At 43.1% G+C, this 63,634-nt stretch overlaps 1 protein-coding gene and 15 non-coding genes across 16 annotated transcripts; all 16 read right to left on the bottom strand.

The window, feature by feature from the left end:
- Positions 1–1,154: 1,154 nt before the first annotated feature.
- On the bottom strand, positions 1,155–7,246 carry LOC147848970 (outer envelope pore protein 37, chloroplastic-like). The gene is made up of 6 exons (XM_087337914.1): positions 6,852–7,246; positions 6,599–6,688; positions 2,115–2,282; positions 1,936–2,030; positions 1,628–1,748; positions 1,155–1,531 (listed from the first exon to the last, which is right to left on the bottom strand). The coding sequence occupies exons 1-6, from the start codon at positions 7,200–7,202 to the stop codon at positions 1,400–1,402; spliced, it is 957 nt and encodes a 318-aa protein (XP_087194040.1). The 5' UTR covers positions 7,203–7,246; the 3' UTR covers positions 1,155–1,399.
- A 35,087-nt stretch (positions 7,247–42,333) lies between these two features.
- Positions 42,334–42,405, bottom strand: TRNAS-CGA (transfer RNA serine (anticodon CGA)). Its single transcript has one exon. It is a non-coding gene; the product is annotated as a tRNA-Ser (tRNA).
- A 3,228-nt stretch (positions 42,406–45,633) lies between these two features.
- Positions 45,634–45,705, bottom strand: TRNAP-UGG (transfer RNA proline (anticodon UGG)). The gene has a single exon. It is a non-coding gene; the product is annotated as a tRNA-Pro (tRNA).
- A 275-nt stretch (positions 45,706–45,980) lies between these two features.
- On the bottom strand, positions 45,981–46,052 carry TRNAP-UGG (transfer RNA proline (anticodon UGG)). Its single transcript has one exon. It is a non-coding gene; the product is annotated as a tRNA-Pro (tRNA).
- A 598-nt stretch (positions 46,053–46,650) lies between these two features.
- TRNAP-CGG (transfer RNA proline (anticodon CGG)) lies at positions 46,651–46,722 on the bottom strand. The gene has a single exon. It is a non-coding gene; the product is annotated as a tRNA-Pro (tRNA).
- Positions 46,723–46,925: 203 nt separating this feature from the next.
- On the bottom strand, positions 46,926–46,997 carry TRNAP-UGG (transfer RNA proline (anticodon UGG)). The gene has a single exon. It is a non-coding gene; the product is annotated as a tRNA-Pro (tRNA).
- A 215-nt stretch (positions 46,998–47,212) lies between these two features.
- Positions 47,213–47,284, bottom strand: TRNAP-UGG (transfer RNA proline (anticodon UGG)). Its single transcript has one exon. It is a non-coding gene; the product is annotated as a tRNA-Pro (tRNA).
- Positions 47,285–47,499: 215 nt separating this feature from the next.
- On the bottom strand, positions 47,500–47,571 carry TRNAP-UGG (transfer RNA proline (anticodon UGG)). Its single transcript has one exon. It is a non-coding gene; the product is annotated as a tRNA-Pro (tRNA).
- A 74-nt stretch (positions 47,572–47,645) lies between these two features.
- Positions 47,646–47,717, bottom strand: TRNAP-UGG (transfer RNA proline (anticodon UGG)). Its single transcript has one exon. It is a non-coding gene; the product is annotated as a tRNA-Pro (tRNA).
- Positions 47,718–47,791: 74 nt separating this feature from the next.
- Positions 47,792–47,863, bottom strand: TRNAP-UGG (transfer RNA proline (anticodon UGG)). The gene has a single exon. It is a non-coding gene; the product is annotated as a tRNA-Pro (tRNA).
- A 74-nt stretch (positions 47,864–47,937) lies between these two features.
- Positions 47,938–48,009, bottom strand: TRNAP-UGG (transfer RNA proline (anticodon UGG)). Its single transcript has one exon. It is a non-coding gene; the product is annotated as a tRNA-Pro (tRNA).
- Positions 48,010–48,083: 74 nt separating this feature from the next.
- Positions 48,084–48,155, bottom strand: TRNAP-UGG (transfer RNA proline (anticodon UGG)). The gene has a single exon. It is a non-coding gene; the product is annotated as a tRNA-Pro (tRNA).
- A 173-nt stretch (positions 48,156–48,328) lies between these two features.
- Positions 48,329–48,400, bottom strand: TRNAP-UGG (transfer RNA proline (anticodon UGG)). The gene has a single exon. It is a non-coding gene; the product is annotated as a tRNA-Pro (tRNA).
- A 200-nt stretch (positions 48,401–48,600) lies between these two features.
- Positions 48,601–48,672, bottom strand: TRNAS-UGA (transfer RNA serine (anticodon UGA)). The gene has a single exon. It is a non-coding gene; the product is annotated as a tRNA-Ser (tRNA).
- A 228-nt stretch (positions 48,673–48,900) lies between these two features.
- Positions 48,901–48,972, bottom strand: TRNAP-UGG (transfer RNA proline (anticodon UGG)). Its single transcript has one exon. It is a non-coding gene; the product is annotated as a tRNA-Pro (tRNA).
- A 13,730-nt stretch (positions 48,973–62,702) lies between these two features.
- On the bottom strand, positions 62,703–62,774 carry TRNAP-CGG (transfer RNA proline (anticodon CGG)). The gene has a single exon. It is a non-coding gene; the product is annotated as a tRNA-Pro (tRNA).
- Positions 62,775–63,634: the final 860 nt, after the last annotated feature.

The following is a 63,634-nucleotide window of genomic DNA, read 5'->3' as shown; positions in this document are numbered from 1 at the left end:
AATGGAGACTACTATAGAAGAATAAATTTAAGATTAAGAAAGAGATTCGCTATGTTTCAAATTCTTATTCGGGAACTTATCAACCACTCAAATTCATTGCAACCCCCATAAAATATTTGATTAAGTTTCTTTTTCATGTACACAAAAGTCATAAAGGCAATTAAAACTATTCATGATGCAACTTGTAATGAGAACCGTCTAAGATCTTAAAACTGACATTAGTTCATCATCATAAAAACATTTCACGATGTCAACTCATCCATTAAATACTTAGTATATTGACTTTATGCAAATGGATTTGGATACAACAAAAAATTTCATTCAATTGAAAGGGGCATACAAATATAGCAAATTTTTTGAGGGGAAAAATGCTCTCAACTCACCTACAGTTTTCCTTCATGTGTTTTCATTATTTTTCTAATGCTTAGTCAACCCCCAAAAGCGCCACCATATTTATGCGATGATCACATCAAAGCATACCCTTGTTCTGACCATTAAGTGTTATTTTGACCATTAACCAGGTTGATTCATCCCCTTGTTCTTTACTTTTAGGTAGACCCAGGGTCTTTTGCAGAAATAACAAAAACTCAGGGGCATTCAAGGAAATAAAAAAAAAAACTCATGGGTGTTTTGCAGAGAATAGAAGTGTTGTGGTCTGATTTGCAACTTGTGACGATTCATGAGATAGATTGGAACATACAGCATCTTGCTAAAATCATTGATTAACTTCAAGTATATATTGACAAGAGATACACACGCCTCATTTGAATTTAATAAGTAAATTCCAAAAAGGTGAGAAACAACTAGTAGAAAGAGAATAAAAATGCTACTTGTAAAAAGGTGAGGAACAACGGTTTCTCGGTTTGGTTGCCGATTGTTACTTGTAATGCAACCAAACCACGAGTCAAAATAAGGGATGCAAGCTAATTAACCACATCATGCCCCGACACAATCCATCTACTTGTGGACAGTAATTATCTGGACCAATTTCTCATACAGCCCCAACTTCCCAAGTCAGCATTTATACCTGGTTTCTTTCGTTCATTAATTATTGCATATATCAAACCACAGATGCAATGTCGCTTATATCAGTCATCCCCAGACAGTCAATCTAGAGCACATCTCCCAGTCTCCAAAATAAATGTACAAACATAGGGGCTACAAAGCTTTTCTTGTATAAAAATAATCGATGGACAGTGGACATATTCACCCAATTTACTGGGCAGAATAAAAATTCTACAAGAAGCCGTAGCTGATTTCTCTTATACAAACTCTTAACAACTAATAAAAGGGTATATGAAGGCAACTTGCTAAAGAATCATGATAGCATGGAAATAAAATTCATTGGAACTTCCCATCATCATTGTATCTGTGAGCCATATGGAAGCCTTGATCTTGATCATATATCCCAACGTTTTTTCACCTTGAACAGTACAGCTGCCGACTGGATATCATCCTGAGGTACCTGCAGCATGATCTGAAACTTACACTTCCTTGGAGCTGTCTTGGCACCAGCCTCTTCTTTGCCAATCTGCAAAGGTTACAGAAAACCGAGTCAGAAAGTTGTATTGCTAGTAAATCTATAAAACTGTAGTCTTTTACATTAAATTTGAAAGTAATTAACTACCCATGCTCCTGCCCAACCAACTCTAACATTTGAGTCGTAGCCAGCTTTGAACTTGAAATTCTCATTTGTTTGGTGCTTGTAGACAGCATTCCATGCAGTCGAATCAAAATTGTAAAAGTAGCTTGAAGAAAGGGAAAACCATAAATCAATGCCACGAAGAATAGACATATGTCCTCACTCAGACAAAATGGTTGCACTAAAAAGGATATACATTCAAACAGTTCAGGCCACATATTGGCCATGAAAATGGCATTAAAAAGCATACAATTTTAAAGTATATAATATAGAAAGGAAAGGTAAATAGCAACCTCAATTTATTGGCTTGATCAAATTGGCGCTTGAAAGCAAGAGATAACGACTGAGAAGGTAGCGATATTGATGGGGCAATGGTCAGTTCTTCATCCTGAATAAAAGCTTCGGCAGTGAGACGACCATTAGAAGATGTGTAAAAAAGATTCTGTGACCAAATTATATATAAAAATTATACCTTGTATTTATATTTCAAGTTTAGTTCTTCATCTCGATACTCTGCCAAAACTAAGCCATTGAGTAGCTTGGTACCAATAAGACCATTAACAGAGAGAGCAGTTCCCCATTCTCTCTGTTCTTCCTCAAGTTTAAGTTCCCCCATAGGGAAATTTAGAAAAGCCCTTGGCTGCAAGTTGAAAAGCCTTATTGTTTGTAAGATTCAACAAAAGGATAACACGGTAAGCATCATAAATAGAAACCAAAGAAATAAGAATGTGGCAACATGTTGAGACCGTTTTTGAAGATACAATCGTCAATAGTTATAGCATTTCTAAAGAATAGTGGAATGTTTACTCAATTTGAGATAGAAAAGCAAAAAAAGAGAGCTTAACTAGCATTTATAGAGATTCTATACATAGTAAAATACACATACTATCTAGTATTATTTGATTATCTAAACAAAATACTCTGAAGTGACATTCATTGAGCCAACCAACTTTAAAAAAAAATTGGGATGATATGTATATATGCATATATATGGCTGTACAAGCCAAAAACATGAGTTCACCAAATTTATGACTAGAATATTCTTGGATTACAAATTTAGTGTGAATGAGGGTGAAAAATGAATAGAAAATGAAAAAGTAAATAGCTTGAAAAAATGCATCAGTAGCTACTACATAAAACAAAGTAATAGTTAAATTCTAGAAAGAGGAACTGCACTCAATCGGAAGCTTTCAAGGAGGCATCAACTAATCCAGAGTTAGCAATATAAGATGAACAACATCAAACTCAAAGTAGATCTATTTATTGTAGATGTTTGCGAGATCGTTGTCATTGCCAAAGTAAATTAGTGTATTTATTGTTTGTTGTCATGCAGGTTTAAACTGTTCGGAATATCACAAATAATATGAGTACTTACAGCAAATATTGAGTACTTAGTTACTTCAATTGGCAATAGTAGTACAAATGACAGGGCTAAAATGCAGCCTCTAGGGTCCAAGGACAAATGGAACAGCTGTCAAAGCTAGAATCCTGTGCCAGGATAGTTGTCAAGACTAGAACTAGGACAGTGTTCTGGGACACTACGGTCTGCTATGTGCAATGAGAAAAATAGTCCCATGAACCACTTTTCTTTCAGCTGCTTTGAACTTTTGAGTTCTACTGCCATGGGACTAGATGATCTATCTTGTCGAAAGGACAGTTCAGTTTTTTCCAGCAAACTGTTTACTGAGAGCCCATTTGCTCATTCAAATATAATGCCTCATACTTGGATAAAGATAAAATACAGAGAAACTAGCACTATTTATTGCTCTACGTGGCAACATAGGTGCTTGGTATAATGGCCTTCGAAGAAATGTACAAAATGAATATTCCCAACAAAGTGTAGTATGAATTTATTTTACCTCCAGATGCTTGGAAGTTCTTTGCAAGAGTAAAATATGCCATGCCAACACTCATGGAGGTTTGGGAGATGATGATTTTACCAAGACTGATCAATTTGCAAAAAGACTTCACCCTTGATTACCAGATAGTGGCCAAGATTGGAGTACAAAATGGTTTGAAGGAAATAAGAAAGATATATCAAGTTCATTGTCAAAGTAAACAAAAATTGCAAAACGTTAGGAGATAACTCTGATGAAAACGACAGATGGCCTATTGGTATGATATTCTTATGCTTGGCAAATTCTTATGATATGTCACCTCATCCGAAATCTTGAACTTTATCTTAGGCACCAGTCTCCGATGATGGAAACAGCATGTGGCCCATGGGTATGATACTTCTTATACATGGTAAATCCTTATGGTATGTCATATTATCCTTAATCTTGGATTTTACCTTAGGAAGCCCAGTTTCTCAGGCTTCTTCTTTAGCCTATTCAAGCTCTCTTTCTTTCAAATATAATCCCATGGTCCCATTGACTATTTTGAATACTGCAAGTGACACATCACATGGAATGAAGGTCACGCCATTGAATCTCTAAATGATACAATTCTGAGGAAACAATATAAGCTACAGATTATATCCTGAATAATGCTATGTGGCCTAATTCTGAGGGAAATACAAAGCATAGTATATATATATCAGCCATAGCCAAAATCACCGAGAGATACCATGTGAAATAAACCATTTTTTGATTTATATCTCCCTGTAATAATACCAAAATCGAAATCAAAGAAGAGGTGATAGCACACCCAAGATTTGAAGAAAAGATTCCTTCTTTTGCCAGCAGCCTCAGAAGAATGTCCCTTGAACTCTTCAAAGTATGAATCAGCTCACCAGCCAAATAAGTAAATGATAAAAAGTTTCCAAAATTCCAAAGCATTTTGTTCTTCACACCTAAGAAAGTGACAGCATGGGCGATCCAAATGCACAACATATTGGCAACAGTGCAAAAGATTCTATCCCTGTAAAAAAACCATCCCGAAAGTCATCACATGGAGTCATGTCTCTCATGCCTTTGAATGCTACAAAATGTTAGCATAAGAAAAATGTCCCTACTAGAGTAAATGGATGCCAGGCCTGCACTGCAACCAAAGGACTTCTCCCAATTATAACTCAAAAGATACAACCCAACCACAATATAACTCTGAAGCAGCCAAGGATTTCAAGTTTGTGTCATGGTTCCATGATACAAACTAGATGTGAAGATGCTTTATTGGGTGTTATCAATGAAACTTCTATGGTAGGAGAAGAACAGGAGATCTCTTTTGACAGGAAAAGCCGAAGGAGATTTAGAGAATAGGCTTTCCATCAAGGACTATATATAAAAGAAAATCCTGAATCGATAACCAATGACAAACATGAGATGATCAAGGATTTACACATGTGAGACAATGTAAGGTTCTTTTGTGACAATGTTTTTGAGGCATTAAGTGATAAGATGATATTTGAAGAGGTTCATGGTGACAACATTTCTGCTTTCAACAATAACAATGTACCAAGTTTTTTATGCAGGTTCTGTGGAAAAAGGTGATCAAAGCTATCTCTATGGTTGCAAGCTTTGAGTTATCTGTATGTTCCGTTCAGATGTGTAGGGTTCAACTACCCAGAAAGTTACCGCTTCATATTGGGATCATGTTCTCAACAAGGATTGCATTCATAACCATTGTGGGATGGAGTCTTGATGGCATGATTGAGCTTTGATGTAAACATGAAAGTGTCCAGCTAAACTTTCTAGGAAGTACTAAATCATTAACTTCGACATCCATTGCTCAGACAAAAGTTATGTCATCCAGATTGCAAAGTTTTAATAATATTTGGTATATTTGCAAAATGCCATAAGCTGAGATGATGCCAATAGTATATGCACCATAGACAAGGAAAAGCAAAGCTCCATAACTATTTATATCTACTCATATTGGCCCAGATATTCAAAGTCCAGGTTCATATTGGTAAAGAAAAATTGCAAAGTAAACACAAAACTATTCGAATTATTTTAAGCTAGGTTCGCATATTTTACTTTGGAGAAGATCAATTACAAATATGTGTACGTTCCTTTATTACTCTCCTTATTAGGTTAGACACTGTCTTGACCAGCAGGTACAACTATTATCAATTCAATAGAGAACAAGGAAAAGAAAAGAAATGTGTTTCCTACAGCTGGAAACACAGGACTATTTTTTGGGATTTATACACATATAAAATATATTCATGAGTTGTCCCAAATACCATTAAAGCACGAGACTATTTAATTGATTAAAAAATATTCCAATTTCACTGAAATACGAGATAGAAATATATAAAACTTAATGAAAACTACAAATGAAGAAAGCAGGACAAATAACTGCATGTATTCAAGCTTTTATAGATCCAAAAATGAGAAAATTTGTCTGTGAACTCAAGCGAGTCTACCAGATGAGTTGGAAGAATAGCATCATAAAGAGGAAATGCATTAAAAAACCATGCCAACAGTTCACGCTTTAATTGTACTAAATTTGTAAGTATAGAATACAAATAAAATATCCATCAATGAGTAAATTAAACTTTGCTGCTAAGCTACAAGCAGCAAACGAATTTTCACAAATGAGACATACAGCCTTAGTCCAAATGATATGCTACCTAGCATGACTAAGCCACTGGAACATGCACCTTGGCAATATTCCATACTTTTGAGTGAAAGGATGTAGGCATGGGCCATGGGTTACAACCCTTTCAATGTGTTTTAAGCTGACAATTTATGCCTGAACTATAGTTACCTCTTCAATAAGATTACTTCGGAATAATTTACTATAGCATACATATGTCCAAATTTTGTGGCGTTGTAATAGCTAGTCAAAATGTTGGTTATTGGATATCTATCTCAATATATCCTGAGGGATGACATGATAACAACAAAAAGAATAATCTCAAGAAATATAACCTGCATTTTGGATTTAAATACTTGACATCTATAAAGATTCAACAATACACGCCCCTAAGATAGTGCAAGTAATGGTATGAAAATGCTTATAGCAATTGAGTTAATCACTTATTTAAAGAATTATTTACGGAATCCTCACCAAGCCTAGACTTGGAACATCGTAGCCAACCTCAGCCTGATATTTTGCATCGCTTGATCTTGCAATAAGCTTTACCTCACCTTGTTGAGACTGTCACAAAAATGTTGGCTTACAGTTCAGTTGATGTGCTACGGCAGGTATGATGGTAGCTCAATTTTGCAAATTTTCAATGAGCAGCTTCCAATATGGCTCTTTCTATTTGTAGATTCAGTGAGTAGGAAAAAAAAAAACCAAAATAGGCTGGATGTCTCACCTTGATTTCTCTGAGATACTTCATTTCGACATTAGACCCAAGGTTTGCGATGGCAGTTACAAGTGCATTGCGGTCCTCGTGGTCATACAAGACGGAGAGATGCTTGGTGGAGAGGGAAAGGGAAGGGGACCGGATCTCCCCTGTCTGATCACGCTGGAATGATGCCCTGATCTTCGCGAGCCCATTGAGGATGCGTGCAGAAACTTTGTTAGTGAGCATGCTGACTTCGCTGTCATACTCACTTGACACCTTCAAGGCAACATACTTCCTCCAGTCTCCTCCTTCTTTTATGAGGCTCGTAGCAGTGGCAGTGACGGTGCTGAGGAGAGGGGGATTCGATGGCTGCTCCATGGGGATTCCTACTAAATATCACGCAAGCAGACAGAAGAGAGGAGGAAACAGAGGGAGAAGGTGTGAGTGGGATAAAGAGGGGAAAAACCAGAAACAAGAAAGAAAGAAAACCAAAAAATGGTGGGACAAATTTCATTGCTTGGCCTTGCCTGTGGATGAAGAAGGAGGCTGGGATGATGCAGCTCCTGCTCCTGCTCCTGCTCCTGCTCCAGCTCCCATGGCCCTGTGCCCCTTGTCTTGCTCTGCTCTGTCTTTACAGTAGGACCAAGCATGAAGGAGAACAAAAACACTCTGTGCTCAAGACTTGAGTTCAAAACCAATGAGAAAGAGAAAGAGAAGAAAAAAAGATGCTTTGCTTGTCATCCATAAGCTGCCCACTTTCCTTCCTCCAAAAAGGATTGGATTTGGGGAGATATCTCATATATGTATGTATCCACCACCACACCACACGGATCACACGCGCCTTTCGCTCACATCCGAATGCATACGCATCCCCACTTCTGGCATGAATTTGTATCGACCATCTCACTAGCGAACAGATGTGCACTTGCCCAATTCCTGCTCCTGCTCAATTCCTCCTCTTGCTCTTGCTCTTGCTCTCTCTCTACTACAATGCGCATTGCCCCGGTACAACATGGTCTCTTGAGTATATTGATACCTCCTCCTGCCCGTATGTGTGTGGACATACCATTTGAACTAGAACCAAACCCGTCTTCTACATTCCTTCCCTTTTCCCCCAATGCACTTCTCATCCTATATTAACAATGGCATATGTACGTGAATAGGGCGATGTAGTTCATGGCCTTGGAGCACGAGAATCAAAGGCTTCTCGGGGATTTACTAGAAGTCAATGCTAAGAAAGCTCAACAACGTGAGGAATTAACTCAGACGGTTCAACAACTTGAAGTGGTGCAGAAACAAACATTGGGAGCACCAAGTTCGCCGAAAGAAGCTAAGATGAGTTTACCAACAAAGTTTGATGGTACTCGGGCACAATTCCAAGGATTTCTAAACCAAGTGCATCTAGTATTGCTAATGCATCCCACTCGACATCCAACTGATTCGGCGTGAGTAGGGTTGGTCTATTAATTTGTACAACACTAGCTTGGTTTGCGCCATTACTTGAGAAAATGTCCCTTATTTTGGATAGTTTTGATGAGTTTATTAAGGAGTTTGAAACTTGTTTTGGAGATATGGATTGTGTGAGAATTGTAATAACTAAGATTTGAAGATTGCGACAAGGAGATTACCCAACCTCGACATATGCAACTAATTTTCGTCTTCTTGCATGTGACATCCCTTGGGATGAAGATGCATTGATGGATCAATTTCAACAAGGACTTTGTAATAGTGTGAAAGACCTACTTCTCACATTTTATGAAGATTCTATTGAGGATCGAGACCGGCCACAACCGGTTATACTCACAAATACGTGTTTGGGTGCACAGAAACCGAGCAAGGTAATGCACAGTAAAAAACGAGGGGCGGGAAAAAAACGAAAAACAAAGACACAAGATATTTTACGTGGAAAACCCAAATCGAGAAAAACCACATGGAGTCCTCGAACTCCGAATTGAGTTTCACAGTTCTGCTCTCTCTGTCTCTCTCGTGTATTCAAGCTTTCCATTAAACCTCCGCATTGTGTTCTCTTGTTATCTGGACTAGCCGATTTTGTCTTAGCTTCCGCACAATATCTTTTACATAATCTAAATGCCCACCGATTTATTCTAGTTTATTTGAGTCAACAAAACTCATTAATTGCACTTTGCATTCTGTCCAAGTTGTTTGCATCCCCCTTAACGTAAGTTGTTGTATCATCAGCATATTTTGTATCAAGTATCATTCCTGCATCCTTGGGCAGGGGAAGGCCTTGTATTTACCAAGATCTATCAACAATCTGATAATGCGAAGCTTCTGCTGCAATAATGAATAGGTATGGGGCCAATGGCCATCCTTTGTGTGCTGATTGTGACATCTTAAAGCTCTTCCCCATGCTTCCAACCATTAAAACCTAGCTGGATGCATCCCTGTAAAAGGCAACCGTTCCAAGGATACATTGTTGTTCGAAGCCTAGGGCCTGCATCACTACTTCTAGGAATTCCCATGAGATCCTATCATATGCTTTTTTGAAGTCAAGTAACATTACTGCCAAGTCTACCTCTTGCTCCTCTGCCCATGCCGAATACTCCCAGAAAGTTATCACATTGTCAACAATGCTCTGGTTTTCTAGGAAGCCAATTTGTGTTATATGTATAATGTCCCCTAGTACTGTTTTCAATCGACTACTTACAACTTTAGCCATGATCTTATAGGCATTAGGGAGAATCGTCAATGGTCGCTCGCCAATTATCAAGTATTGTCAGATCTTTTCTATCCTTGGGTATTAAATAAATCATTCCTCTGCACAATGTTGTAGGCATTAAACCTTCTGCCATAATGTATTGCATCCCTACCAACATGTCATCCTTAATTAGATCCCAATGTTTGATGTAAACATATATAGGGAGTCCATCAATCCCTGCACAACTTTGTTTATTCATATTTGCAATTGCATCCCACAATTCCTACATACATATAGGGGTATTTAGTCAGTCCATCATCTAAGCAGTAACTCTTTTCGGTATCCTATTTATTATATTTCCGAAGGCATCTTGATCAATTTGTTCCTCTTTGCATACATTTAGTAGTTGCATATAATAGCTCGTGGTCATTTCAAGCATTTCCTCCTCGCACGTGGTCATTGTGCCATATGTCTTTTTTAAACATGAAGTCTGAGTCTTGGAGCCTTTGCATTTGACAACTTCAAAAATCCTTTAGTAACACGATCTCCTACCCTCATCCAGCTTGTTGCTTTACGTCGATAGGCATCGGTAGTCCTTAGTTTCTAGTACATATCTTGTTTGCATTTTGCCTCCTCTAGTTGGGCCTCAATCCATACATTATTCGGGTAATGTTTTCGTAGTCGTTGCATAGAAGTGAGTGTCCATTGCATTCTTTGTAGTTTCTCCCTCCTCTCTTTTCTAATTTCAGTCCCTTTCTTCCGAAAGAAGCATGCCCATTTCTCAATTTTCCCAGCCAGCCTATGAGCGGGATCATGATACATCCATTTGACATTAGACCATATTCTTCTTATATCATCAATCCATTTATTTTCCATAACCAATTCCTTGCTCACCTTCACATTATGTGGCCTGCATCGATTGTTTTCATTTATATGCAACAGAACTGGTGCATGGTTGGAAAACAATTTTCTAGGACAAATTATGCATTTGCCTTTCCTATCGAGGAGCCGAGGGTCCAAATATCATTTGTCCAGCTTGGACATTGTCCTCCCATGCACGAGTCCTCCTACTCTAGAGTATAGCAGAGATTTTTCTTTTTGCATCTGAAAGTTAGCTGCATTCCAACAATCTATCTCATTATATGCTAAACAAAACTTATCCCATGCATCTTTTCCTGCCCCTTGCACTATGCCATTTGCATTTCCTCTTCTATCTTCTTGTTGCTCCACCATATTAAAATCTCCTCCAATGACCCACAACTCTGCATTTGGTTTCTTGTCCACTAGTTGCAACCAGAATTCTTTTCTTTTGGCAGTTGAATTTGGGGCATATATGTTCAATATGCCCAAGTGCCCATATCCGTGTTTTATCCTGATATAGACAACACAACCCTCCATTTAACACCCCCTGCATGTGTATGATGCATTATACTTAGCTTTCATTGCTATCAGTACTCCCCCGTGAATATGTCTATCCCTCGTAGCTACCAACCATGTATTGGTCCAACTCCCAGGGCAAATGTTTCCAATTTTGTCGATCTTATCCCCATCTAGGTGGTGCTCTTGCACCATGATAACATCAGTCACCATGACATCGGTGCATCTAGAATTGGGTGCCACAAATTCCTTGTATGTTCCATGTTAGCAAGTGAAGATTCATTTCAACATATACCCTTCATCTTTTGTGGCCCAACCAATGCATTTTCCGCTTCCATTAGGTTAGCTAAGATCCTATCTTGGAGATTATCCTCTTCTAGTGTCAACATTTCAAGGTGGTATACCATGAACTCCGTGATCATTCTAGGAAGCTTCCTAAATTTCACATTTATGTAGCATATGCATTGCTCATTCACCTTGTCCAAGCTCCATATCATGACATCTTTTCATTGTCTTTTCATTTTCACACCTATTGTGGTACCATATGTTGAGTCTAGATGAGCACCCATTTGTTGTTCAACCCATCCGAGTGCTTCTTCTCTACTGTGGGGTTCCTTATTTCCAGTGACCAACATATAGGACAGTCCAACGATTTGACCTTCGTCATCACATTTACTATAGATATTGATTCGACACATGTTGTCCTTCTTCATCTCAGTTCCACACATTTCCTCGAACCACTTTTTGCTTGTCAGTTTCAGTTTGATCTGTTGCCCGATATTCGATAGGGGGGTCACTTTTTATTGAGGATTCCATTTCACTCTAGGCCGTTTACGCATACCTTTATTTTTCTCCATCACATTCTCTTCATCTTTTCTAGCATGCATGTGCCTTTTCATTTTTGCTATCCCCTTAATATGTTGGGTTTTCATTAGTGACTTATCTTGCTCTTTCAAGGGGCTTACAACCTTTCCAATACTTATTTTTCTTACCTCATCCATACATTCCTGATACAACTGATCAGTTTCAGCCACTACCAAGTCATCTTCCTACTGCAATTTTTGCGTATCATTAATACCTGTTGAAAATCAACCTCAACCTAGCCTAGTGTGTGAACACACCCTTGAGAGTGTATGAACACTCAAAGGTCAAAAGTCACACCGCTACTCTTTACACATTAACTATGTGTCATAGAATCATATTCTATGACACATAACTAATGAGTTTCCACATTCCCCATGACTCATGAGCTTCGATAATTAATGAAGAGAGAGAGTGACTATATAAAGCACTCTCCTCCTACTTTGTAATAGGTCGGTTAATCTCCTTTGTAATATACAATCTTCTTGAGTATTTTCCATTGTCTATTCTATCTATCTTGTGTTTCTCTCCTCTCCTCTCTCTCTCTCTCTCTCTCTCTCTCTCTCTCTCACTCACTCACTCACATAACACACATCTCTAACCTATTCCGCTGCACGAGAATCGCCATTGATTCTTTACATGGTATCAGAGCGGTTTGGTAGCTCGATCTAGCCCATCCGTGTGTGTTGTGCTCTACACTGATGTTTAAGAAGAACCGGCTTATCATTATCGTAGTGCAGCTACATAGCTCATATTCACGAGAGAAGAAGAAGAAAGAAAACTACATTGAACACCATGAATACTCAAATGGGGAGCGCTCTCCCTAGAGAGAAGTTGGACCGAAACAATTTCGTATCTTGGGAATACAAGATGCACCAATACCTTGTCGGTGAAGGTTATTGGAGCTACATCAAAAGAGCACAAGAAAATTGACCTGACCTAAAGGACGCTGACTACTCAACATGGGAGCAAGCGGCGAATCGAGTAATGTATTGCTTGGCGACATGTGTTCATGTTGAGTGGCAAGCTCAACCGGATCCGGATCGGCTGAATAAGCTTGAGCCGGATCGGTGAGCCGGTGAGCTGGGGAGCCGGTTAGCTGGATCAAGCAGTAACCGGAAGCCAAGTAGCAGCTAGTCTACTAGGGAGTTAATATCTCGTAGTTAGTGTCAGACGCTCGTGTGAGCATTGAAGTACACCATACTTCTGTCAGTCCATATGGACTTGTATAAAAGTGTTCACTGAACACATACGATGTACAGACTGAGTAGTATTTTTGAATTGAGTTTCTGTGTGGTCTCTCTCTCTGTCTCTCCCGTGTACTGTTAAGCTCTCCATTAAACTTGTTTTCTGTTTTCTGTTTTCTATTGCTTTCGCATGCTATTTGTTTCTACATGGTATCAGAGCGTGAGGGTTGAGAACCTCTACAACCGACATTTGCTTTCGCAAGAAGAAAACCTAACCTTTGTAAAGAACAGAAAAAAAAAACAAATGGATAGAGGAATGGCTAGCTCGCTCCCGATGGAGAAACTCGACAGATCCAACTACGCATCTTGGTCATACAAGGTGCACCAATACCTGCTTGGGCATGGTTACTGGAGCTGTGTCGACGAAGCTAACGACACAACACCTGATGCGGCACACAAGGACTTCCTAGTGTGGGAACAATTGGCAAGCAGAGTGTTACGGGCATGACCATTTAATATCCCGTGGTGAGAATTTACCGTAGTATTCTATACACGTGGATAAGTGTGAGGGTTAAACGAGAGTGTAAAGAAGGGGAGGATTAGTTTTAATCCTCGGGATTGAGACAACCCATTAGGTCAAGTGTGAACTTGCCTGGGGGCCTTGGGAGTGATGTACTGCTTTGCGTCCAGTGTCAGAGACCAGCTGCTGATCCACATCCGAGATGCCAAGACGCTGAAAGAGGCTTGGGGAAACCTGAAGAAGGTGTTCGCCGCAAGCACTATAGCCCAGAAGCTGCAACTCCGACAGGAGTTGAGCAATGTTCGACAGAAGGACATGTCGGTGGTTGATTACACGACCCGAATCAAAGAGATCTGTGACTCTCTTGCCTCTATCAACGTCACTATAGAGGAAGACGAGATGGTACAAGTCTGTCTTGGGGGCCTGGCGTCTAAGTTCCGAGCTTTCCGGACAACAGTATGTACGAGGGAGAATACGTCGTCATTTTTTGACTTACAGTCGATGCTCCTTGTAGAGGAGAACCACGCCGGTGCATCAACAAGTGCACCCACTGACAGTCGGATGCTGTACACGGCGGCGGATCGGCCCTGTGGGCGTGGTGGATGAGGCGGGTTGGCTTGCAATGGTAGCGGCCGGCAAGAGCAGGACCGAAGGCACAGAGAGCATGCCGACAACAATTCCGAACCCTCCACAACCAAGGGGAGTTAAGGCGGCGCCGGAAGCTGGCAAGACAAATCCGCCACGGAATGCTGGTATTGTGGCAAAAAGGGCGATAGAGAAAGCGAGTACTGGAAGAAGCGCGCCGATTCAGATAGATCTGGATCCGGCAAAACTGGTCGGGAGAACAGGCAAAGCTCTCACTACGCGCAAGGATCGAAAGGATCCGGAACTGGGAAGACAGGTAAGGGGCCAGCCTTGATGATGAAACACGAGGCTAACTCGATGAAGAAGACCGCCTCCGAATCGGAGGAAGTGTGGTATGTTGATTCCGGTGCGTTGAATCACATGACGAGCCACAAAGAGTGGTTCTCCTTCTTGGAGAAACCGGAACAACCGGGAGTCGTCGAAACCGGAGACGACACTCCTCACCCAATCATGCATGTCGGAGAAGTCCCTTTGAGCCACGTCGGACAAAAGGGGAAGCTGATGAGCGCATTACACGTTCCGACCATCACGAAGAAGCTGGTGTTGGTTGGACAGATTGTCGACCAGGGGATGCAGGTGCAGTTTACGCACCTCGGGTGCTTCATCGAGGAAGAGGGCCAAATCATTGCGCAAGGGCGCAAAGACGGGAGGATGTTTATCCTCAATGCCAATGACGTCGACACCGCGTTGTTCGCCAAAGGACAGAAGATTGAATCGGATATTGATCTCTGGCACAAGTGGATCAGCCATGTCAATTACCAGAGGCTTCAAGACCTGCAAATGAAACAAGTTGTTTTCGGTTTGACGAAGTTCAGTGGCCGGAAGGCCCAAGTATGTGAAGCCTGCCAACTCGGGAAGCAACACCGACTTCCATTCCCCACTGAACGAAACCATAGCCGTAACAAGCTCGACCTTATTCATTCGGATGTATGGGGACCAACACAGAACGTGAGTCTTGGCGGGAGTCAATACTTCGTCTCCTTCATCGACGACTATAGCCAGCACACATGGATCTACCTCATTGAGCGGAAGAGAGAAGTATTCGACTATTTCCGGAACCTCCAAAGCATGGTGGAACAGGAATCAGAGACGAAGATCAAGTGCCTATGGTCAGATGGCGGAAAAGAATATTTTTCTGGCCAATTCAACAGTTATTTTCAGCAAACAGGAATTCGAAGAGAGTTCAGCTGCAGATACACACCGGAGCAAAACGGTGTGGCCGAAAGGAAGAACCGGTCGCTTGTCGACGTGGCAAGGGCAATGCTGGAAGAGAATAACATGCCCCATTTCTACTGGGCGGAGGCGGTCCGGACGACCGTCTACATCCAAAACCGGATCGGTGACAAGGTGTCCACGCATGAGCTGTATTTCGGGCGCAAGCCGAATTTGAGAAACCTTCGGATTTTCGGCAACATAGCATATGTGCATGTGCCGGATGAGAAGCGGAGGAAGCTAGATGCAAAATCAGAGAAGTGCATCCTCATCGGCTACTCACATGAGCAAAAGGGGTATAAGTGTTATAACCCCTGGACGAAGTAGGTCCGAGTTAGCCGCGATGTTGAGTTTGATGAGACAACATCATGGTATGCCTTACCGGCTCCGACTTCCGACCCCAAACCGATACCGGAGGATGAGGCTAGTGAGCCTGAACCGGTCCAGATAGAAGATGATGAATCCGGGACTCAAGAAGAGAGTTCGGAATCATTTCGGTTGAGTGGGCCGAACGAGAGACTAGGTCAATCTGACCAGTCAGAAGAGGAACTGACGAGTAGTGAAGACTCTGCCGTGCTCTCCCTGTGCAAGGAACAGAGGAGACAGTTCACGCACAAAGAGAAGGGGAAGAAGAAGATGCCGGATTATGAAACCGGTAATGATGAGTCGGATCAGAGCGGATCCGACTCCGGAAAGGAAAATGACGGTTCTTTGGCCAAGAAGGGCCTCAAACCGGGTAACGGTGGGTTACGTCGGTCAACCCGCCAGAAGGAACCTGTTAAGCGGTACGGGTACAATGAGTACATGGCACATCACTATGCGTACATGACCAAGGTGGCGGAAGTGCGTGGGCCGGAGAGCTACATAGAAGCGACAAAGGACGCAAGTTGGCGTGCTGCTATGGAGGAAGAAATGTGGGCACTTGATGCCAACGAGACATGGAACTTGGTTGACCCTCCCCGTCACTGTAAACTGATTGGATGCAAGTGGGTGTACAAGGTAAAGTACAACGCCGACGGTTCAATTAACCAGTACAAGGCCCGTTTAGTGGCGAGGGGATACGTGTAGACCCACGGAATTGACTACGATGAGACCTTCACTTTGGTAGCGAAGATGACGACGGTTCGTGTGGTGTTGGCAGTTGCTGCGGCAAGGGAGTGGCATCTTCACCAGATGGATGTGAAGAATGCGTTTCTTCAAGGTGATCTTGAAGAAGAAGTCTTTATGACTCAGCCCCTCGACTTTCAGTCAGAGATGAACAAGTCAACGGTGTCGCGTTGCTACACGCGTGCGTGGAGAAGGGCGGGACCACGGGGGGTCTTGGACTAAGGAGTAGAGGAGAAGGAATCGGACATGGAATGGAAGCTTTGCTCAAGAAGAAGAAGAATGAACAAGAGATTAGATCGAACAAGAGGAAGATGGAGACAAGATGATCAACAAGATATATTAAAACGAAATGAACGATTACAAAATGGTGGCCGCATAGGCCGCACCAAACGACTACTCGAAACCCTAACCGACGAAGATGAAGATAAAGATAAAGAAACCCTAACCCTAACCCTAACGCTCGACCTATGTGGTATACCTCGCACACTCAAAATAGGCAACCCCCACAATGGTGCCTTCCCTCTCCTTTTATAGCACAAGGAGGGAAGACCGTTTACAAAAGTGAGACTAAAATATCCCCTTTCATTCAAAGGGGATATTTGCCTTGATTTGGGGAGGGTGAGATTGATGGCCCCTTTACTCCCACCTCCACACAAACAACTAGGTACCTATGTACCGCATAATACCTCTCTCTCTCTCTCTCTCTCGCGTGGATGTGCGCACAAGATCACATCACCTTTATACCTTAGGGATCCTATGGGGCATTTCTAGCACCATACACTTTACCCTTATTACTATTACAAATACATTATATACGTGTGCAACGTTGCACATCGCTCTTTGGCTCTCTTTGCTCGGGTTTCCGCTTGTGGACGAAAATCTTCACGACAACGGTATGCAGGCTGAAGAAGTCACTTAATGGCCTGAAGCAAGCCCCCTGAGCTTGGAATGCGAAGATCACGCACCGATTGCGTAAGATGGGGTTTGTGGCCTCCAAATCCGACTCTTCACTGTTCATCCGGCAAGGTCCGGACGGTCTGGTTTGCATCTTGTTGTATGTTGATGAATTGGTCATCACCGGACCCGGACTCGATGAAATCAACCGAGTCAAGTCCCAACTTTCAAACGCATTTGAGATGAAGGATCTGGGGGACCTTCACTATTTCCTTGGGATCGAGGTGATCCAAACCCCCGACGGCATATTGCTCTCACAAAGACACTATGTGTTGAATATGTTGTACAAGTTCGGCATGACGGAATGCCGACCGATCTCCACACCCCTGGACCGGAACCAGAACCTTCATCCCGACTCCGGATCGGCCTGCGATGAGAAACAGTTCCGGCAAATTGTCGGAAGCCTTATATATCTAACAATTACCCGACCTGACATCAGTTATCCGGTCGGCGTGATCAGCCAATATATGCAGAAGCCAACCGTGGAGCACCTTTTGTGCGCGCATCGAATTTTCTGATATGTGAGCGGCACGAAGGAACAAGGACTTTTATACCGACATGGTATAACCGAAGAGCTAGTCGGCTACACCGATGCCGATTGGGCCGACGATGCATCGGATCACCGATCCACCTCTGGCTATATGTTTTCCATTTGTCGTGCGGTTGTTGCGTGGAGCAGCAAAAAGCAACCAATAGGGGCCCTTTAGAGCACTGAGGCTGAATATCGGGGCGCTACCGTTGTCACTTGTGACGCCATTTGGCTTCGGCGTTTGCTGCAGGACCTGCGGATCGAGGTGCCAACCCCGATCCTGATCTACTGTGACAACATCAGCAACATGCAACTCGCCAAGAACCTCGTATTCCATGCTCACACAAAGCACATAGAAGTGCACTACCACTTCGTGCGTGAGCGTGTCCTGAGCGGTGAAGTCGAACTTCGGTATGTTCATACGGATTGGCAAGTTTCCGACATCTTCACCAAACTACTCGGATCAGACAAGTTGCAACACTTCACTGAAATGCTTGGTGTTCAGCATCTCGACGTGCCACACTTTAGGGGGAGAATGGGCAAAGACACTGGAACGGGCAATGGCAAAGAGACTGCCGATTGCGCCGGTGAGGGAAGAACCGACAAAGGGGGAGACAAGAAGAAGAAAGGAGCCGAGTCGACAAAGGAAGTTGACACATCCGAACAAGTTGGAACAAGCGGCAGTGGCGGCAGAGTCAAGAAGGACAGAGCCGACCGGAAGAAGAAGGCCAAGACCCGGACATGGTCTGATGTGGTGAAGGGCCTAGAACCGGAAGACGAATCGGGAGCAACTGATTCAGATAAGAGCTGGAACGAATCGGAGACAACTGATTCGGTTCAACAGACGGATTCGGAAGAACCAGATCAATTCAAGGCCAAGAGGACGAGATGGCAGCAAAAGTTGACGCCAACATGAAGGAATCGGCGGGTCGACAAGCGCCGAAGTCACAGCAGCGAGGGAGCTGATTTGGGCTTGTTGAGTAGACAAGACGACCAAGGAGGTCGAGATGCGCAGAAACAAAAGGGTCGTGGCAAACGGGACCGAACCGGACAAGGAGTGCGAGCAAGGCGGAGTGACGCCAGAATGAGCCGGGTGGATGGACCGGCTGCCATGGGGACTGACACTACGATCTGACCTCAAGTTGAGCTTGAGGGGGAGTGTTGACACTAAACACATACGATGTACAGACTGAGTAGTATTTCTGAATTGAGTTTTTGTGTGCTCTCTCTCTCTGTCTCTCCTGCGTACTGTTAAGCTCTCCATTAAACCTGTTTTCTGTTTTCTGTTTTCTATTGCTTCCGCACGCTATTTGTTTCTACAGTTCATGACCACATGCTCAACTACATTCAAGAAGCCACGAGACCAAAAGAAGTATGGGAGAATCTAAGGAAGATATTCGCCGCCAATACGACCACATGCAAGCTTCAACTCCGCCAAGAGTTGAACAACATCCAACAATGGGACATGTCCATCACAAGCTACACTTTGAAGATCAAATAGCTTTGTGATTCACTCAGCTCAATAAGCGTCAATGTGGAGGATGATGAGATGGTGCAAATATGCCTCGGCAACCTTGCACCACAGTTCGGTGCAATGAGGACCGTCGTACTAGCAAGGGAGAATCCTCCCTCTTTCTTTGATCTTCAATCCATGTTGTTGGTTGAAGAAAATCATGTTCGAACGAGGAGCAACGCCTCGGAAAGCCACATGCTCTACACACATTCAAACGGAGGAAGAGGACGTGGCCTAGCAAGAGGCCGATTCGGCCAAGGACGAGGTCCGACTTATGAAAACAACTCTCAAGTTCGGCAACAAGACGGAAGCCATCGAGGAACCTTCAGAAGAAGGGGGAGCTTCCATTCCTCGATCGAATGCAGATATTGTGGCAAAATCGGCCACCACGAAGAAGAGTGAAGAAAGAAGAATCGTGAATTGACAACTCACAAATTACGCCACAAACTCGGACTATGAAGACCATGGCAAAATGTTCGCGATGAGACATAGAGCAAATTCTATGTTGATGTCCACTTCGACTAATGCCTCCAATCCGGAAGATGTATGGTTTGTCGACTCCGGTGCTTCAAACCATATGACGTCTCATCAATAATGGTTCTGAGACTTACAAGAGCTGCATTGACCCGGTTATGTCGAGACCAAAGACGACACCACTCATCCGATTCGGCATGTCGGCAATGTCCCATTCGGGAAAGACGACAAACAAACTTGCATAAAAAACGTCTTACATGTACCCACCATAACAAAGAATTTGGTCTCGGTCGGCCAAATTGTGGAGCAAGGGATGCAAATTCGATTCAACCAAGGTGGTTGCTTCATCAAGAAGGAAGGCTGACTAATTGCTTGTGGTTGACGGGAAGGCCGAATGTTTATCCTTGAAGCGAATGAGGTAAAATTGGCCATGTTTGCAAAGGGCCTCAAACCCGACACCGACATAGAGCTATGGCATAAAAGAATCAGCCATATCAATCTCAACAAACTCAAGGTGATGCAATCGAAAGGAGTCGTCATTGGACTTCCGATGTTCAAAGAGAAAGAGATTGAAGGAGTATGTGGAGCATGCCAATTTGGCAAGCAACACCGGCACCCATTCTTGAAGGAGAGGAATGTGAGCAAAGGCCTATTGGATGTAGTCCACTCGGATGTGTGGGGACTGGCACAGACAACAACATTCGGAGGATGTCAGTACTATGTTACCTTCATTGACAACTTCTCTAGATACACATGGATCTTTCCCATGAGGATGAAGAGTGAAGTGTTTACACACTTCCAAAACTTCAAAAGTGAAGTCGAAAAGACAATTGGCCACCATGTACGATGTATTCGGTCAGACGGAGGAAGGGAATACTTCTCCGATGCATTCATGGCATACCTTCGACAAGAAGGAATTCGCAGAGAATTCACTTGCCGACACACACTGCAACAGAACGGTGTATCCAAACGCAAGAATCGGCACATACTCAAAGTAGCAAGGGCCATGCTAAATGAGAAGCATATGCCCAAGTCATATTGGGCAGAAGCTGCAAATACCGACGTCTACCTTATGAACTGGTGCACACCATCCGGAGTGCACGAGGTCACCCCGCACGAGAAATACTATGGGAAGAAGCCGGATCTATCCCATACAAGGATATTCGGCTCCATTGCATACGTGCACATTCCCGATGAGAAGCGGAAGAAGCTTGACCCAAAATCAGAGAAGTGCATCCTCATGGGGTACTCACTAGAGCAAAAGGGGTACAAGTGCTTCAACCCCTCTACTTGGAAAGCTCGTGTAAGTCAGGATGTCATCTTTGACGAATCGACATCATGGTACAAACCTGAGCTGACTCCTCCTGAACCATCTACGAACGACCTTGACAACACAGAAGACGATGATCAACTAAGGTCAATACTCGAAGAGAGTCCGATCTCAACTAGATTAAGCGAACCACAAGAGCCTCCGAACAACCAAAGCATATCTCTACCAAGTCCAAAGATAGACAAAGGGAAGGCCAAAATGCCGGAATATGATGACAATCACTTCGACGACAACGAATCGACTCACTCACTCGATAGTGAGTTCGATGGATTTGATGTGCCTCTTTTGAGGTCACCCGGAGTTAAGAAATAACTCACATCGGCAAATGAGAAACTTTGTTGCTCCACCTGAGAGAAGAATCCGGTTAGCCGATTCAACTACAACGACTATATGGCATACCACTATGCCTTTATGATGAAGGTGGTAGCAGTTCGAGAACCAGAGAGCTTTGCCGAAGCCGCTAAAGATCCGCGATGGGTCGAAGCGATGAACGAAGAGATGCAAGCTCTCAGCAAGAATGAGACATGGGATCTTGTCCCTCACTCACCGCACAAGATGGCAATCGGTTGCAAATGGATATACAAAGTGAAGTATAATGCTGACGGTTCCGTCAACCGCTACAAAGCTCGACTCGTAGCAAAGGGCTACACACAAACACAGGGAGTCGACTATGAAGAGACCTTTGCCCCGGTGGCAAAGATGACAACCGCACAGACCGTGATAACGCTTGCTGCAGCAAAAGGGTGGCACCTCCACCAGATGGATGTCAAGAACGCCTTTCTTCAAGGAGCATTAGAAGAGGATGTGTACATGGTAACAACCACTCGGCTTCGAATCCAATATTCATCCGAAAGCCGTCTGCCAACTCAAGAAGCCTCTCTACGGCCTTAAGCAAGCACCACGTGCTTGACACTCGAAGATAACACAATATCTTCATCGAATCAGCTTCCGAATGTCAAAATTTGACAATTCTCTCTATGTAAGAAGTGATTCCGAAAGTCCGATTGTCATCATCCTATATGTGGATGATCTGGTCATTGGAGGTGAGCATCTAGTTGACATCAACAAGGTCAAGTCCCTCCTCTCCAACAAATTCGAGATGAAAAACATGAAAGAGCTCCATTACTTCCTTGGCATTGAGGTAATCCAGACTCCAATCGGAGTAATGATCTCTCAACGGCACTACATACCTAACTTGTCATACAAGTTCGGGATGACCGAGTGCAAATATGTGGCAACCCCTCTTGATCGAAACCTCAAACTGGATGCCAATTCTGGCACCACAGAGTGTGAGCCAACACACTATCGACAACTTGTTGGTAGCCTCATCTACCTCATGATCACTCGACCCGACCTCAGCTATCCGGTCGGCCTCCTTAGCCAATTCATGCAAACTCCGCGAGATATCCATTTGGATTGTGCTAAGCGAGTGCTACAATATGTGAGCGGAACGATGGACTATGGTATTCTCTATAAGTCGGCCATGCTAATTCAACTCGAAGGGTACACAGATGCCAATTGGGCCGGCTACAAAGCCAATCGACGATCAACCTCTGGTTTTGTCTTTTCCCTCGGAAGTGGAACCATCTCCTGGAGTAGCAAGAAGCAACCCACCACTGCGCTTTCGAGCACAGGGGCCGAATACAGGGGCGCGACAGTGGCTGCATGTGAAGCCGTATGGCTCAAGAGGATATTGAAGGATTTGGGTGCTCCCATCAAAGATCTGATTCCCCTTTACTGTGAGAACATGAGCAATATTCATCTGGTTCAGAACCTAGTGTTCCACGCACGCAGGAAGCATATCGAAGTGCAGTATTACTTCATTTGAGAGCGCGTTCAGGCTAGAGATGTCGACCTTCAACACATCAACACGAATCTTCAAACAATCGACATCTTCACCAAAGCCCTAGGAGTCGACAAGCTTCGGCAATTCATGTTAGACCTTGGATTGATGATCCATGACTTGCCAAGCTTGAGGGGGAGTACGTCTGAACCGGGTATCAGCCGAAGCAAACACCAAACAGAGAGAACTGAATATCGTTCGAATTGGGTACTAGCCGAAGCGGACAAGCCGACCCAAGTTGAGCTTGAGGGGGCATGTTGAGAATCAAGCTCAACCTAGCCTAGTGTGTGAACACGCCCTTGAGAGTGTATGAACAGTCAAAGTTCAAAAGTCACACCACTACTCTTTACACATTAACTATGTGTCATAGAATCATATTCTATGACACATAACTAATGAGTTTCCACGTTCCCCATGACTCATGAGCTTCAATAGTTAATGAAGAGAGAGAGTGGCTATATAAAGCACTCGCCTCCTACTTTGTAATAGGTCGGTTAATCTCCTTTGTAATATACAATCTTCTTGAGTATTTTCCATTGTCTATTCTATCTATCTTGTGTTTCTCTTCTCTCCTCTTTCTCTCTTTCTCTGTCTACATAACACACATCTCTAACCTATTCCGCTGCACAAGAATCACTGTCGATTCTTTACAATAGCTCTAACATAGTTTCTCTCCAAATTTGCCTTCGATCTTGCTTCCCTTTCATTAGTTATGTTTTCATTGTATTCTAAGGTTAAGAGTTCATATTTGTTGCTAAGTGGAAGCCATTCTTGTTCGACCATAATTTTTTGTTTTACTTTATTGTTCTTATATTTCCTGTTACGGGCATGACCATATAATATCCCATGGTAAGAATTTACCGTAGTATTCTATACACGTGGATAAGTGTGAGGGTTAAATGAGAGTGTAAAGAAGGGGAGGATTACTTTTAATCCTCGGGATTGAGACAACCCATTAAGTCAAGTGTGAACTTGCCTGGGGGCCTTGGGTATCGCTATAAATAAGAGGCCTAGCTACCCTCATTGGATCATCTTTTGACTACATCGAGACTCTGCTCGTGTGGTGGGTCAACTCTTGTAGCGAGCGCGCCAGCACCAGGTACGACTCGACGCCACGGCGGTGGTATGGGACGCCGATCGAGGCTCGAGTCCGTCTCGATCCCTTCGCTCGAGGGTGGTCGGGTGGATTGGCACCCTTCTTTCTCTTTCTCCTTTCTATCTTTCATTTCTTTATCCTTATCTTAAGCTTACTTTAGTACCTAGATCTATAATATTTGGTATCAGATTTTTGTACTAATGTTTCTTTGTTTTTCATTTGTCTTTTGATTGATGCTGATCGATCGTTGTGCGGTTGGCCTTGATCCAGACAACGATCAACAAAGAACTTCGGTAACTCTTTCCATAATTTTTCTTTCTATTCTCTCTTCTCCCATCTAATCATGTGTTTAGTTTATATGTAATTTTTTTCATTAAGTCAATGATGTTGTAGTGGTCTTTAATTGATTATCTAAAACGTTTACATATGTGCACGAGGTCAATACCTCGTTTGACATATTAATAATATGTGATGAGTGTCGTATGCGTACGAGGTTAATACCTCAATTACGTATTACGTTCACGAACATATGTTACGTTTGCGTATGAGTTTAATACCTTGATTTGTTGTAAACGATATGTGTTTGGTCTCGTATGCGTAAGAGGTCAATACCTCCATTGCGTATTACGATGATCTCTTATTTGTGGATGTTTCGTGTGCGTAGAGGTATATACCTCGATTACGTATCTCGATCACATCATTTGTGGCTATTTACTATAACGATATGTTTAATATAGGCATATGTGGTCACATATATACGTATTTGATCGTATATATGTGATAAGTAAACATATGTGTATATTCGTTATTACGTGATTATATCGAAAGTTGTCATGGTCGGGAAAAGGATGTTGGTGGCCGTCCTTACATTTTTGTGAGAATGGCGTTGTCACCATCCCTTTTTCAACATTTTTTTATTGTTGATAACCCCGTTGATGACCTCGATTTCGTTACGTAAAGAAACGCCAATAGCCAAAATGATGTTGAGTACGTAGGGCTTGACCCACTTCAAGTGAGGTCGCTCCAATGACGCACGTATCCAACATCCCTCCCTCGTTACATGGATACGATGCCACCATGAGCTCGTTCTTACGAGAGGCATTCGTAATGACGTGACCATGTGATGGCCCACGTGAGCCTACTACGAAACAAGGGCTCATTTGGCTTCACCATTAGGTTGCACTTTGGCGTATGCCATCGTAATTACGAGACTTGAGGATAGGTAACGTACCAACATAGTTTTGGTAAATGAGGGCGAAATAAGGACCCTTGACATATATGTTCTTTTAAAAAAACATATATGATCAATTGCCTCGCATATCTCTTATACGCATCAAACATTAAGCATTCGAGAAGAGCAACTTACTTGGTTGGCTCAAGTGTTTAATGTATTTGTTCTCGAGGTCTCGAGTTCAAATATGACCAAGACCATACAACATCCTTGATACATATGACTATAACACATGTTTAGACTTAAGGTCTAAGTGCACCTCGGGGTCCTCGTAATAGGACTTAAAGAGCCGAAACCACTTATGTGGGCACCGAAACATAGTTTATTGTTAACATTTTTTTTCGTGTATAAACTATTCATGACGCGAACATACATGGTTGAGCCTCGGGGAGCCACCATGAAAAAATCGATATAGAGATCAGGGAAAGACATTTATTTGTCACCCCCATGGTTTTTAAAACACCTTTGTGTTACCATAGTAACCTGATCTTGAACCTCATCTCATACGTCTAGAGGGGTATTGACGTGAGATAATGATATCGATTAATGCTCGCCCATGATATGTTTACATCACGACATGATGTTATGACTATATCTCTGACCTTATCCTATTTCTTTTCCAGAAATAATCTTTAATGGCTCAAATTAACGACCCGATGTCATCCGCTCAAGCGGAAGGAACTCAAGGGAATCCTCCTGGACAAATGTCCACTGAGATGTATTTGGCACAAATAACCCAATACCTTAGTTTCACCGCTCAACAGATGACCGAACTTCGGCAATCTCAGAGTGCTCTTGAGGCACGTGTCATTAGTCTACAACATGAGACTAATAGACCTGATGAGCGACAAGGTGAACCATCATTTGTCGTTAAGCCATTTACGGGAGACAAAAAGGAAAGAACCGAAGAAGCAATCTGCACATGGCTGGGACGATGGGAGTCTCATTTTGAGCTCTATCCCACGCCAGATAGTACGAAGATTGCATATGTCGGCCGAGAACTCGGGGGTAAGGCCGCCGCCTGGTGGCGTGGCCTCCGTACTATGGGGAAATTGCTCGATACCTGGACAGATTTTGTCACGGTTTTTAAGGGCCAATTTCTGCAACCTCCCTCTCGAACCGAGGCAGCACAAGCTTTAATGAACCTCTCTAGCAGGAAATTTTCCTCACTAGAAGACTATGTTCACCATGCTAGAACCCAAATCCAAAAATCGGGTCTAGAAGGGGACAATTGGTTGATAGCTTGTTTTGTCAATGGCATCCCCAATTCGGACTATCACTGGATAGTGCACGATAAGGATCCAAAATCCTTCGAAGAGGCCGTTGAAATAGTTCTTCGCTATCAACACACTTCGAAGAAGGACCATAACAAACCCAACGAAGCGCCCGGGACTAAGCAGTCGCAATTTGTTGGGAAACGCAAGACACCCAACGAATTCCTAGATCGCGATTGTAAGCGACAACATCCTTTTTGTGTATTCTGCAAAAAGAAGGGTCATACAAAAGATCAATGTCGAAAGCTCCAGCGGAAAGAGCACGACAACAAAGCTAAAGCTGCAGACCATAAAGGTCAGATTCCTAATGTCCTTCAGGTCTATACACACCATTTAAGTAATTGTCAATGTTCTTTCCCTCACTATGTATTGGGTCCCAATGATTTACTACGTGCAAACGAGTATATCAATGGATCTCCCGTACAATTTTTATTTGATTCGGGAAGCTCACACAATTTTGTGAATGATCGTTTGGTTCAGATATGGGGAATCCAACCCACCGTAAGTGATCACACCTACACGGTGCACTTGGCTGATGGAAGAGTACAATACATCAACGGGGCGATTCATTCATTAGGAATTTCTATTGATACTTATATAGAGGAAGTAGACTTCCATGTAATGAATCTTTGTACCACCGATGTAATACTGGGTTATCCCTGGTTTTATAATAAAAACTCTTCTTTATTTATTGATTGGGTTCGTCATTCCATTTCTTTTGTACTGAACGATTGTACGCATTTTATTCAATGTGTAAAAAAACAATCCCTCTCGATTGTTTCCTCGTGTCCATCAATATCCGAGTTGTCTTGTTCTACGTTATTTTATTGTGTACTTGATCCGGACATTCACGTTTACAATATCGATAATGTCCCGATTCAATTAACATATTTTGAACAACAACAACTTGATGAAATCTTAAATGATTTTCATGATGTTTTTCCAAGTGAACTACCTGATGGGTTACCTCCTAAACGTAATATAGACCATCGTATAAATATTGTACCTGGTGTTGCACCAATAAGTATACCTCCGTATCGCTTAAGTCGATCCGAAGAAGATGAGGTATCTAAGCAACTCAAGGACTATTTACGAATGGGTTATATACGTTATAGTAAATCTCCATGGGGTGCACCAGTTCTCTTGGTTAAAAAGAAAGAGGGCACATGGCGTATGTGTATTAATTACCGACGCTTGAATAAAGTGACGATCAAGAATTCGTATCCATTGCCCCGGGCTGACGATCTAATTGACCGTCTCCAGGGAGCTCGGTATTTTACGAAACTTGATCTCCGTACTGGCTACCATCAAATACGAATAAGTGAGGACGATGTTCCTAAAACGGCATTTCATACGCGCTATGGCCATTACGAATTTTTGGTTATGCCTTTTGGTTTGACCAATGCTCCGGCTACTTTTCAACAAGAAATGAATGACATTTTCCGAGAACAACTTGGAAAATTTGTCGTTATTTTCTTGGATGATATTTTAGTTTATAGCCGTACATTACAAGAACATGCTAGACATGTCCGCTTTGTTTTACAAACATTGCGTGACAAACAGTTTTATGCGAAGATCTCAAAATGTGAGTTCTTCAAGAAATCAATTACTTATCTAGGACATCTCATAACCGAACGAGGAGTTGAAATTGATCCTTCTCGCATTGAGAAAATCAAGCTTTGGCCCACTCTTCGGAATATTCGAGAAGTTCGATCATTCCTTGGTTTTGTGGGGTTTTTGCGAAAGTCTCTTCGTAATTACTCCCAATTGACGACGCCGTTTACTGATCTTTTAAAAGGTCAAACGCATAAGTCTACAAAACCTATTGTGTGGAATGCTACAATAGACCTTGCCTTTAAGGAACTCAAGGACCTGGTTTGCAAGGCTCCTTCACTTCTTTTACCCGATCCTTCAAAACCTTTTGAGGTTGAAACCGATGCAAGCGATTATGCTATAGGTGCTGTCTTGTATCAAGATGGTAAACCAATAGCATTCGAGAGTAAGAAACTTGATTCTGCTCAATGTCGGTATACCGTTCAAGAAAAGGAATTATTTGCAGTTATACATGCGCTCAAAACATGGCGCCATTATCTTTATGGAAATCACTTTGTGGTAACTACGGACCACGAGTCCTTGAAATATTTTTGTGACCAACAAGACCTGAAAGGTCGTAAGGCACGATGGGCTGATCTCATCCAGGACTTTGATTTTTCCATACGATATCGTAAAGGTTCCATGAACACTGTCGCTGATGCACTAAGTCGCATCCGTGAAGTTAACATGCTTAGCTTCACTGCAATATCATCAGATCTTTATGATCACCTTCGAGGAAAGTATCCTGATGACAGTTATTTCGCAAAATACTGGGCAAGAGTTGAGTCTGGAACAGACACCACCACATCCTCGAAGGAATACTTCCACATTGCTAACGGTTTGCTCTACCGTAATGGGAAGGTTTGTGTTCCAGATTTACCCGAGGTCAAAAAGAGGATTCTTTTTGAATGCCATGATGCACCCTCAGCAGGGCACCCTGGAATACATCGTACACTCGTTCTCATCTCCACTCAATTTTATTGGCCTAAGATGCGTCCTGACATACATAGCTATGTGACTAAATGTCACCAGTGTCAGGTTAACAAAGCCGAGAGACTTAAAGCCGCAGGACTTTTGTTGAGAAGCAAGCTCAACATGGTATGTGATGCTTATGAGAAATAAGCTATAGTAGCTATTTAGCTACTAGTGAACAAAAAGGTAAAACAGCTATTTAGCTAGTGACAGCTAATTAGCTAGTGAACAGCTATTTAGCGACTGACAGCTAATTAGCTACTGGCAGCTAATTAGCTGCATGTGTAATAACTTATGACTTAGGTAAAAGTAAGTGAGAGTGAATAGGATGTAAGCAGTAAGAAAAAAACAGAATATAGTGAGTAGAAAACTCTGAGAGAGTGAGAGACCAGAAGACTGACAAGAGCAAGTTGAGCTCTACATGTAATAGAAGAAAACCATTTTGCTACTACAGAGGTAAGTCCCCTTTCCTTTCTCTGTCTGTTTAGAGCACGCTAACGATCCAGCACACTACGATCCGCCGCGCACATAAGAAGAGCTCGAGTGCCTTCTTCACGTTTTCTTAACATGGTATCAGAGCAGAGTAGCTCGTAAGGAAGAGTATAGCAGTGCCTTAATCTGAGAAAGTTATTTCTCTGGTTGCTGATCAGAAATCAGAAAGTTACTTGTTGAAGTAACTAAAGCAAAACCCTGGTTTTTTAGAAGGAAAAAAAATGGCTGCAGAGAATGTAGGCCAAATGGTCACAGAGAAATTAGATAAAAACAATTTCCCGGCGTGGAAATTTAGAATGACAAATTTCCTAATGGGGAAAGGATACTGGGATTACATTGAAGGAGACCTAGAAGAGGCTCCGGAGATCCCAGAAGAAAATGCCACAGTAGCACAGATTAAAGCATTCAAAGATTGGAATCAAGGGGCAAGGAAGGTACTGCATTGGCTCTCACTTAGCATCTCAGATTCGATGCTTGGGCATATACAAGATGCTATGCTCCCAAAAGAAGCTTGGGACAACTTGGTAAAACTGTTTGCTGTGAACACAAAGGCTAGAAAGCTCCAGTTAAAGACTGAGCTAAATACCTTGGAGAAAGGTAAGATGTCAATAAATGAATATGCCCTAAAAATCAAGAGTATATGTGAATCACTTGCTTCTATCAATGTGAAGACAGAAGATGATGACAAAGTGGAAATATGCTTAAGAGGCTTAGGACCTCAATACAAGAGTTTTAAAACTTCTATGCTCACAAGGGATAGTATCCCAAGTTTTTCAGATCTGGTCTCAATGCTTGTGGTAGAGGAAAGGAATCAGATGGATGATGCAAATAAAGGAAACTCAGAGAACGAGGGGCAAGCCCTCTATAATAATGCCGGAAGAGGCCGAGGAAGAGGCCATGGAAGATTTGGCTCAGGAAGAACCAATATTAATGGCTTCCAAGGAAGAGGACAACAAGCTCATAGAGGAGGAAACAACAACAGAGGCAGGGGGAGCAACCGAAGTAGAGGTAAGCAAACTTATGTAAATGATGATGGCTGCTGGTATTGTGGTAAACCAGGCCATACACAGGCTGAATGTTACAAGAAACAAAATGATGAGGAAAGAGGAAAAGGACAACAGAGTAACTATGCCTCTACTAGTGAAGATTGTGAAAAGGAAGGTGGTTTTGTAGTGCAACATGAGATAGCAGCAGTGGCTGAAAGCTCACAGAAATGTAATGAAGAGTTTACGTGGTATGTAGACTCGGGGGCATCTAACCATATGACTGGACATGCAAATTGGTTTGAGAGTTTAAGAGAACCAGAGGTTCCTGGTTATGTACAAACAGGTGATGACACAACTCACCAAATAAAACATGTTGGAGATATCCCATTGTGGGAAGAAAGAGGAAAAACCAAGTATATGTTGAATGTGATGCATGTTCCAAACTTTGCTAAGAATCTGATTTCTGTTGGACAGATTGTAGAGCAAGGTATGCAAGTGAAGTTTAAGCAAAGTGGATGCTATATAGAAAAGAATGGAAAGCTCATTGCAAAAGGGAAGAGACAAGGAAGAATGTTTATCTTGGATGTAGAAATGCCCAAACAGATTTCAGCCATGTTTGCAAATGGAACGAGTGTAATCTCAGATGTGGAAATGTGGCATAAAAGGATTGGCCATATAAGTATGCAAACATTAAAGAATATGTTGAGAAAAGATGCAGTGGCTGGACTGCCAAATTTGAAAAAGTGTGAAATGGGAAAAGTATGTGAAGCATGTCAATATGGTAAGCAAAACAGGTTGCCATTCCCTCATGAAAGACATGTAAGCAAAAATCTGTTGGATTTGGTACATACAGATGTATGGGGACCAACAAAGAATGCATCTATTGGTGGATGCAGATTTTATGTTACATTTATTGATGATTGTTCACGGAAGACATGGGTGTACTTCATGAAGGAGAAAAGTGAAGTATTTGACTGTTTTCGTAAGTTTAAATGCATGGTAGAAAAGCAGGCTGGTACAAGGATAAAATGTTTGAGATCTGATGGAGGAGGAGAGTATTTCTCCAATGAATTTTCTGATTTTTTGTGTAATCAGGGAATAAGAAGACAGTTCACATGCCGATATACTCCACAGCAAAATGGAGTTGCTGAGAGGAAAAACAGAACTTTGGTGAACATAGCAAGGGCAATGATGACTGAGAAGAACATGCCATTATACTATTGGGCAGAAGCTGTAAATACAGCAAATTACATTTTAAATAGATGTATTACATCAGGAGTACATGAGGCAACTCCTGAAGAGTGTTTTTATGGCAGGAAGCCTAGCTTACAACACTTGAAAGTGTTTGGATGCCTTGCATATGTACATGTGCCTGCAGAAGTAAGAAGTAAGTTGGATCCAAAAGCAGAAAAATGTATCTTTGTTGGATATTCAGAAGAACAAAAAGGGTACAGATGTTATAACCCTGTGACTAAAAAGATTGTGACAAGTCGAGATGTGATATTTGATGAGTTGGCTAGTTGGTACAGCCCAAAACAGAATCTAGAGACTGATGAAGACTGTCAAAATGAAGACAAAGACAGATCAGAAAATGTAGAAGACTGTCACAGAGATGGAGACAAGGTTGGACAGCAAAGTCCAACATCAACAGAATGTTCTGGACCATCAAAAAGCTCAGATGGTAAATCTGATTCAAATTCATGGAGTGGAAAAACTGGACAGAAAAAATCTGATGACAAAAAAGGAAAACAGAAAATGCCAGAGTATGAAATCCCGGATGACCTATCAAAAAACATGGAAGATGAAGATTCAGATATGTCTTTGGATGATTTCCTTGGAATACAGGAAATGAAAATCCCTGGTATGGAAAAGGCAATAAAGAATGCAAATCAGAAACTGAGAAGATCAGATAGAGAGAAAAAGACTGTGGAAAGATTTGGGTATGATACATATATGGCTATGCACTATGCATATATGTCTAAGGTGGTACAGATCCCTGACCCAAACAGCTTTGAAGAAGCAAAATCTGAGAAGAAATGGATGGATGCAATGCAAGAAGAGATTGATGCATTGGCTGAGAACAAAACGTGGGATTTAGTGAAGTTACCAAAAGAGAAAAATGTGGTAGGCTGCAAATGGGTCTACAAGACAAAGCATGACTCCAATGGGAATGTAAGTAGACATAAAGCAAGATTGGTTGCAAAAGGATATGCTCAGATGCAAGGGATTGATTATGATGAGACTTTTGCACCGGTTGCAAAGATGGCAACCTTGAGAACACTACTTGCTGTAGGAGCAGCCAGAAAATGGATTTTGCATCACATGGATGTAAAAAATGCCTTTTTACATGGTAACTTGGAAGAAGAAGTGTATATGAGTCAACCACCAGGTTTTGAAGATAAGAAACATCCTGATTATGTATGTAAGCTGAAAAAAGCTCTCTATGGACTGAAACAGGCACCAAGAGCATGGCACAGAGAACTTTCAGATTCTCTGAAAAATCTTGGTTTCAAAATGTCAAAAGCTGATCCTTCTTTGTATGTAAAAAGTGAAAATGATTGCATTGTTATTATTCTGATTTATGTAGATGATTTGATTATTGGAGGAGATTCCGTGGATGAAATAAGAAAGTTGAAAAAAAATCTGGAAATGCAGTTTCATATGAAAGATTTGGGAGATCTGAGATATTTTCTTGGTATTGAAATCATCAGATCTGAAAGTGGTATATGTATGTTGCAAAAACAGTATGCAACAACTATGTTGAAAAAGTATGGTATGCTTGGATGCAAACCTATTGCTGTACCACTTGATAAAAACTGCAAGTTGAGGGCTGATTTGGGAGCCAAGATAGAAGATGTAAACATGTACAGGTCTATGGTGGGCAGCCTTATTTATTTGACTATAACAAGACCTGATTTGAGCTATGTTGTTGGATTAGTCAGCCAGTTTATGCAACAGCCAACAAAGCCACATTTGGACTGCATCAGAAGGATTCTGAGGTATGTAAAAGCAACTCAGAACTTTGGACTATTTTACAGGGCTGATCTAGACATAAATCTGGAAGGATATACAGATGCTGATTGGGCTGGAAGCCAAACAGACAGGAGATCCACAAGTGGATACATGTTTACCTTGGGAAGTGCAGGAATTTCATGGAGTAGCAAGAAACAGGCTACTGTTGCATTGTCCAGTACAGAAGCTGAGTATAGAGGGGCTGCAATAGCCTCATGTGAAGAAGTATGGATCAGAAGACTGCTTGCTGATCTGGGAGTATATATAGATGGTGCTGTCACAATCTGGTGTGACAATATGAGCAGCATTCAGCTTGCAAAGAACCCAGTGTTCCATGCAAGAACAAAGCACATTGAGGTGCATTATCACTTTGTTAGAGAAAAAGTGATGGAAGGTGAAGTTGATCTGGTGTATGTGAATACAAATCAGCAGGTTGCTGATATTCTCACAAAGGGATTGAGTGTGGAAAAGCATACACAGTTTCGGAACATGATGGGAGTTGTAAACATTGATGAGATGGCTAAAAAGCAAAATGGAAAAGAAGATTGAAGAGAACCTCAAGCAAGAATAAGTTGAGCTTGAGGGGGAGTGTTGAGAAGCAAGCTCAACATGGTATGTGATGCTTATGAGAAATAAGCTATAGTAGCTATTTAGCTACTAGTGAACAAAAAGGTAAAACAGCTATTTAGCTAGTGACAGCTAATTAGCTAGTGAACAGCTATTTAGCGACTGACAGCTAATTAGCTACTGGCAGCTAATTAGCTGCATGTGTAATAACTTATGACTTAGGTAAAAGTAAGTGAGAGTGAATAGGATGTAAGCAGTAAGAAAAAAACAGAATATAGTGAGTAGAAAACTCTGAGAGAGTGAGAGACCAGAAGACTGACAAGAGCAAGTTGAGCTCTACATGTAATAGAAGAAAACCATTTTGCTACTACAGAGGTAAGTCCCCTTTCCTTTCTCTGTCTGTTTAGAGCACGCTAACGATCCAGCACACTACGATCCGCCGCGCACATAAGAAGAGCTCGAGTGCCTTCTTCACGTTTTCTTAACAACTTTTACATCCCCTGGACATTCCCAATAATAAGTGGGAAAGTATATCCATGGATTTTATTGTTAGCCTTCCTCGCACCCAAAAAGGTCATGATGCCATCTGGGTTGTCGTTGATCGACTAACTAAAATGGCCAGATTTATTGCTACTAAAACCACGATAACAGCTCCTGAATTGGCTTACCAATTCGTTGACGAATTGTTTCGTTTTATGGGTTACCGATGGATATCGTGAGTGATCGAGATCCAAAGTTTACTAGTGACTTCTGGACACAAGTCTTTAAGAAGTTAGAAACTACGTTGAGCATGAGCTCCACGGATCATCCTCAATCTGATGGACAGACAGAACTAGTAAATCAAATTATTGAGGACATGCTTCGAGCATACGTTGGTGCAAAACCAACAAAATGGGAACGTTATCTCCCAATTTTGGAGTTTGCTTATAACAGCTCCAAGCATACGTCGACGGGATATAGTCCTTTTATGTTGATGTATGGTTTTCAGCCACGAGCCTCGTTTGATGTTAATATACATCATGATGAGTTGCGAAGTACGCAAAAATTTCTTCGGGATATGCAAGATATGTTGCATATTGCACGAGATAATATAAAAACAGCTCAAGATAGAGCGCGTTTTTATGCCGATCATCATAGGCAACCTCGTGTATTCAACCTTGGACAGAAGGTATTTTTACGTGTACCTCACAATTCTAAGACATTGTCTACGGGTAAGTACGCTAAGTTAGCCCCACGGTTTTGTGGACCTTTTACAGTCCTCAAACGCATTGGGTCATCAGCCTATCGTCTCGCTCTTCCCGATGGTGTTGGAATTCATCCAGTCTTTCATGTGAGTCGTCTAAAAGAACTTCTAGGTTCTGGCGACAATACAGTTACGACTGAAACTCTGGTTACTTCTGAAGAATTATCTTCTAAACCACATGTACCAGAAAGAATTCTCGATGTTAAAACAAAAAAATTACGTACTAAAGAAATCCGAGAATTCAAAATAAAATGGATGGATAAATCAATAAAAGATGCCACATGGGAACGCGAAAATACTCTTAGAACTAACTTCCCTAACTTTCCATTGCAAGAGTGCAATGTTTTAAAGAGGGGGAGTATGTTACGGGCATGACCATATAATATCCTGTGGTAAGAATTTACCGTAGTATTCTATACACGTGGATAAGTGTGAGGGTTAAATGAGAGTGTAAAGAAGGGGAGGATTACTTTTAATCCTCGGGATTGAGACAACCCATTAGGTCAAGTGTGAACTTGCCTGGGGGCCTTGGGTATCGCTATAAATAAGAGGCCTAGCTACCCTCATTGGATCATCTTTTGACTACATCGAGACTCTGCTCGTGTGGTGGGTCAACTCTTGTAGCGAGCGCGCCAGCACCAGGTACGACTCGACGCCACGACGGTGGTATGGGACGCCGATCGAGGCTCGAGTCCGTCTCGATCCCTTTGCTCGGGGGTGGTCGGGTGGATCGACACCCTTCTTTCTCTTTCTCCTTTCTATCTTTCATTTCTTTATCCTTATCTTAAGCTTACTTTAGTACCTAGATCTATAATATTTCCATCCATCTTCATTCATACGCACTGCAAGGTTTATTCTCAGATTATTATGTTGTGTCAGACTTGTTCTGCCTTTCCATCCTTGCTTCCCATTTCTACGATGCATGGTCTCCTTACCTCTAGGGCATTCTCGGGCCATATGCCCCATCTATCTACATACAAAGCATTGCCATGGGAGTCTTGCATATTCCACTAGTTGTACATGGTCGGACTTTAGTTTGCTGCTAAGAAACATCGATTGTGGTAAGGCCTTTACATTAGAGACAATTAATTTCATCCTCGGTGTTTCACTTATTCTCTCTACTAATGTTTTTCCCATGCATTGCCCTCCCATACTTTTGCCAATGGCTAGGAGAAAGGACTCCCATTGATTAGGCAAACCAGGAAAAAAGGTCGTTACCATTGCTGGATTGGCTATACAAGCATCTGCTTTACACATGTTGAAGTCTAGATCCCATTTGAATACATAGGCTCTTGCATTGTGCCATGTCAATGGGCTGCACTCTATAATTTTGAATATATTCGTTTCCGGCAACACAATGACATGGTAAAATCCCTTTCCCATAAATGCGACGTCCTTCATTCTTCCAAGGTCTTCTTATAGGCCGCTTTGCAAACAGTCATGCAACAACGCTTGATTAGTCGACTACCCACAACTTTCACCACAAATGATTCATGTCTAAGTCTAATTATTTCACTCTCTGTGATGCATTCTTCTTCCAGGGAGAGAACGAAGGCTCCCATAGCTTGTATTGAGCTACCACTCCAACTATCCATCCCATCTATCCCTTGTTCTAGATCATCATCATAACGATTATACCTCGTTCCTCACATACTTGCGTCCCCTTGATGGCAAGAGGGCTTTGTGCAACCTTCAATGCTTCTGAAATGTTGTTTGATGACCCCTCTGCTACCTTCGCTCCTCTCATCCCCTCCATCCCCGTCGCTCCTCGTTCAAATCTGAATTTCTCCTTTAAATGGTTCATTGACACTCGTAAACTTCTCTAACACATGTGCATGTATAGTTTACATGTTATCTTATTTTAAGGATTTAGTATATTATTAAAAACTTTGATATAATAATTCCGAAGATCAAATCCAATTCCCAAAGTATATTATATGTTTACTTCCAAATATGTGCTCCACATCCCCCTAAAGCACATATTTATATCATGGAGTTGTAGTTTTTTTAAAAGATTTTTGACAAGATTGCTTAATAAACATTCACCTCTTGTGATTATTCAAGATAAATTACAATTATTGTAACTATTTGAGAATTGATTTTCGTAAACATAGAACATCTGTTATACTTTGCTTAAAACTTGTCTTTTGTAAATACTTTGTTAACATGTCATACCAAGCACATGGTGCTTGTTTCAATCTACATAAATCTTTTTTTAGCTTGCATTTCAAATCATTACCATATCATATGTGTATCCTTGTGGTTGTTCCATTAAACAGTTTCATTTAGATCACAATTAAAAAAATATTTTTGACATGTATCCAATTAATAAAGCTTCCAATTTTGACTATCAAGTGATATTACGGATCTTACACTCGACATTTTTGCGATAGGTAAAAATGTTTCTTCATAATCTAAACCATATCCAATCTAACTTTGTTAACATGTCATACCAAGGAGGCGATGCTTATTTCAGTCAATATAAAGCTTTCTTTAGCTTGCATATGAGATTATTACCATATGTGTATCCTTGTGGTTGTTCCATGTAAACAACTTTATTTAGATTGCCGTTAAGAAAAACATTTTTGACATCCATTTGCGACAGCTTCCAATTTTGACTAACAAGTGATATTACAAATCTTACACTCGACATTTTTGCGATTGGTGAAAATGTTTCTTCATAATCTAAACCAACGGTCGGATACCATTGTTAGTTATATATGAATAGAAAGGTTATACATAGATAGAGAAAGAGAATATAGAAGATGATCTTAACGTCGAATAGATACAATGTTCTTGATATTAATTGTCAAATACAATAACACTATGATATCTCTCACTTGATGATATTCACCTCTTTGATGTGAGGTCTTTATATACAATTGCTTGTTCAGTTCATGCATGACACTTGCAAACTTCTCCAATACATATACATGTATAGATTATATGTTATTTTTTATCTTAAGGATTTAAGATATCTTAGTTTGTATGATCAAAGACTTTCATAATAATAGGTCTATATATCAAATCGAAGGAGTTCCTAAAGTATATTATATGGTTACTTTCAAACATAGGCTTGTATGCTTTATTCAACATTTTCATATTGTAATAGGGATTCATTAATTCAAAGCTAAAAGATAGTATCACATTGAGCCTCAAGGAGGAGGTACTATTACAAGGGGAATTTCCAGAATCAAACTCGAAACCTCTCACACCTAAAGCAAAAATCATACCACCAGACCAAATGCATTGAGAAGGCATACTATTACAAACATTCAGTCATTCAAAGATAAGAGGTACTATAACATTAAGCCTCAAAGCAAGGGTAATATTATAATGGGCATTTTGAAACCTCTTGCACCAAAAGTGAAATATACCACTAGACCAAATATGCCTTAGAAGGGATATCGAAAAGGTCCGGGTTGTCGAATCACGTCTCCCGAAAATTATCAGTACATATGGCAGAAAACACTTTTCACATATTGAGGTCGGAATGGGATCAAGTGTTTTACGTCTTACAAAGATGCCCGAAGATGAAACACTTGATTAATGAACAAAAGAGTGCTAACGACAAAAGCGGCGGGCGCCGAACAACAAACAAGTAGGGAAAGTGCATTGCCTATTTGGTCTAGTGGTATATTGAAAGGGATAGTTGGAGAATGGAAGGGGTACTATTTTATAATGGGCATTTCTAGAATTGAAGGGGTAATATTACAAGAATTGAACTCGAGACCTCTCGACCCAAAGCAAAAATCCTACCACTAGACCAAATGCCCTTAGAAAAGGTATAAGGCCTCGTCATTCCAAGAATCAAAGTCGAGACCTCTCGCACCTAGCGAGAATCATACCGCCAGATCAAATGCCCTTAGAAATATAAGCGAAATTCATAAGTTCTTAGAAGGAATAGTAAATATATAAATGCCTTAGAAGGGATATTGAAAGGGAGAATTGGAGAATGGTAGGGGTACTATTTTATAATGGGCATTTCCAAAATTGAAGGGGTAAGATTACAAGGGGCGTTTTGAGAATTGAACTCAAAATATCTTGCACCCAAAGTGATAATCATACCACTAGACCACCTTAAAAAGGATATTGTTACAAGAATTCAACTCTCACACTGAAATGGAGAATCATACCACTAGAACAACCTCTCAACCCTAGGTAAATGCGCCTTTGGAACAAGCATTTTAGCTGCAAGATTAGTTGTTGCACTCTATGGTTTATTGATCCAAGTGGCTCATTGAATCAATGCCACCTAGATTGCGATACGTTCCTCGGAGGCCAGACTTATGTAACCCCCACCCAATCTCGTGACAAAGATTGCAACTGCTTAAAATTTCTATCTTTTGATGGATTGATAAACTAATTTGGATTTGTCGTTTCAAAGAGTTACAAATAGTTTCATATATATTTACTAATTCTAATTTCCTTTTCTCCTTCTCAAAGAAATATCATCACAAAGCCTCAAAGAAAGGATACTATTACAAGGGGCATTTTGAGAATCATCACAATAAACCAAATTCCCTTATAAGGGATATCGTTACAACGCCTCCAAGGAGTAATATTACACTCTCGGGGCATTTCGAGAACCGAACTCAAGACCTCTCATACCAAAAACGAGAATCATACCACTATACCAAATGCCCTTATAGGGAATACATCTCACAAAGAAGATTTTTTGGAGGATTGAACAAGGCACATTTCGAGAATCAAACTCAAGACCTGTCGCACTCGAAGTGAGAATCATACCAGTACACCAAATTCCCTTACAAGGGAAGAGTTTTTGGAGGATAGAACAATGGGCATTTCCAAAATTGAACTTGACACCTATCGTACCCGAACCGACAATCATACCACATACCAAATGCCCTTACAAGGGAAGATTTTTTGGAGGATTGAACAAGGGACATTTCAAGAATCACACTCGAGATCAAATGCCCTTACAAGGGAAGATTATTTGGAGGATTGAACAAGCGGCATTTCGAGAATCGAACTCGAGACCTCTCGCACCCGAAGCGAGAATCATACCACAGACCAAATGCCCTTATCCCCTTACAAGAGGAGGAAGAAAATTTGGAGGATTGAACAAGGGGCATTTCGAGAATCGAACTCGAGACCTCTCGCACCCGAAGCGAGAATTATACCATAGACCAAATGCCCTTACAAGAAGAAAATTTGGAGGATTGAATGGGTAACGGATACCCCTCACAAACTATTACACGAGGAATTTCGAGAATCAAACTCGAGACCTCCTTACCCGAAGCGAGAATCATAACACTAGATTAAACGCCCTTACAAGATATATATCCCTAACAAGGAAGAATTTTGAGAGTTGAAGGGGCATTTCAAGTGTTCTCTGTTACCCGACCGGCAAAGGAGCTAAGGACGACAAAGACCAGGGTGTGAAAAGGGGAATTGTTATTTAGGAATCTGTTGAAATTACTAGTCTTAATATATAGATTAATATATGAGAAGATGTGGACGAATGGACCGGAATCGGTATGCCGATCCGGATCCGGACCGATCCCGAATAAGTGCTGGTTGGCACCGTTTTGTACTTCGCACCGGTGACCTATATAAAGGCCCGGTTATAATGTAGTCATTAACGGAGAGTAATATAAACCTTTTGTTTAATCATTGAGTATTGTTCACCATTCTATGCTTATTGTATATCTTATGCGTGTTAATGATGTATTGCTAAGTAACCGATTAAGGTCCAATTAAGCGTTGTGTCGTAAGTTATCTCCCCGTAACACCCTTTGGTAAAGTGTCTTAAGTGGACACCTTGTGTTAGGCTATTGTCCGGCCCTAAGGATTAACATTCTCGCACCTGAAGCGAGAATCATACCACTAGACCAAACGCCCTTTCAAGATATACCCCTCACAAGGAAGAATTTCAAGAATTGAAGGGGCATTTCGAGTTGAGATCTCTCGCACACGAAGCAAGAATCATACCACTAGACCAAATGTCCTTTCAAGGAATACCCCTCACAAGGAAGAATATTTGGAGGATTGAATACTATGGGCATTTCGAAAATCAAACTCGAGACCTCTCACACCGGAAGTGAGAATCATAACACTAGACCAAATGCCCTTTCAAGGGAAGACTTTTGGGAGGATTGAACAAGGGGCATTTCGAGAATCGAACTTGAGACCTCTCGCACCCAAAGCAAGAATCATACCACTAGAACAAAAGCCCTTACAAGGGAAGACTTTTCGGAGGATTGATAACAGGCATTTCGATAAATCGAACTCAAGACCTCTCGCACCCGAAATGAGAATCATACCACTAGAACAAAAGCCCTTACAAGGGAAGACTTTTCGGAGGATTGATAACGGGCATTTCGATAAATCGAACTCCAAACCTCCCGCGCCCGAAGCGAGAATCATACCACAGAGCAGATGCCATAAGGAAGAGATGTTGAGACCTCCCGCGCCCGAAGAGAGAAATATACCACAGAGCAGATGCCCTTACAAAGAAGAGATTTTCGAGGATTTAAGGTGTAAGGGATACCCCTCACAAACTATTACAAGGGACATTTCGAGAATCGAACTCGAGACCTCTCACACCCGAAGCGAGAATCATACCACAGAGCAGATGCCACAAGGAAGAGATGTTGGAGGATTGAACAAGGGGTGTTTCAAGAATCGAACTCGAGACCTCTTGCGCCCGAAGCGAGAAACATACCATAGAGCAGATACCCTTACAAGGAAGAGATGTTGAGACCTCCCGCGCCCGAAGAGAGAAACATACCACAGAGCAGATGCCCTTACAAGGAAGAGATTTTCGAGGATTGAAGGTGTAAGGGATACCCCTCACAAACTATTACAAGGGGCATTTCGAGAATCGAACTCGAGACCTCTCACACTCGAAGCGAGAATCATACCACTAGACCAAACGCCCTTTCAAGGAATATACCCTACAAGGAAAAATATTTGGAGGATTGAAGGGGTACTATTACAAGGGGCATTTCGAGAATCGAACTCGAGACCTCTCACACCCGAAGCGAGAATCATACCACTAGACCAAACGTCCTTTCACGAAGAAATATTTGGAGGATTGAAGGGGTACTATTACAAGGGGCATTTCGAGAATCGAACTATAGACCTCTCACACCCAAAGTGAGAATCATACCACTAGACCAAACGCCCTTTCAAGGAATATACCCCTCATAAGGAAAAATATTTGGAGGATTGAAGGGGTACTATTACAAGGGGCATTTTGAGAATCGGACTCGAGACCTCTCACACCCGAAGCGAGAATCATACCACTAGACCAAACGCCCTTTCAAGGGATACCCCTTTCAAGGAAGAATATTTAGAGGATTAAAGGGGTACCATTAGAAGGGGAATTTCAAGAATCGAACTCGAGACATCTTGCACTCAAAGCGAGAATCATACCATTAGACCAAACGCCCTTACAAAGAATACTCTTCACAAGGGAGAATATTTGGAGGTTTGAAGGGGTACTATTACAAGGGCATTTCGAGAATCGAACTCGATACCTCTCACACCAAAAGCGAGATTCATACCACTAGACCAAATACTTTTTCAAGGAACGCCTCCCTAAGAAGGAGTGTTCGAATATTTGGAGGATTTAAGGGGTATTATTACTAGAGGCATTTCGAGAATCGTACTTGAGACCTCTCGCACCCGAAACAAGAATCATACCACTAGACCAAATGCCACAAGGAAGACATTTTGGAAGATTGAACAAGGGGCATTTCGAGAATCGAACTCGAGACCTCTCGCACCCAAAGCGAGAATCATACCACAGACCAAATGCCCCTACAAGGAAGAAATTTTGGAGGATTGAAGGGGTAAGATTACCCCTAAAGAACTATTACACGGGGAATTTCGAGAATTGAACTCAAGACCTTTCTTACCCGAACGGAGAATCGAACATGAGACCTCTCGCACCCGGAACGAGAATCATACCAGTAGACCAAGCACTATTTCAGGAAATAACCCTTTGGAGGATTGAAGGGGTACTATTACTAGGGCAATTTCGAAAATCAAACTCGAGACCTCTCACACCCGAAGCGAGAATCATACAACTAGACCAAATGCCACAAGGAAGAAATTTTTGGAGGGTTGAACAAGGGGCATTTCGAAAATAGAACTCGAGACCTCGGTCTAGCCACAAGGAAGAAAGCTTTGGAGGGTTGAACAAGGGGCATTTCGAAAATAGAACTCGAGACCTCGGTCTAGCCACAAGGAAGAAAGCTTTGGAGGATTGAACAAGGGGCATTTCGAAAATAGAACTCGAGACCTCTCGCACCCAAAGTGAGAATCATACCACTAGACCAAATGCCACAAGGAAGAAAGTTTTGGAGGATTGAACAAGGGGCATTTCGAGAATCGAACTCGAGATCTCTCGCACCCGAAGCAAGAATCATACCATTAGACCAAATACCCTTTCAAGGGAAGACTTTTTAGAGGATTAAACAAGGGGTATTTCGAGAGTCAAACTCAAGACCTCTCGCACCCAAAGCGAGAATCATACCACTAGACCAAATTCCCTTACGAGGGAAGAGGTTTTGGACGATTGAACAATGGTCCATGGTTGTTTACGTACCCGTATTTAATGTTTAAATACGTATAGTACCTCATCATTTGTATAGTATGTACTATACCTCAATGTTGTTCAGTCAAATATCATGTACATTTGTCCAATACGGTATTTAACGTATTTATAAAAAAACAGGTATAATACGTATTTATAAAGAAAATGTAAGTAAAACCCTAACAAAAAGCAAAAGAAAAAAAAGATTTTAGTGAAAAAGAAGCCAAAGGAAGGAAGAAAGAAGAATAGAAGAGACGATGATGAAGAAGATGAAGAAGAAGTAGAAGAAGAGAGAAAAGAAGACATAAACCTGTCGTGAGTGTGATAATTGCAGTCGATAGAAGAAGAAGAAGAAGAAGAAAATGAAGAAATGAGATACCTATCATGAGTGTGATAATCGTAGACGATTACTCAATCTATGAAGGCATAATTGTAAATAATTACAATTTTAAGTAGAACATTGTGATACACACTTACACTGATTTATAGGATAAGGGAATGTCAACATCCATATTGCTACAAGTATTTTAGGATGTGAAATGTTCAAATGTCTTATATGCATTTTAGGATGTAGAACTATATTGTACATCACAAAATTGTGTAAACATAGATGTTTTTTACAATATTATAGATATTTTTTAGAAAGGTAAGTAATTTTTCAAATTCTAGAAGTATTTAACGTACTATACGTACTATACGTAAAATACGTATTTTATAAGTATTTAACATATTAAGAAAACGTATTTAACGTATTTTTAAATTGGGAGGTACTATACGGGTATTAATATGTTAAATACGTATGGTATCCGTACCGTACCTAACAACCTTGCAATGGGCATTTCGATAAATCGAAGTCACGACCTCTCGCACCGGAAACAAGAATCATACCACTAGACCAAATGCCACAAGGAAGAAATGTTGGAGGATTGAACAAGGGGCATCTCGAGAATCGAACTTGAGACATCTCGCGCTCAAAGCGAGAATCATACCACAAACCAAATGCCACAAGGAAGAGATTTTGGAGGATTGAACAAGGGGCATTTCGAGAATCGAACTCGAGACCTCTTGTGCCCGAAGCGTGAATCATACCACAGACCAGATGCCCTTACAAGGAAGAGATTTTGGAGGAATTTTACCAACGGATTTTCGAAATTCCAGCATTCAATTCTTTCTACAATCTGAGTCGCATTAAAGATTATCGTATAATAATCCATGAATATTCAAGCCTTCTTGAAAGGTCAAAAGAAAAGACTTTATACCTGCAACATCAGGAATATCCTCAATATTAGGAATATCTTCAATATCACCAATTCTTGAAAATATATCAATTCCAAATTTTTTTGATATTTCTGGACTTATTTGAATTCGACCAATTCCACGAAATTCATCAATTACATCAAAAGGATCAATTTCCTTAATTTCATAATATGTAGGAGGGCATTTCGAGAATCGAACTCGAGACCTATTGTGCCCGAAGCGAGAATCATACCACAGACCACATGCCCTTACAAGGAAGCGATTTGGAGGATTGAAGGGGTAAGGGATACCCCTCAAAAACTAATACAAGGGGCATTTCGAGAATCGAACTCGAGACCTCTCGCACCCAAAGCGAGAATCATACCACTAGACTAAATGCCCTTGTTACCTTCCTATCACAAGGAAGATTTTTTTTACAATTGAACGGGTAAGATTACAAGGGGCATTTCGAGAATCGAACTCGAGACCTCTCACACCCAAAGTGAGAATTATACCACTAGCCAAAATGCCCTTACAAGGGAAGACTTTTTGTAGGATTCATAGCAGGCATTTCGATAAATCATACCACTAGACTAAATGCCCTTACAAAAGATACCCCTTGTCACCTTCCTATCACAAGGAAGATTTTTTTTACAATTGAAGGGGTACTATTACAAGGGGCATTTCGAGAATCGAACTCGAGACCTCTCGCACCCAAAGCGAGAATCATACCACTAGACTAAATGCCCTTACAAGAGATACCCCTTGTCACCTTCCTATCACAAGGAAATATTTCTTTTACAATTGAAGGGGGGCATTTCAAGAATCGAACTCGAGACCTCTTGCACCCAAAGCGAGAATCATACCACTAGACTAAATGCCCTTACAAGAGATACCGCTTGTCACCTTCCTACCACAAGGAATATTTTTTTTACAATTGAAGGGGTACTATTAGAAGGGGCATTTCGAGAATCAAACTCGAGACCTGTCACACCCAAAGCGAGAATCATACCACTAGACTAAATGCCCTTACAAGGGAAGACTTTTTGGAGGATTGATAACGGGCATTTCGATAAATCATACCACTAGACTAAATGCCCTTACAAGAGATACCCCTTGTCACCTTCCTATCACAAGGACGATTTTTTCACAATTGAAGGGGTACTATTACAAGGGGCATTTCGAAGGGGTACTATTACAAGGGGCATTTCGAGAATAGAACTCGAGACCTCTTGCACCCGAAGCGAGAATCATACCACTAGACTAAATGCCCTTACAAGAGATACCCCCTGTCACCTTCCGATCACAAGGAAGTTTTTTTTTACAATTGAAGGGGTACTATTAGAATGGGCATTTCGAGAATCGAACTTGAGACCTCTCGCACCCGAAGCGAGAATCATACCACTAGACTAAATGCCCTTACAAGAGATACCCCTTGTCACCTTCCGATCACAAGGAAGTTTTTTTTTACAATTGAAGGGGTACTATTAGAAGGGGCATTTCGAGAATCAAACTAGAGACCTCTCACACCCAAAGCGAGAATCATACCACTAGACTAAATGCCCTTGTCACCTTTCTATCACAAGGAAGTTTTTTTTACAATTAAAGGGGTACTATTACAAGGGGCATTTCGAGAATCGAACTCGAGACCTCTCGCACCCAAAGCGAGAATCATACCACTAGACAAAATGCCCTTGTCACCATCCCTTCACAAGGAAGCTTTTTTTTACAATTGAAGGGGTACTATTACCCGGGGTATTTCGAGAATCGAACTGGAGACCTCTCGCACCCAAAGCGAGAATCATACCACTAGACTAAATGCCCTTACCTTCCCTTCATAAGAGGTACCCCTTATCACCTTCCCTTCACAAGGGAAATATTTTTTACAATTAAAGGGATAGGATTACAAGGGGCATTTCGAGAATCGAACTCGAGACCTCTCGCACCCAAAGCGAGAATCATACCACTAGACTAAATGCCCTTGTCACCTTCCCTTCACAAGGAAGCTTTTTTTTACAATTGAAGGGGTACTATTACCAGGGGTATTTCGAGAATCGAACTGGAGACCTCTCGCACCCAAAGCGAGAATCATACCACTAGACTAAATGCCCTTACCTTCCCTTCATAAGAGGTACCCCTTATCACCTTCCCTTCACAAGGAAAATATTTTTTACAATTAAAGGGATACGATTACAAGGGGCATTTCGAGAATCGAACTCGAGACCTCTCGCACCCAAAGCGAGAATCATACCACTAGACTAAATGCCCTTACAAGAGGTACCCCTTGTCACCTTCCCTTCACAAGGAAGATATTTCTTACAATTGAAGGGATAATATTACAAGGGGCATTTCGAGAATCGAACTCGAGACCTCTCGCACCCAAAGCGAGAATCATACCACTAGACTAAATGCCCTTACAAGAGGTACCCCTTGTCACCTTCCCTTCACAAGGAAGTTTTTTTTTACAATTGAAGGGATACTATTACAAGGGGCATTTCGAGAATCGAACTCGAGACCTCTCGCACCCAAAGCGAGAATCATACCACTAGACTAAATGCCCTTACAAGAGGTACCCCTTGTCACCTTCCCTTCACAAGGAAGTTTTTTTTTACAATTGAAGGGATACTATTACAAGGGGCATTTCGAGAATCGAACTCGAGACCTCTCGCACCCAAAGCGAGAATCATACCACTAGACTAAATGCCCTTACAAGAGGTACCCCTTGTCACTTTCCCTTCACAAGGAAGATATTTTTTACAATTGAAGGGATACTATTACAAGGGGCATTTCGAGAATCGAACTCGAGACCTCTCGCACCCAAAGCGAGAATCATACCACTAGACTAAATGCCCTTGTCACCTTCCTATCACAAGGAAGATTTTTTTTACAATTGAAGGGGCTACTATTACAAGGGGCATTTCGAGAATCGAACTCGAGACCTCTCGCACCCAAAGCGAGAATCATACCACTAGACTAAATGTCACCTTCCCTTCCCAAGGAAGATTTTTTTTACAATTGAAGGCAAGGGGCATTTCGAGAATCGAACTCGAGACCTCTCGCACCCAAAGCGAGAATCATACCACTAGACTAAATGCCCTTACAAGAGGTACCCCTTGTCACCTTCTCTTCACAAGGAAGATTTGTTTTACAATTGAAGGCAAGGGGCATTTCGAGAATTGAACTCGAGACCTCTCGCACCGAAAGCGAGAATCATACCACTAGACTAAATGCCCTTATAGGAGGTACCCCTTGTCACCTTCCCTTCACAAGGAAGATTTTTTTTACAATTGAAGGCAAGGGGCATTTCGAGAATCGAACTCGAGACCTCTCGCATTCAAAGCGAGAATCATACCACTAGACTAAATGCCTTTACAAGAGGTACCCCTTGTCACATTCCCTTCACAAGGAATTTTTGTTTTACAATTGAAGGGGTACGTACTATTACAAGGGGCATTTTGAGAATCTATCTCGAGACCTCTCGCACCCAAAGCGAGAATCCTACCACTAGACTAAATGCCTTTATAAGAGGTACCCCTTGTCACATTCCCTTCACAAGGAAATGTTTTTTTACAATTGAAGGGGTACGTACTATAACAAGGGGCATTTTGAGAATCGAACTCGAGACCTCTCGCACCCAAAGCGAGAATCATACCACTAGACTAAATGCCCTTACAAGAGATACCCCTTGTCACTTTGCTATCACAAGGAAGAGTTTTTTGACAATTGATGGTGTACTATTACAAGGGGCATTTCAAGAATCGAACTTGAAGTTTTTGACAACTAAAGGGGTATTATTACAAGGGGCATTTCGAGAATCGAATTCGAGACCTCTCACACCCGAAGTAAGAATCATACCACTAGACCAAAAGCACGAGGTACCCCTCACCTTCTGTTGAGCGGACAAGCTCAACCGAATCTGGATTGGCCGAAGAAGACAAAGCCGAATCGGAGTTCGGAATGATGAACCGGATCGGTGTCCGAATGGTATCCCGAACCAGGAGCCGGATCAGATTGTAACCGGTAGGACATTAGAGACCTACGAATCTAACCTAGTACGTAGGCATATTTTTAGGAGTTTGTGTCAGTCGCTCGTATGAGTATTGAAGTACTTGTCAGTACTTCTGTCAGTCCTTTTAAGGACTTGTATAAAAGTGCTTACAAAGCACATTTTATGTACAAAGTGTTTTTAGTGTTTTGGAATACACATGTTTTGTTTGTTCTGCTCTAACTCTGTCTCTCCCGTGTAAGGTTTCCATTAAACATGTGTCTGTATTTGTTGAGAGACAAGCTCAACATTTGTGCGTAATACGATATGTAACCAGTGCGTAAACTGGGTGCATAAAACCGGTACGTAGACCGGTGCGTAGAAAGGCCGTATCGGTGCGTAGACCGAAAGGCCGTTAGAAAGATATTCCTCGTAAGGAATAGTTTTGGGAGTAAGTGTCGAGGCTCATTTATGAGCAGTCAAGTACTGCCAGTACTTGTGTCAGCCCATTGTCAGGGCTTGTATAAAAGTGCTCACTGAGAACATCCTATGTAGAGATTGAGTATTATTTTTCGAATTTAAGTTCTTGAGTTACTTTCTCTCAGTCTCTTCTGTGCGTACTATGCAAACCTAAGCTTTCCATTAAACCTGCGTTTTCTGTTGTTCGGTTTTCCTATATTGCTTCCGCACGCCATTCTTTTCATGGTATCAGAGCGCAAGGGTTGAGAACCTCTGCAACTGACTTTGCTTGAAGGAAAAGCCAACGAAGAAGAACAAGAAAACCGATGGACAGAGGAATGGCTAGCTCGCTTCCAACGAAGAAGCTCGACAGAACCAACTACGCATCTTGGTCCTACAAGATGCACCAGTACCTGCTCGGACACGGTTACTGGAGCTATGTCGATGGAGCAAATGACACAGCACCCGATTCGACACACAAAGACTTTCCGGCGTGGGAACAATCGGCGAGCAGAGTGCTATACTGCTTCGCGTCTTGTGTGGGTGAACAACTGCTAAGCTACGTTCGGGATGCAAAAACGCCGAAGGGTGCATGGGAAAATCTGAAGAAGACTTTCACCGCGATCACCACAGCCAGGAAGCTTCAGCTTCGACAGGAGTTGAGCAACCTACGACAACGCGATTTGTCGGTGGCTGACTATACCTCGAAGATTAAGGACATATGCGACTCCTTAGCTTCCATTGATGTGAACATCGAGGAAAGCGAGATGGTCCAAGTCTATCTCGGGGGTTTGGCGTCGAAGTTTGGGGCGTTCCGAACTGCAGTGTGTACCCGGGAGAATACGCCGTCCTTTTTCGACTTACAGTCGGTGCTCTTGGTAGAGGAGAACCACGCGGGTGCGTTGACGAGCACGCACACCGACAGCAAGATGTTGTACACGGAGGGAGAAAGGCCCTGTGGTCGTGGCGGACGAGGCGAGTCAGTACGCAATGGAGGCGGCCGACGGGATCAAGGAAGAAGGCACCGATGTGATGTTGACAACAATTCCGGACCCTCCGGAAACAGGGGGAGTCGAGGCGACGAGAACCAGAAAGGGAAATCCGCCGCGGAATGCTGGTACTATGGCAAGAAAGGCCACAGGGAGAGGGAGTGCTGGAAGAAGCGCGTCGAGTTGGAGAGGTCTGGTTCAGGATCTGGTTCCGGACATATTGACAAAGGAAATCGGCAGCGATCACACTACGCCGAAGGATCCGGAAAAGCCGGAAAAGGGTCAGTCTTCGTGACGAGACACGAAGCAAACTCAATGAAGCAGTCCGCCCCGAAATCAGACGAGGTGTGGTATGTCGACTCCGGCGCGTCAAACCACATGACATGCCAGAAGGAGTGGTTCTCATACCTTCAGAAAACCGACAGAACCAGGAGTAGTTGCAACTGGAGATGACACTCCACATCCGATCACGAATATCGGTGAAGTTCCCTTGAGCCATGTCGGGTAGAAAGGGAAACTTATGAACGTGTTACACGTCCCGACCATCACGAAGAATTTGGTGTCGGTCGGGCAGATCGTCGACCAGGGGATGCAGGTTCGGTTTACGCATCTTGGGTGCTTCATTGAGGAAGAAGGCTGTATTATTGCGCAAGGGCGCAAAGATTGTTGGGAGACAAGTCCCTCCGGATGGGAAGGGAGAAGAACAGTCCCGATGAACAAGCTGCGGAGAGGAGTACCCGGCTACGGAGAGCCGGATGGTGTAGACCCGGTATGAACCGGATGAGGAGTACCCGGCTACGGAGAGCCGGATGATACAGACCCGGTGAAGACCGGATGAGGAGTACCCGGCTACGGAGAACCGGATGGTGCAGACTCGGTGAGAACTGGATGTAGAGACATATTCGTAAATATGTTTCTAAGAGTCCATCGAGGCTATATTTGTAAATAGCCGAAAAGTCATATTAGTATAAATATGACTTAGGGCAAACTTTTAGTTATTGTTGGTAGTTGTAGTTCGTTGTCATTTTTTTTCTTTGTTGGTGCAAGAAGAAGAGAGAGCGCGTAACAGTGTACACAGAGAGAGAGAGAGAAAGAGGTCACTGCCTCTGTTGTAACCGCCGCCTGTGGCGAAGATCGTAAGCACGAGGTCGTTGCCTCCGTGAACTCATTGTTTGTACATTCCAACATAGTGATAGTTTGCAGCCTGTGGGGTGCCGTGGTTTTTCCCTTAGTTTGGGTTTTCCACGTAAACATTCTGTGTATCCTTTTCTCTCCTTTGTGTCGCGTGCATTTGTTTCCCGTTTTTTGTGTATGATCCTAAGCTCGGTTGTGGCCGAGCGTTGTGCATAAGGAGCCTTGAGTTCCCGTCAGAGATGGGAGGATGTTTATACTCGACTCTACTGACGGTGGCACCACAATGTTCGCGAAGGGACAAAAAGTTGAGTCGGACATCGACTTATGGCACAAACGGATAGGCCACATCAACTACCAGCGGCTTCAAGACCTGCAATCGAAACAAGTGGTGTTTGGATTGCCCAAATTTAGTGGCCAGAAGGCACAAATTTGTGAAGCCTGCCAGCTTGGGGAGCAACACCGACTTCCTTTCCCAAACGAGCGTAACCGGAGCCGGAACAAGCTAGACTTGATACACTCTGATGTGTGGGAGTCGGCACAAAATGTTAGTCTTGGCAGGAGCCGATATTTTGTCTCCTTCATCGACGACTACACGCAGCACACGTGGATCTACCTCATTGAGAGGAAAAGCGAAGTCTTCGACTGTTTCCGGGACCTCAAAGGGTTCGTGGAAATGGAAACAGGAAGAAAGATCAAGTGCCTCCGGTCGGATGGCGGAAAAGAATACTTTTTTGGTCAATTCAACGGTTATCTACAATAGATGGGAATTCAGCGCGAATTCAGTTGTAGATACACGCCGGAGCAAAACGGCGTGGCCGAGAGGAAAAATCGGTCGGTTGTGGAAGCTGCACGCGCAATGCTGGAGGAGAAGAGCTTGCCTAAGTTCTATTGGGCCGAGGCGGTAAGAACCGCGGTATACATCCAGAACCGGATCGGAGAAAAAGTGTCGGCGCACGAGCTATGCTTTGGAACAAAGTCGAACTTGCGACACTTACGAGTTTTCGGTAGCATTGCGTATGTGCATGTGCCGAAGGAGAAAAGGAGGAAGTTGGACACAAAAGCCGAGAAATGTATCTTGGTTGGCTATTCGGATGAGCAGAAGGGTTATAAGTGCTATAACCCGAGTACCAAACAACTGCGCGTGAGCCGCGACGTTGTGTTTGATGAGTCCGCGTCATGGTACTTGCCTCTGACACCGGACCTCACCTCCAATCCGAGTTCTGACGATGAGAACAGTGAGGCCGAGGTGCCTCCGGCTGAGCCGGAAATCGGGACCCACGAAGAGAGTCCGATTTCGTTTCCGTTAAGTGGACTGAATGGATGACTGAGTCGGTATGACCAGTCCGATGAAGAGCCGGCGAGTAGTGGAGACTCGGCCGTGCATTCCCCTCGTAGGAAGCCGAGGAGACGGCTTACACGCAAAGAGAAAGGGAAGAAGAAGGTGTCGGATTCCGGCACGGATAGGAACGAGTCAGACCGACGCGAGTCCGACTCTGAGGGAAGCGGCAACGGGCCTTTAGAAACGAAGTCCGCATCAGCCGAGAAGACCTCGACATCGGCTAATGACCGATTACGCCGATCTACCCGCCAAAAGAACCTAGTTGTGCGGTTTGGATACAACGAGTACATGGCGCATCACTATGCATACATGACCCATGTAGCGGACGTGCGTGAGCCGGAGAGCTACGCAGAAGCGGCGCAGGACGCGAATTGGCGCGCTGCGATGGAGGAAGAGATGCACACATTGGCGGAAAACGAGACTTGGGACCTGGTTGACGCACCGAAGGGTGTGAAGCCGATCGGATGTAGGTGGGTGTGCAAAGTCAAGTACAACACCGACGGCTCGGTCAACCGATACAAGGCCCGGTTAGTGGCAAAAGGCTACGCGCAGAAACACGACATCGACTACGATGAGACGTTCGCGCCAGTCGCAAAGATGACGACTGCCCGTGTTTTGCTCGCGGTAGCCGCGGCCAAGGGGTGGCACCTACATCAGATGGATGTAAAGAATGCATTCCTGCAAGGTGAGCTTGAGGACCAAGTGTACATGGTACAACCCCCCGGATTTCACTCCGGAACGAACACGTCGGCAGTATGCCGATTGAAGAAATCCCTTTACGGACTGAAGCAAGCCCCGCGTGCCTGGAATGCGAAAATCACGCATCGGCTACGTCGGATGGGCTTTGCGACGTCAAAATCGGACTCCTCGTTGTTCATTCGGAAAGGTCGCCTCGGGCCGGTCAGTATTTTACTCTATGTTGATGACTTGGTCATCACCGGCGCCGACCTAGGTGAAATCAACCGCGTGAAGCTCCATCTTGCGGCATCATTCGACATGAAGGATCTTGGGGACCTTCATTACTTCCTTGGGATCGAAGTGATCCGCACCCCCGAAGGCATACTAATCAGCCAACGTCATTACGCGCTGAATATGCTCTTCAAATTCGGGATGGCAGACTGTAAGTCCATCTCGACTCCTCTAGATAGAACTGTCAAGGTTCGCCCCAATTCCGGCAAGGTTTGCGATCCGACAAGGTTTCGACAAGTTGTCGGAAGCCTTATCTACTTGACAATCACCCGACCCGATCTCAGTTATCCGGTCAGGGTGATCAGTCAGTTCATGGCGCGACCTACCGAGGAGCACCTTCAGTGTGCGAAACGCATATTGCGGTAAGTAAGCGGCACTAACGACCGAGGACTGCTATATCGGACCAATACAGCCCCGCAGTTGGTCGGCTACACCGATGCTGACTGGGCCGGCAATGTCGCCGATCACCGATCCACGTCCGGATATGCGTTCTCTCTTGGGAGTGTCGCGATAGCGTGGAGTAGCAAGAAGCAGCCGACAGTTGCATTGTCGAGTACCGAAGCCGAGTATAGAGGAGCGGCTGTCACAACATGCGAAGCCATATGGTTGAAGCGGCTACTTAAGGATCTGCAGGTGGAGGTGTCCGATCCAACGACGATCTACTACGACAACCTCAATAGCATCCAACTCGCGAAGAACCTCGTCTTCCACGCATGGACCAAGCACATTGAGGTGCACTACCATTTTGTCCGTGAGCGTGTCCTTTCTGGTGAAGTCGAACTTCAATATGTTCCGACGGATCGGCAGACCGCCGACATCTTCACCAAGTCTATTGGTCTGGACAAGTTGGGGCAATTTTCGGGTGCGCTTGGGTTGCGTCACCTCGACGTGCCGAACTTGAGGGGGAGAAACGTCCCAGATAACCATGAAAGGGAGCAGGAAAGGAGTGAAAAAAACCTCGGATCGGCTGAAGAAGCCGAGAGCGGATCTGCGGAAGAGTCCGAAAGCGGACACAAGGGGAGTAGCCGAAAGAAAGAGCCAAAGACAACCAGGCATGGAGGAGATGACGTCGTCAAGGGCGAGAAGACCGGAGACGAGTTGGAGACAGCCAACTCGGATGAGAGCGAAAACCGATCGGAGGTAGCCGAGTTAGTTCGGATGTTTGATTCAAATACACTGAATCAACTGAGGGCCAAGTGGAAAAGAAGGCAGCAGGAGAAGGGCCAACACCGCGACAGCAAGGGACCTGTGAAGGGCCGTGGGAGCAGACAAGCCGACCAGAAGGGTCGAAGTGCACAGAGTCGAACAGGCCGAGGAGCGCGAGCGAGGCGTGGAGCTAGGAGAAGCTGGAGCGTAGGTCCGGCAGAGCAGGCGGAACATCAAGTTGAGCTTGAGGGGGAGTGTTGAGAGACAAGCTCAACATTTGTGCGTAATACGATGCATAACCAGTGCGTAGACTGGGTGCATAAAACTGGTACGCAGATCGGTGAGTAGAAAGGCCGTATCGGTGCGTAGATCGAAAGGCCGTTAGAAAGATATTCCTCGTAAGGAATAGTTTTGGGAGTAAGTGTCAAGGCTCATTTATGAGCAGTCAAGTACTGCCAGTACTTGTGTCAGCCCATTGTTAGGGCTTGTATAAAAGTGCTCACTGAGCACATCCTATGTAGAGATTGAGTATTATGTTCGAATTTAAGTTCTTGAGTTACTTTCTCTCAATCTCTTCTGTGCGTACTGTGCAAACCTAAGCTTTCCATTAAACCTACGTTTTCTGTTGTTCGGTTTTCCTATATTGCTTCCGCATGCCATTCTTTTCAGTATTCTTTTGCTATCCGAACGAGCTGGTTTTGTCTTGGCTTCTGCAATCGTATTATTTTACACCTTCCCCTCAAAAGGAAGAATGTTGAGCGAGCAAGCTCAACCACATTCGGATCGGCTGGATAAGCTTGAGTCGGATCATATCTGGATTGGTGTCTGGATAGTATCCGGAACCAGGAGCCGGATAGGGATTGGGGAGCCGGATCGGAGAGCTAGACCCATGTGTGTACCGGTAGGCCGTTTAGAGGTCTACGCTTCTAGACTACTAGGTAGTCATGGTCCTCGTAGTTAGTGTCAACTGCTTGTATTTGCATTGAAGTACATAGTGCTTTTGTCAATCCCTTGTGGACTTGTATAAAGAGTGCTCATTGAGCACATCCTATGTACAGAGTATTATTTTTTAATATAGTTTATGCTATTCTGCTCTCTCTATCTCTCTCACTCTCAATCTGTGTCTTGTAAGGTTTCCATTAAACCTGTACTCTCTCTATTGCTATCCGATTGAACTGGTTTGTCATTGTCAGGAACAGTACTGGAAGAGAAGTACTATCAGGAACAATACTAAGACAGGGAAGGAACTAGTACTAAATGATGAGGATTAGTACTAAGGGAGGTGTAGAACTCTCGAGAGAAGGAAAGAGTGAGAGAGAGAGAGAGAGAATGATGATAACAAAAGATATATATTATGTTAAGAGAATATACAATAGTAGCTAGGAGGCTTAAGACTGGCGTTGAACCGATTTGGTTTGAAATAATGTATTGTGCCTCCTTTTATAGTGTTCTCAGAAGTACTCCTGAAGTTTCTAGAATGTTCTAGAGAAATCTGGAATATACATCAATTTTCTATAGTAAAACTTAAATGAAAATAATATTCCTTATATTACAACTTATAGTCTAATGGTCAAGAGTTTGACCCATGTTACATAAGGTCATGGGTTCGAGTCTTTCCATATCATAACAGTCGTATGTTTTTGCATATTAACTTCTACATGGTATCAGAGTACAAGGGTTGAGAAACTTCGCAACCGACGAGCGATTACTGAAGACAAACCCTAACATCCGGTAAAGAACGAAAGATGAACAAAGGTATGACAAGTTCGTTTCTGACAGAGAAGCTTGATAGACACAATTATGCATCTTGGTTGTACAAGATGCACCAGTATCTGCTGAGACATGGATACTGGAATTATGTTGAGGGTGTGAATGAAATAACGCCGAAGTCATCACAAAAGGAGTTCCAGGCATGGGAACAAGGAGCAAGCAGAGTTCTGTACTGTCTTGCGTCCTCCGTGCACGACCAGATGATCGACTACATTAGAGATGCTAAGATGCTAAACCATGCTTAGGAAAATCTAAAAAAGATTTTTGCCACAAGTACCTCAGCCCGGAAGCTACAACTACGGCAAGAACTAAACAATATCCGACAAAAGGATATGTCAGTTTCAGACTACACCATGAAGATAGAGGAGGTTTGCGACACATTAGGGTCCATTGATGTCACGATAGACAAGGACGAAATGGTGCAAATCTATCTTGGTGTTCTAGCTCAAAGGAACGGCTCAAATCTATCCTCACCTGGGAGAAACCACCATCCTTCTTTGACCTGCAATCGATGCTCATGATCGAAGAAAACCACGCGAGTGGGTCAAGGACCATTCAATCGGACTAGATGTTGTACAGGGAGGTAGTTCGGCCCCATGGGCGTGAAGGACGAGGTGGATCGGCACGCAATGCAGGCAATCGACAAGAGGAGAATCAGAGGCACAGAGATAGTGCCGACAGCAGCTCCGCACCCTCCACTAGCCGGGGGAGTCAAGGCAGCACAGGAAACCGACAAGGGAAAACCGACACGGAATGCTGGTATTGTGGCAAGAAGCACCATTGAGAGAGTGAGTGCTGGAAGAAGCGTGCCGATTTAGATAAATCTGGATCCGGCAAGGCCGGACAAGGGAACTAGCAAAGCTCGCACTACACTAAGGGATCAAAAGGATCCAGAACCGGTAAGATCGGAAAAGGGCCAACCTTTGTGATGAAACATAAGGCGAACTCAATGAAGAAGATCACTTCCAAATCGAAGGAAGTGTGGTATGTTGACTTCGGAGCGTCTAACCACATGACGAGCCACGAAGAGTGGTTCTCGTTTCGGGAAAAGCCAAAACAACTGGGAGTTGTCGAAACCGGAGACGACACTCCGCACCCGATTGTGCATGTCAGAGAAGTCCCTTTAAGCCATGTCAAACAAAGGGGAAAGTTGATGAACGTACCACATGTTCCGACAATCACAACGAACTTGGTGTCGGTTGGGCAGATCGTTGACCAGGGGATGTAGGTGCGGTTCACCCACCTCGGGTGCTTCATAGAGGAAGAAGGCCGAATAATCACGCAAGGGTGCAGGGACGGGAGGATGTTCATCCTCGACACCGACGATGTTGACACCACTATGTTCGCAAAAGGACAGAAGATCGAATAGGACATCGATCTCTGACAGAAGCGGATCGGCCACGTCAACTACCGGAGGCTTCAGGACTTGCAATCGAAACAAGTTGTTTTTGGATTGCTAAGATTTAGTGGTCAGAAGGCCCAAATTTGTGAAGCGTGCCAACTTGGGAAGCAACGACAACTTCCATTCCCCACCGAAAGAAACCAGAGCTATAACAAGCTCGATCTAATACATTCGAATGTATGGGGATCAACACAAAACGTTAGTCTTGGCGGGAGCGGATATTTCTTCTCCTTCATCGATGACTACAACCGACATACGTGGATCTACCTCATCAAGAAGAAAAGCGAAGTTTTCAATTGTTTCCAGAACTTGCAAAGTTTAGTCAAATGAGAAACGGATAGGAAGATCAAGTGCTGGCGGTCAGATGGCGGAAAAGAATATTTTTCTGGCCAATTCAACAGTCATCTGAAGTAGTAAGGAATTTGGAGAGAATTTAGTTGTAGGTACATACCGAAACAAAACGGTGTGATTGAGAGGAAGAACTGGTCGATTATCAACGCGACAAGGGAAATGCTTGAAGAGAAAAACATGCCCAAATTCTACTGGGCTGAGGCGGTTAGGACGGTTGTCAACATCCAAAACCGGATCAGGGAGAAAGTGTCAGCACACGAGTTGTATTTCGGGTGGAAGCTGAATTTAAGGCACCTTCAGATATTCGGTAGCATAACATATATGCATGTACCGGATGAGAAGCGGAGAAACCTGCACCCAAAGTCGGAGAAGTGCATCCTAGTTGGCTACTCATATGAACAAAAGGGTTATAATTGTTATAACCCTCGAACAAAACAAGTTCGAGTGAGCCGAGATGTCGAATTTGATGAGTTGGCATCATGGTACGCTCAACCAACTCTGATTTTCGACTTCAACCCGATAGTAGAGGATGAGGCTAGTAAGCCCGAACCGGTCCGGACAAAAGATGAAGAAGGGTTCAACACTCTAGATGAGAATCCGATCTCGTTCCGGATGAGTGGGCCAAATGAGCGACTGAGTCGGAATGACCAGTCTGATGAAGAGCCAGTGAGCAACAGAGACTCAGTCGTGCTCTCCCCGTGTTAAGAACCAAGGAGACAGTTCACACGCAAGGAAAAGGGAAAGAAGAAGATTCTAGAGTATGACACCGGCAGAGATGAGGTAGATCAGAGCTAATCCGACTCTGGAAAGAACAAAGACGGACTTTCAGAAATGAAGTCCCGGTCAGCCAAGAGGGCCCTCAAATTGGCTAATAAGAAGTTATGCAGATCAACCAGCCAGAAGTACCTCGTCAAGAGGTATGGATATAATGAGTACATGGCACATCACTATGCATACATGACGAAGGTGGCGGCAGTGCGTGAGCCGGAGAGCTACGTAGAAGCAACGAAAGACGAAAATTGGCGTGTCGCAATGGAGGAAAAAATGCGGGCACTAGATGCAAACGACACATGGGACCTGGTTGACCCTGCCTAACAAGGTAAACTGATAAGTTGTAAGTGAGTATATAAGGTGAAGTAATGAGTACAAGGCCCGATTAGTGGCAAAGGGATACGTGCAGACCCACGGAATTGACTACGACGACAAAATCTTCGCTCCGGTAGCGAAGATGACAACGGTCTGTGTGGTGTTGGCGGTTACTGCGGAAAGGGGGTGGCATCTTCATTAGATGGATGTGAAGAATGTGTTTCTTCAAGGTGATCTTGAAGAATAGGTGTACATGGTCCAACCCCTCAGATTTTAGTCAGTGATGAACAAGTCGGTAGTGTGCCAACTCAAGAAGTCGCTTTACGGTCTTAAGCAAGCCCCTTGAGCTTGGAATGCGAAAATCACGCACCGGTTGCGTAAGATGGGTTTTGTGACCTCAAAATCTTACTCTTCACTATTCATCCGGAAAGGTCTGGATGGCTTGATATGTATCCTACTATACGTAGATGATCTAGTGATCATCGGACACAGGCTCGATGAAATTGGCCGAGTGAAGTCCTAGTTGTCGGATGCATTTGAAATGAAGGACCTAGGGGATCTCCATTATTTTCTAGGGATCGAGGTGATCCATCCCCTAACGGCATATTGCTCTCACAAAGACATTATGTGGTGAGTATGTTGTACAAGTTCGACATGACGGATTGCCGACCGATCTCCACACCCCTAGATCGGAACCTGAAGCTATGTCCTAACTCCGGACCACCCTGCAACGAGAAACGGTTCTGACAAATTGTCAGAAGCCTTATCTACTTAACAATCACCCGACCCAACATCACTTAACCGGTCAGAGTTATTAACCAATTCATGCAGAAGCCGACCGTGGAGCACCTTCAAAGTGCACACCAGATACTACGGTATGTTAGTGGCAGTAAGGATAAGGGTTTGTTATACCGACACAATATAACTAAAAAGCTAGTCGGATATATAGATGCTGACTAAGCTGGTGATGCATCGGACCGCCGGTCCACCTCCGGATACATGTTTTCTCTTGGTAGCGCGGTTGTTGCATGGAGCAACAAAAAGCAGCCAACCGTAGCTTTGTCGAGCACGGAAGTTGAGTATCGGGGCGCTACCATTGCCACCTGTGAAGCTATATGGCTTCGGCGGCTACTGCAAGACCTCCAGATCGAGGTATCGACCCCGATCCTGATTTTGATTCTATTGTGACAACGTAAGTAGCATTCAACTCACTAAGAACCCCATATTTCATGCTCGGACAAAGCACATAGAAGTTCATTATCACTTTGTGCATGAGCGGGTCCTAAGCAGTGAAGTTGAACTTCAGTATGTTCACACAGATCAGCAGGTTGCCGACATCTTCACCAAGCCGCTCGGATCAGACAAGTTACAACACTTCTCGGAGATGCTCGGTCTCCAGCATCTCGACCTGTCACACATAAGGGGGAGAATGGAGACAGGTAATGCCACCAAACAAGGAGCCGGAGAGAAAGAGAGAACCAAGACACGGGGAGACAAAAAGAAAAAGGAAGCTGAGTCGACCGAAGGAGTCGACACATACAGACAAGTCGGAGAAAGCAACGATGACAACAAAGTCAAGAGAGAAGAGTTGACTGGAAGAAGAAGGCCAAGACCTGGACATGGTCCGATGTTGTGAAGGGCCTGAAAACGGAAGACGAGTTGGAGACTACCAACTCAGACAAGAGCTGGAATGAATCGGAGACAACCGATTCAGTTCAACAACTTGATTCGGAAAAGCCAAATCTGTTGAAGGCCAAGCGAACTAGAGGGCAACGAAGATGGCACCGGAGTTGCAGCAAGGAAGGAGCTGAGATGGGCCTGTTGAGCAGATAAGCCAACTGAGGAGGTCGAGGAGCGCAAAACCGGACGGGTCACGGAAGGAGGAACTGGACCAGACGAGGAGCGCAAGCGAGGCAGGAGGACGTCTGAAGGAGCCGGATGAAAGAACCAGTGGCCCCAGACACTAACACCACGATCCGACCTGAAGTTAAGCTTGAGGGGGAGTGTTGAGCGAGCAAGCTCAACCGGATCCAGATCGGCTAGATAAGCGAGAGCCGGATCGTATCCGGAACTAGGAGCCGGATCGGGATTCGGGAGCCAGACCCACATGTGTACCAGTAGGCCATTTAGAAGTCTACGCTTCTAGACTACTAGGTAATCATAGTCCTCGTACTTAGTGTCAGCCGCTTGTATGAAGTACATAGTGCTTCTGTCAGTCCCTTGTGGACTTGTATAAAGAGTGCTCACTTAGCACATCCTATGTACAAAGTATTGTTTTTTAATATAGTTTATATGCTATTCTTCTCTCTCTGTCTCTCCCACTCTCTATCTATGTCTTGTAAGGTTTCCATTAAACCTATACTCTCTCTATTGCTATCCGGCTTAACCGGTTTGTCATAAGCTTCCGCATATTAACTTCTACAAAGAACTTTTGGACAGTTGAAGGGGTACTATTACAAGGGGCATTTCGAGAATCGAACTCGAGACCTCTTGCTCCCGGAGTGAGAATCATACCACTAGAACAAATTCCCTTTCCAAAGAATAAATTTTGGAGGATTGAACAAGGGCATTTCGAGAATCGAACTCGACATCAACAGACCAAATGCCCTTTCAAGTAATACCCTCACAGGGAAGAATATTTGGGGGGATTGAAGGGGTACTATTACAAGGGGCGTTTCGAGAATAGAACTCGAGGCCTCTTGCACCTAAAGCAAGAATCATACCACTAGCCAAAATACCACAAAGAAATTTTTTTGGAGGATTGAACAAGGGGCATTTCGAGAATCGAACTCGAGACCTCTTGCACCCGAAGCGAGAATCATACCACTAGACCAAATGCCCTTACAAGGGAAGACTTTTTGGAGGATCAAGTAAGGGGCATTTTGGGAATCGATTTCGAGACCTCTCGCGCCCGAAGCGAGAATCATACCACTAGACTAAATGCCTTTTCAAGAACCCCAACATTTTGAGGATGTGTCATCATATGTTGAGCCTGCTAATATTCAAGAAATGATTAATATGTTACTACAAGATTTCGGCTCTAAAATCCTAAAAATCTGTGACTATTTCGCTCTAAACCACAACATTGATGATACACTTAAGAGAAACAACCCCGGAACTTAGAGATAAAACAAGAGAACAAAATGGATATTAAAACCCTAATATTAGAGATATAGACATTACAATGTATGAAGGGGAAGAAGAAATTGATAATGAAATGTTTTATGACAGTCCCTCATTCATTGCTCCCGTAGAAGCCGAGATAAATAACACTAAAAATTTTGTCCCCCATACTATTAACCTAAATAAATATTCTAATCCCACACCCAACCCCAAAAAGAATCTAAACTTTACCCTAAACCCTAACCCAAAGCCCAAGTCTAACCCACACACTAACTTTAATTCCAAAAATACTACTAACCCTTTTCGTAACTCTCACCCTAACCCAAACCACTACTCCAATAATAACTCCAAACAAGTGCAATGTCCTCGTCACCGAGCATCTAACCTCTTTTTCACCTACAACACCACAACTAATGAGGTTAAACAAGCATTTAAACCATATCCCAACTTTGGGGGGCCTCAAGTTCTTTTCCATAACCCACACTTTGCCAATAATGAACCACGCCATTACCACTCACCACAAGCATTCACAACGATAGGCCTCAGTCATCTCCCCACTCATACAAGTCCTTCGTCTT

Source organism: Azolla caroliniana, unplaced genomic scaffold (genome assembly GCF_043228905.1).
Source record: "Azolla caroliniana isolate FFs.n. ecotype wild unplaced genomic scaffold, voAzoCaro1.0.p SCAF_161, whole genome shotgun sequence".
Classification (NCBI taxonomy): Eukaryota; Viridiplantae; Streptophyta; class Polypodiopsida; order Salviniales; family Salviniaceae; genus Azolla; species Azolla caroliniana.
Note: the sequence above shows the minus strand (reverse complement) of the source record. Positions and strands in the feature narration are given on the sequence as shown.

Excerpts from the sequence above, each read along its gene's own strand:
- LOC147848970 (XM_087337914.1), bottom strand. The coding sequence starts at position 7,202 with ATGGAGCAGCCATCGAATCCCCCTCTCCTCAGCACCGTCACTGCCACT. Across the intron at positions 2,283-6,598 it reads ATGTTCCAAGTCTAGGCTTG|CCAAGGGCTTTTCTAAATTT; the intron begins GTGAGGATTCCG and ends TTCAACTTGCAG. Across the intron at positions 1,749-1,935 it reads GATCAAGCCAATAAATTGAG|CTACTTTTACAATTTTGATT; the intron begins GTTGCTATTTAC and ends CCTTTCTTCAAG.